Raw genomic sequence first — 72,089 nt, forward strand, 5'->3', positions numbered from 1 at the left:
AGAACTCTGCAGGGATTTGAGGGACAGTGAGTTTAGGTTAGTTAGCTTTGCTGACTAGTAATCTACCTTCTACTGCAGTGCTCTGTATGTAGCTGCTGTGGGCACTGCTTCTGATCTCATCTGCTGACGGCTGTAATAACCCAATAGTCCTTGTAAGGACTGCTTTTATTTTCTTTTTTGTTTTTTTACTTTGCTACTATAAGAGCCCAGTGCTATTAGTCTAGCTGTGTTGGGGAGTGGGACTGGTGTGCTGCTCCTCCTAGTAGTTCACCACTACCAGCACCAACCAGAGTCAAAATTGTTACAAAGTATCTTATTTGCACCTGTTAGCTGTTCTGAGCTCTCTGCCAAAAGCTAATTAAGTTAGAAACTGTTTTTTTTCTGGCTGTTCAGTTCAGAGAAAAGAGGGACTTTCCAGTACAAAAGAGGGACAGGGGGTTGAGTGGTCAAAAGAGGGACAGTTGGGAGGTATGCAAGTGCCACCTAGCTGTGTGAGCTTTTTCACATTCTGTCTAAATAACAATAATAATTCCGTGTCCGTAAACATCACCTGAGTGATGTTTTTACAGCAGCAATAATATATTCCGTACCCACTACTGTATACGTTGCCCTTGCAGGCATTGTTTGCCCAGTCTTTAACCAAGTGCCACCTAGCTGTGTGAGCTTTTTCACATTCCGTGTCCAGAAACATCACCTGAGTGACGTAGTGTGATTTCTGCCCTTTACAGCACAAAACGCAGCGCTGTGTCAACAATGTATTTTTCAGATACATTTTTGCCCTTGATCCCCCTCTGGCATGCCACTGTCCAGGTCGTTGCACCCTTTAAACAACTTTAAAATCATTTTTCTGGCCAGAAATGTCTTTTCTAGCTTTTAAAATTCGCCTTCCCATTGAAGTCTATGGGGTTCGCGTCGTTCGCGAACCGTTCGCATTTTTGACGCAAGTTCGCGAATATGTTCGCGAACATTTTTTCCGCCGTTCGCTACATCCCTATTCTCCAGCACCTTTCTAATACTTTTAAAAAAAACAGTGTAAAACTCTTTGCCCAAAACAAACAGTGCATATGAGCTTCTAAACATTTTCACAGTGTCACTGTGTAAAATATCTGCACGTCTTATGTTCTTCTTCATATGAAGTACAAACTGATTCAGTGGATGTACAATCAGCCTCATACATTCATTAAAAATACTGGTGCAAATAGAAAAGTGCTCAGAGGAGCACAAAGGAAACCTGAAATTACTTTTATTGTAGTTTATGATTCAATAGAAAATGATTTCAATATGGCTTCAATGCATCTTAAACCACTTTTTCACTTCACAATGGAACCCACTTGCACCGAAATATAACTGAAATTTGACTTCTATTTTAGACCTTACAAAAATCCTATTATTTCCTATAGTATAATCAAGAGTTTATTTTGGGCTAGAATGAGGAGGTGGTGGTGGTCGTTTTCTCAACGCTTTACAGCATTGCGCAATTTGTTGGCGCTCTATAAATACATGTTAATAATAATAATAATATTGGCAAACCAAGAGTTCAAGTTACTGCTTCATGGGGGTGTCCAGCTCCAATAAATGTAATGCGTTAGCTGTTACCAATGGCAGTATATGCAAGTGAACTCAGACTGCAGAAAAACACAGACATGGCAGATGCATACGTAGACTTAGATAATATAAATAGACTATTGCCTGTCTTTCATTCTGAGTGGAATTATATTTATCACAAGCCTAAAGCTGGCCATAGACGCAAAGATCTGATCGTACGAATCGAGGATTCGTACGATTTTCGGACCGTGTGTGGAGAGTCCCGACATTTTTCGTCCGGCGGAGATCGTCGTTTGGTCGATCGGACAGGTTAGAAAATTTCTGTCGGCTGCCGATAATATCTCTGCGTGTATTGCCGATCGTACGATTTTCAGTGGGAGACTGTCACTAGCTTTGGTTGGACATAGATATCGTACGATTGCTGTCAGGGGCAGAACATTGCTGATCTGTTCTTTAACTAATCTGACTGGTAAGACTTTGATCTGAATGGTTAGTGGCGGGTCGGGAGATGTGAAAGTCCAATCGTACGATGATTCGTACGATCGGATCTTTGCATCTATGGCCAGCTTAAGGCAGGTCCACTCTGGTGCAGTTGTTTGCCTGGCTTCCTGGAGAAGGCAATTATTTTTACTTAAGGCACTAAGGTCCCAGGGCATTGAGGAGGCAAGAACAGTTTTGAAAAGAATGTTATTCCCCCAGATACATTCTTTTTATTTTGCTGTCCCTTTTCTGACCATAGAACACCTGCAGCTGCTCTCCCTCCTCCTAACATGACTTAGCCGGATAAGGGCTGAAGGTTGCATTGCTTCAAGGCAGATGGGAGCCATAACTTTTTCATTGCTCGTGAAGCATATATCTGAACTCTGCTTTCAACATTTGTACATGTGATTTTTGTGTTAACTGGTAGATAAATTGCTCAATAATGAGATACCCTTACCTGATCTGATACAGTAAAGAAAACTAGAGAAGGATATACATATTTTCATTCAGACATCTCAGTGAAAACACTCTGGTACTCTCACTCTCGCTCATATATTTTATTGCCTATATAAATAAATGTTCCTTGTTTTGACAATTTTCAATGGAGCCCCTGAGCAGGCCATCAACCCCCATGCCAACATCACATTAGGAAATACTAGGAAATCAGACCTTGACATTAGACCACTGCAACCTTCTACACAGCTGATTAAGGCAGAGAGATGACTTTCACACTATGGAATCATAAGGGAGAATCAATACTCCCAGAAAATGTATTTTCCTACAGCCTCTTACATGTCATGTTGATGTAGAATTCAATTCTTATTTTACAAAGCAGTTTGCAAATGATCAAGTCTTACAGCTATCACAACAGCCCAAAAACAGAACTTAACATTAGGGAAGCATTGAATCCAAATATGTGAATTAGGGCAAGAAAGAATTGGAAAGAACTACACAGAAAATATTTACCATTTGCTTGCATGCGTGACCAAAACTCTCATGGTTCAAATTCAGTTAGGCCAGATATTTGGATTCCACTGAATCTGAATCCTACTGAAAAAAGAATCCCAAACTGAATTTGTGCATTCCTACTTAAAATATATGATATTGCATATGCTGCTTTTGCAAGATGATGAAATGAGAACAGTCCTTTTTTCTTTAGAAGAACATATATTGACTTTGATTCCACTTTTACACGTTACTTGTAGAATGCATTTAATTCGGTACTGGAAATGCACGTGGACAAATGCAAACAATACATTCCTGTGTGTCCTCCAGCCGGCATATTTACTCAGCTAGTGCCATCTGTTCAGGACAGATCTGATGGATTCTGTCCCTTTATTAGTACATGTACCTATAGTGATAACAAAGGTTACATTATAATCATTGGACACCACAAAAGTGACTTATATAACCCCTTAATCTCATATTGTTTTTGGACTGGCCATGTGCTTGGGGAAAACAGGCTTATGAAATGTGAGTTGCTCATTACTTGTAAAAGGTCATATCTCCTGCTCTTCTGCTGAGGCACTAATTAGTCTCCCAAACCTAACACAGACAGGAATGCTGAATAAATTCCAACTATGCCACGGTTGGACTGAGGTTTTAACAGCTGTAATTTTGAAGATTCCCTGGAAAATTAGCAAAACTAACAGAGGTCATCCATGATGTGCAGATAACTTGTGTAACCTCAGCTGACCTGGACCCTAATTGACTTCCCAGTGGGGAGCACATAAAGAATTGGTATTACCTTTCCTTATATACTATGGTTGAGTTTATGTTTGCATTACATGTTTTCTTTTTACAGTGCTGTGCTACAGGATTCACTCAGGAGAATAGCTATAAATCTCCCCCCAGGGCTAGCTGCCAAATATCAGTTCTGCTATGAATGGCTGCACACAGCATAATGCAGAATGGTTGCTTATTTATTGAAAATCCAAATCCAAAAAAATTGTCTGGAAAAAACATGAAAAAAAAATTGACTATCTGAAATGGTTACTCAATCTGTTTCAATGGGTCAAAAATTTGAAAAACTTCGATAGCTCCCATTCACTTCTACATGAACATTTGAGCTTTACAAATTTTTGAGCTTCATAAATAAATATGTGTTTTAGAGCATAATTCAAGTTCCCAAGTTTTAGCTCAAAAAAAATTTGTTTTTTGGAAAAAAAAGATCATTTTGAATTTTATATTGCTATTAATTTCCACAATAGTATCCTTTTATATAGAACTTTTTAATGAAGCATTGATACACAGGGATTGTGCTCTCGCCTCTATATGCTTATAGACCTATTTATCATGCTGTGTAAAACATTGGAGACGCATAGCAACTAATCAGATCTTTGCTTTTGTTTTCTGTCTTGTAGGAGGGGACTGTTGAAATAAATCTAATTGCTGATCGGTTGCTAATGGCAACATCATGGGAAATGTCTTTCTCCAAAGTTTAAAACAGCATTATAAATAAGGCCCTGCGTTCTCTTGCTGATATTTTTATTACAATGATGCAATTAGCTACTCTTAAGCGTGGCATTCGTGGGTAAATTGGCTCATTTGGTTGCCTAATTTGGCCATCTGGGTGTGGCTGATAAAATAATTTTCCTTCAGATGAACAATATGATCATATTGGGGTCATATTGTAGACCCATCATGAGATGACCAGATCCACAGGCCAATGTAATCCTCACCCAACCAGGGACAATGCTGGGGCTACTGCACCCCTGTCGTGCGCCATGCTTAAAACTGTAGCATCGGAGCAGGTCAAGAGGGGGCCACATCACTAGTGCATATATCTCTATTGTACTCTCTGCACTAGCGGAGCTGAATTTCAGCTTTTCAAAAGTTTTAAAGTTAACAGAGGCAACTTATTGCTGCCCCTGGTAACTGGATAGTCACTGGTGCCTTGCCTTATAGCACAGCTGCATTTTCCAGTCTTCTGGTTGATATGGGACGGCGTCTGATCAGCTTACTAAACTGAACAGGTAGTTCAAGATGGCATGCTTTGCCTTATGTATGCTTAGGCTACACAGACCACTGGGTGAAAAATTAGGCATCAGAATAGACACGTGTTTTAGTGGAGAATTCAGCTGGCCTCTCCAAAGGGAAACAATAGTCTACTTGTGCATTGTTACCATTGTCGACATCTTTAAAGCTTCCTTTTAAATAGCAACATAAAAGTTTTCTCACTAGTTCCAGAGGTTCCTCCTTTTTATTTTTTAGAATAAAGAGAGTTTGTTTTTGTCATAGTTTTTCATATGCTTCATCCTAGTATAGTATAACTATAATAGCTCATTAGATTCTAGAAGATGCTTTTGCTGCGCCTACTTTATTGATTCAAATTTTGATCTTACTAGAGAAACAATTTACTGGAATGCCTCAATCTCTTCCATCTTTGAGCAGAAGTAAACATTTTATTAATTGGTAAATGACTCACTGTTTCCTGGCACTATCCATAAGGGTAAATCAATAATGTGCATTGATTGTTATGCAAAAGCCTTCCGGAAGGAAATACTCTGTGCCCTCTGCAGTGGAAGCCAATTGTGTCTTTATAGCACATGTTGACTTCAACTCAATAAAAATGTCCCACACATAATATTTATAACCTCGCCACAATGATCTATATATCACCAACAATTAACACTAAATGAAATTGCAGCAGTTGAAATATCCTTATGTAAAAATTCACAATATGTTCAAATACATTTGACTAATGCCAAAGTGAAGGTAAATAAAAAACAAATTAGAAAAGAAAAACAAGGTAACACAGAATGAAAGTGGACGTGTAGAAAGCCATATCTGAAAGTCAGAAATCTGGATAATTCAACCATTAGGTGGCCCCAGGCTTTGAAACATTTTGATTTACATTTTCCTGCTGTGCCCTAGAGCAGCAGAGATGGGTCAGTAAGTGGCTCAGCAAATGTAAAGGCTGACCTCATGAAGTCATATTTCTTCAATCTGTCAAGGTTACATAAATGCTTGCAAAACAGATGTTGCCCTCCCTTGCAGCAGAAAATAGAGAGAAATAATATTTCAACCATCAGCATTTTAAAATTATGCACATACTTTCTCATAAATGTATAAGATTTTCTAGATATTATAATGTTTAGGGTTGGAATAGCTTTCCTTTGGACATCCTTGGCAGATCTAAGTTTCTGCTATTACTTTACTAAAATGGTGATGATCAGAGACGTGTTACTGGTCCCAGGGTAAAGTCTTTTTTGGCCATCATTATAAAACTATTTTTGTTTTGAAGGCTTACTGTATATAGAAACTGTAAAACAGTAAAACAAAAATTGGGAGCGTTCTGTCCCACGCTGTAGAGTTGATCGACAGCTATTTTTTACAGCGCTCGGACTAACTTACACTCTGGGGTTGACAATCTGCTATAAATGATATACAGCCATTATTTGGACATACAAAAGAGGAAAAAGCTTCCAGCACTCAAAATCAGCCTATGTAAATCCCTTTAAATATGTTACAAAATTTCAAGTGTCAGTGCCACATTTTGGCCAAAATATGTAAGCTTGCGTGCCATGTCCAGGCCTCTCATTTAACGTGTCCTACACTGCCTACCGTGTTCTACTACTACTCTAAGTTTTGTAAGCTGTATTTAAAGGGATTTACATGGGCTGAACGTTAGTGCTGAAAGTTTTTTCTCTTTCATATGGAAACACTTGGCTCTACTATTATGCCGCTAACCAGACACATTTACTCGCAATATTGGCTTTAAGTGGATTGTTTTCTTAAATGTACAACTATTCACATCCTTAAATTCAGATTGGTAATAATGGGCATAGAGACTTGGTACTTCTAGGCCTATGACAAATATATTTATAAAAACATGTCCCTTTTTTGAATGAAAGCAAGATATATGAGGACTCATTTACGAAACACAAGTGCAGTTGCAGTCATGCAATCATTAAAGCTCCGGTCACTCCAGTCACTTCGGCAAAAAGCACCAATGCACAAAACCATTCTGTTCCAGTGAGTTTTCTGTTCCAGTGAATTGTTTGCAGTTTGTCTATTGCATTCCTGCACATTGACAGATTGTGTCAGTTGGATCTTCACCTCACATCCTAGAAGGTGACAGTAGCTCCAGGGTTACACCTAAAGAATTGGACACAGATGTTATTTTGATGACAAGTGCCAGAAATGGTGACATCCGAACACTAAAGCTTTTCACTGCAAATGTGTTCAAAGCATTATGCAACTGAGTGTGTTTTATTGTATCAGCCCTAATCGTGTAAGGGCCATCACTACCTCACAGCCTCAATTATCCTGGAGTTGTGGGTAGAAACACTATAACTTGCACCCAAAATTTCAGTTTTCACACTGCAATTGTGCTCATAATGAGCCCTAGGGTGTTGCATATAGTATGTTAGAGGACATTAGACAATTAGACAAATAGCAGGGGATATTTTTATCCATAAAGAGGATCACTGTACCAGAGGCCACCCCTTTAGACTAGAAGAAAAGAACTTTCATTTGAAGCAACGTAGGTGGTTCTTCACAGTGAGGACAGTGAGGTTGTGGAATGCACTGCCGGGTGATGTTGTGATGGCTGATTCTCAGGCCCGGATTTGTGGAAAGGCCACCAAGGCCCGGGCCTAGGGTGGCAGGATTTTAGGGGGCGGCATGCTGCCCAACCACACCCACAATGATTCAAAAACACTGGGGATGCGCAGGAGATACATTTTAAATTTCCCATGCGCCAATCCCCATTTGGCTTGGATGAGTGGCTTGGATGATTTCTTGGACAAGCATAATATCCAAGGCTATTGTGATACTAAAATCTATAGTAAGTGTGTATATGCTGGGGAAAAGCTTTCAATTTCAGACTAGGAGGCATTAATCTGTTATGGCAAGGAAATGTATGAATGTATAAGGTGAAGTGTGGACTGGTCAAGATCCAGTTAAACAACTTTGAACTTGTTACTGCCCACTCAGATGATGTGAATATACAGATTTACTTTGGCGATGATCCACTAAACTCCTCCAGCTGTCACATCAATGGGCCTTTGAGTATCTATAAACATACAAAACACAATTCACCACCCCGCTTGTACTGTAAAACAGTTATTTATTGTTAGGTTTAACTGTAAGCTCTTTTCTTTCTATTCACAGACTTGTTTATTAGACTGTAATGGTACCAACTGGGGCAATGCCAAACACGGTCACTGTCATCAGCAGTATGTATGCAAATCATCACTTGACACCAATATCACTCATGAGTCTACCTCTTGAAGCAAGCTCAAATCAAACATTTTTGTTTTAACAAACAAATACAAAGTATTGTAGAAGTGATAACTATATATTTGTTTTTTGTTACAAAGTTATGATCATAAAATTGGTAAGCCGCCATACCACGTCAAGGTAAACCCCATACGGCGGTCCCTGACCTGTTTACCTGTGATCAAAATATAAAACCTTGGTTTCAATCTGTGGACTAGATCCTCCCCCGCCACCTGCATATGCGGCTTTTGAAGGGGAGACTGCCCAGACCAATGCCCATTTAAAAAAAAAAAATGTGAAGAGACTATAATGAAGGAAAAGTAAAGTTGTATATATAAGTGCACACTTGTGTGTGTATGTGTGTGAGTATAAGTATAAGTACAGGTGTGGGTATAGATGTAGAGGGAGATGAAAAAGGAAAAACTAAATGTGGAGTGTAATAGGTATAACGTGTGTGGGTCTGTGCAAGTGTTACCTAGTGATAAGTGCAGCAAATATAATGAGTGTCTCACAGGCGTTGGTAATAAAAGGTTTTTTTTTTTACTTTAGATTGATTTTAGATTCTCCTTTAAATTGAAATGACAAGAAAGATAGGGATTTCAGAAACTGGGTAGGAAATTGGTAGTCCAAGAGGACATATTTTGAGCAGGGATATACAAGGTGAGGGAAGTGACTAAAAACAGGCAGTGTCTCCAACAAGATGGAATAAATATTTGTGCCCCTTGATTTGAGTTGGTTTGCTGTGCCACATCAGAAATGACCTTCATTGCACAGGCCCTGTCAGCTATTTCTCAGCTATTTTTTTGTGTAATATTGTGTCACTCTTGTATTGGCAGCAACCTCTGGGGTTACGTATTGTAATGGCAGACATATTCAGGGGCAGGAACTTTCCCATCATGTCACTTTAGAGAGCATTTAGTCAGTAATTCAAGCCAGAGGGTCAACTTAAAAATTTAAGGTCACCATGAGTAGGAAGAGAGGCAGTGAATGTTAAAAAGTTCATTTATCATAAGTAGAACCATTTTAAAACACAAGGGATGTTAATGTTCAAATATATATATACACAAATTTTAGACTTTATGTCCCCTCCAATAAAAATAATGAGCTAGTTCAACAGCTAGCCAAGGCCTATAGGCTCCGAGCTAACAACGACTACCCCCCTACATGCACACAGCTGCACCTGCTGGGATCATTTGATACATCCTCTTAATGTACATGCCTCTCACACTGAAAAATAACACATGTAATGATTCTTTGTCAGAAACTGACAGATTAGCACAATCAGTTAATGTAGTGGTTGTTTTGTCGTGGGGTTAGCAAACCTTATAGTCCCTGTGGGCACAATACCTACCAGACATCTTGACCTTTCTAGCACCTGTCTTAGGAACCAATCAGCAATCAATCATGGAGGATTCGTGTGGAAGGCACTTATGTCAAGGATCAGAATGATGCATAAATAACAGGTGTGCTGTGCAGTTCACAAATGAGGCATGAGCATGACCCAACTACAGTGGGGGAATAACGGACAGTATGAAAGTCGCCTATATAAATAGTTTTTATTTTTTTAGAATGAAACAAGTTTACTTGTATAACTGCCTGGATGTGCTTTTTAACTGGTTTTTAATTTTATCCTACAAAGAACTGTTATAATTTCAAACACCCAAGGGCCATGACTATGTACCACAACACCACCACAAGTTGAGGACCTGTGCTAAGGGTAGAGGGATAAAAAACAAATACACTGCTGAGAATAGCCTGGGTCACAAAAGGGCAAGTGTTCTATGAGTGTTAAAGCTGTAAGATACTCAGTAAGGCCGTTTATTTTCCTTTTTTATTGACAATCTGTTTTTTACAAGACACTGTATAATGACCAATGTCCCACACAATTCTTTTATGGAAAGCAGAGAATTCTGATCTAAGGCATTCATAGTTTGGATTTTTTTAGATGCTCTATGTACAAAGAGTACTTTTTTCTATTATGTCTGGGAATTGACAGAATGAAGCTCCTGTTACTGGGGCCAATTAGCCTGCCTCCCAGACATATTGATGTGTGTCTTCAGTGTTTGAAGCACATTCAAAACAGAGCAGAATATACAGATGGCCTTACATGCTCAGATTTAGTTGGGCAGTTTGGACAATTCTGACCATACTATCAGACACGTGCAGATAGTTATGTGCTTCCTGAAACAAATAATTCTACTATCCTGGTCAATCAAGGATTATTGGCAGAAAATTTCCATCAGTTGGTGGAAGGAGACTAAAGATGAGCCTCATTTCTGCAGCTCCTCCTCAATGCATGTTGTTCTGATTGTTGTGAAAGTTAGCTCCAACAAACACAACAGTAGAAAAGGCTACTATGCACATATGTGGCCTATCATAAAGTATCCAGCATTTGGCTGTGTAAACATACATATATTGATGTCCTAAACATAACTATTGGCATGAGTGGATTTAAATTAGGAAAGATTAAGCGAGTCAAGGTGGGTGAACCATTGCTACGTAAACTGGGTACAGTGGTAAAGATTTACCAGTTTGGTCAGAAAATGGCTAGTTTGTCTAAGCTCATTAGCCCAATAAAAGCCCTGATTCTACCATCACCATGACAGCTGTATGAATGATCATATTAGGCAAAAAAAAGTCCAATCTGCACCAAATTTGAGGTTGGTTTGCAACTCCCACTAAACATGTGCACATTACAGGACTAACACATAAGCTAGAAAATGTATTCTGTGGGGAAGCGCAAACAAGAAAACTCTTGATGCAGTATATCCAGATACGTATGTGCTTAGTAAAAAGTGCAAAAAACACATCCGCCGTGTCAGTATGGTAACCCCACTAATAAAGGTAATAAGAACCTCTCTTAACTACTCACCAGATTTAAGAGGTATATAGGCCAAACAAAGTTAGTTCAATCTTCACAACCTTGGATAAAACAAAGATAGGAACACCTTATAGTGAAGTATAGCTTTTTAGTCGATAAAAGAGCCCCCAACTGGGTATACTCATAAGATCCGAAATTAAAACAGCATTGAACAAATGTTCAGTCCAAGTCCACAATATTAATTCCTTTACACATTTGACGTGGTGCACCATGCTTCCTCAGGAGTACTAGGCAAGTAACCCATTAACTCAATAAGTCAATAAATAGTATATATGCATTACATAGATCAAATGGATTTACAAATGTGTATAATTAGAATTTGCATTATTTAAACTTGTAGATACTGCAGATGACGGGCAGCTTGGATCAAAATGAACCTAACTGGCCAACATTATCTTTTTTGGTGGATCAGTAAAATATCATTGTTGCAGTCTCATGCTCTGACAAACAGAAGAGTTATTGGTTATAAATAGATGGCACTGTTCTGTTTGGTCCATGGAGAATGTCTCAGCACTGGATAATGAACCATTACAAGGGCTCTGTAGCAGTGCTGAAGTATTGAATTTAGTAACACTGCTCCAGTGCTGTGCTGCAATAATTTTGATTGGTGCATGAGGAAATAGAAACAAAAGATCTCTTTAAAGGCACATAATATTAAGGATGATTTGAAAAACAACTTTGGGCATAAATAAGCTATTCTGGCACAGTTCATGTCAAAAGAAGGGAATGGAATCTAAAAATTTAGATTTAGCTTGGCTGAATAATCAGGATTAAAAATTAGCGAAACGCAAAAATTTGCGAATGACGCAATAATTTTTACATGATTGACTATTTTGTCCAAATGCATCAAAGTCAATGGGCACTCAAATAATTTTGACGCACGTCAATTTTGACACGCAACAATTTTTTTAGACGCTGCAAATGTTTGAGAAAATATTTACTGGTGGAAAAATTTGAAAATTTGCTGCAAATCCATGCCTGGCTAATAAATTCGCCCATCACTACTAACCAATTTATAAACCAAATTTAGGATTTGGTGCATCCCTAACAACAATGTAGACAACAGATACAGCAGAAAACGGTATTTACAGTAAATATATGTAATATTGGCATCATGTTCTTTCTATTAGTATTCCTTTCGAGGAATTCTGCACTTCATTGTGCTGAAAAACCTTATAAGTTTTGATGATCGGCCAGTTTAATACTGTACAATAGGCACATTCGTCGGAAAATGTAGGAAATTGTGCTTGAGGGACTTTCTTTCTCTGAGTCTGCAAACACAAATCATATTACCCTCGCAAGATTATTGCTTGATGATTGATTTCATTGTAATTAATAATATCAAGTGTGGAAACATCCGGCCACAAATAAATAAATAAATAAATTCAATTAGTATTCATCACAGCAGTTCAGCTGTTTCATCAGTTGGAAACCTAATGCCGCCTGTTGCCAGAGCCGCTTCCCATCAAGGGCATGACATGGGTTAACTCCATCCAAAGGACCAATAAACCACTTGGGAACTGAAGATTTCATGGCAAGGCTGTTGTTCCTCTAATAGAGCTATTTCTAAAAGCTTGTAATTCAATAGCTGAAACAAGACAGCTACCCATATTCTCCTAAAATGATTCTACAGTATTGATTTGTGAGAGGTATCCTTGCCTTTTTATTTTTAGACCTTTAGGAGGTCACGTTTTTCTGGAAAGCATTTTTACTGTGTGGGAGTTGTAGTCATTTAATACCAGGTTAAGATTAAATTATGTTCCTAATTTTAATCTGCTAAATACAGAAAGAGGCATAAAGTAGAAATAGGACTACATTCTCTCACTATATAGACACAGAAGAGAACAAGCATGCCTGAGAATATGAGACAGGTTCCGTCTAAATTGTTTACTTCTTCTTAATATGCTACTTAAGTTGGTTGCAGTGGTATATGCACCTGTTGGTCAGTGATTGGTTGGGTTGACCATGCCAAACTGCCCAATAAAAGCACTTATTATACAATCTGACAGTTGCCTGAATGATCGTATTAGGCAGGTAGCCTAATAATTCAGTATATATATATATATATATATATATATATATATATATATATATATATATATATACACTGCCCAGTTACAGATAAAATGGATTTACAGTTGTTTTGAATTTAAGGTATTTGAAACATTGTTGATGGAATTTTCCCTATTTAGCCACAAGACGAGGTCAGGCACTGATGTTGTGCCAAAGCCCAAACAAAGCCAAAATCACCAGACCATTGATTCTTCTTCACCAGTCACATAGGGTTCCCTTGGCATGCACCAAACCCAGACTCATCGATTAGACTGCCAGATGGTGAAGTGAATCATCACTCAAGAAAATGCTCTAGAGTCTAATGATGGTGACCTTTACACCAATGTAGCCAATAGTCGGCATTGTGCATGATGGTGTTGGGCTTGCATGCAGCTGCTCACCCATAAAAACTTGCTCCAGGCAAATAGCTTATATGCTGATTTTGCATCCAGAACAACTTTGGAACTCATCAGCGAGTGTTCCAACTAAAGATGTGAACTTATAAGGAGTATTCAAATACTGCACTCACATTTCCCAGGATCCAGCACAGCCCAGAAGCAGTCCAAATGCAGTGATAGAAATCCACAGTATAAGGATCCACACTCATAGAAAGTTTGGGTCTATCGATGTTAAACCAATGTTTTGGCCTGGATTCCCAGCCTTTCTCAAGATTACATTGTCATTGTATTTGGTTGGGTCAATTTATCACAATCAACCTGGGCTGTCACCTTTTCCTAACATCTATAATGTAACATGATGTGTTCAATGGAGGTACAGTACATGGAATATGACTGACACAACACAAATCAGAATCCATGATCCCCACTCTAATGAGCAGAAGACATTGCAAATAATCACTATATAGCTGTGTCTCAAATGAGCCATTTAAATAAATATTACTAAACCCTGTCAAACTGTTAGAACAACAAAATGCGGGCGTACTGTGTAGACATGGTTATAGAATTGCACGATATGGTGAGACGCTCCGGTGCTATCCACTGAGCACGCTGGACAGATTTAAGCTGTAGCTGTGTGTGGCAGAGTCTAATCACACTGAAGCATATCCATCCATAATAAAAGTGGCATATATGTTTATATAATATCATAAATCAGGAAAAGTATCACCTGTATGATAGAACAGGTTGATTGTCGAGCCAAGAGTAATCTTGAGAAAGACCCTTATCCAGTTGAAACAGTGTTACAGATCAATAAACTCCTGAATTCCTTCTTATCAGAGCATACATTTATGTGAAAGGATACATTTAGACCTAGACCAGAGTCGGTATGAACAGTCTGGAAATTATCAGATTTTTTTTTTTAAAAAAAAGAGGTACATTTTTAGAATTTTTGTTTAAAAGTTTAGATAGAATTGTTTTCTTTAAAGGCAGGAAAAAATAGCCTGGCCCTAAAATCTAAGACCAGTGGCACATGTGCAGGGCCGGAACTAGGGGTAGGCAGAGTAGGCACGTGCCTAGGGCACAAAGCTGGGGGGGCACCAGGCATATACCTGCTCTGTCACCTACCCCATGTCCGGTCCCCACACTCCCCGTCTTCCTCCATGCCGAATGACGCTTCTGCGCATGTGCACACGGCGATTGAAGCTTCTGCGCATGCACGCCGGCGTTAACACGCACATGCGCGCTGGCGTCAACTTGCACATGTGCGCTGGCATCAACTTGCGCATGCGCACGCTCAGCCGGCACCGCATCGGCCCAGGTTACCTAGGGGGCCTGCCCAGTGTGGCCCGGCTCTGCACATGTGCCTGCACCCAGAACAACTGCATCGGCCTGGAGTGCATTTCAATATGCAGAATTTATCAGTATTCACTCCGTGCGCCTTCAAAAATCTGATCATTTCCAGACTGCTTATATCATCTACGGTCTAAGTCTAAATGTGTTTAAATATGTTTTTTTAATAGCTTGTTGCATGTTTATTCACATTCTGTATATGAGTTTGCAGTGTACATCAATAAAACAAGTTTCTTTAAAAAAAAAATCTTTGCAGTACAGCTCTTTGCAACCTACTTGTAAACTGGGGACTCATTTATGAATTCCCAACAAACAGCTATAATAACTAACTATCTCTTACTGAATAAACAGTGTTCCAGGATACAAGCAACATGCTACCATAGCTTGCAGCTGATATCAAGAGATTACTTAAAGAACAAAAAGATGGCGTCTTTTAATAGCACACCTATGGCCCGACACATTATATAGTTGTTTCTCAGACTGGTATAGAAGACATGTGCTGGCCTGAATGTCCATGCTGTTGATGGAGAAAGTTGGATTTAAAAAATGGAGGTTATAGTGGACATTGGTGCTTTGGGGAGGCAAAGAGAGGCTCTCACAACAGATTTGGCACTGGGATCTATGGGCCCTTAGCTGCACCTTGGCATTACAGACAGCAGAATTAATCGCAAAACCCAACCCAATCGTAACTGGAGCAAAGCCATAAAATGGGCATGTTTCCTGTGTTTGATGTTAGCAGCAGCCTTAAATGTACTTTTGCAAAATGTGTGACAGCAGAGATGCAGCTAAAACATCACATACTTCACCCAATTCCAAACACAAGAAATTTGAGAAGGGTGCAAAGTGTATTGGTACATAATTAACATTCAGACTCAATGTGGTCTAATCAAATTACTCCTTAAGAAAAGCAAATTTAAAGCAGATCATAGCCTTTGTCTGGTCTAAGTTATTTGCCTGAAACATAATGTTTCTTACAAAAATTCTCTCTGCTTAAAGTGCCAGTAAAGAATACAATGCAGAACAGTACTTGTTTATGGAGTCTAAATTCTATAATGTATCGCAGGGTGTTTACTTAGCAGGAGGTCTCATGTCGTTGTGGAGCTTTGAAAAAGATGGAGGCAGGCTAGAAAAGCTGACAAGATGGTCAGCTAGAGAGGGCACTATGGATTTGGAGGTTTCTGACTTAATCATTGCTTTCTTGATGTAGTGGGCTGATCATATGAATTAGCTCATATTTGTAGACCATGTTATAATAAATTGATAATGTCATACAAAAAAAACTTATTGAACCCATTGGGCCCTTGGAGGTTTAGATCCAACATGTAGCAACACTGTTATGCCGAACCAGTGGCTGGTAAGTAAAATGTTGCTCACCAATCCCCTCAAAACAGTCTATTATTTTTGAATTACTGGCTTGGAGTTTGAAGTTTTGGTTGCATAAAACCAGGTGTACTGCCAATCAGAGCCTCCTGTAGGCTCCCAGTCCACATTGGGTATACCATATGGCCAATCACAGCACTTATTCTGCACTACACAGGAACATTTTTCCTGCTTGCATTGCTCCCCGACTCCTATTACATCTGAATGTTGCTAATGGGTAAAAAAGGTTGGGGTCTTGGGGACCCCCTAAGGAATGTTAGACAGTAGTTCCCATACTATGGGGTTGTCCTCTCGGGGGGGGGGATGCTTGGAGCACTGGAAAGGTGACTCAGCCTGAAAGCCAGTTAGAGCAGGGCCAGAACTGGCAGTCGGCAGCAGAGGCATGTTCCCAAGTCACAATTGAGGGTAGTCATTCCAATAGTGGATGTATAACAAGGTAAAAAAGTTTTGGGCAGGTGCAAAAGTGAATGGTGGGGAGATACTTTGGACTGAAAGTGCAGGCAGGGCCAAAAACACTGCCTAGGTAGTTTGAAGGGAAAATATATTTACTGTCCCAGACATTCTTGAAACTGAGCCAGAATGACTTATACACAGATATTTTCCTATATCTGTAACCTAAGGGGGGGGGCTATGAGTCAAGTTAGTATTGTCTTGGGTGTCAATAATACATGGCCCAGCTCTGAATTAGGGTAGGATTTGATGCCTATTTGATATAACAGCAACACCTGAAATCCCAGCTCAAAGGTTGGTTAGATTGAGATTTAGGATGAAACCCTATTTGCTGTTCTTTGATATTCTTGGTACTATTAATAAATGACTTATACACAGATATTTTTCTGTATCTGTAACCTTATTATAAGCTAATAGGGACCTTCATCCAAGGTTGGGCATCCATTGGGGGCTTCATCTAGAAAAGGTCCACTAACAACCACTAAGTTAGAGCATGCTTTCATAACTCTGTCATATTATTATTTGTGTAACAATGGAATTTGCCCTTTACTTAATATAGCATGCCATATGTTATAATAATATGTAAAGTCTCCCACAACTGTATCTGGACCCTAGTTTCCTGCGTGCACCAGATTTAAAACATATGAGGCTCCCAGATGCATAACATTTATTTCTGTACCATAACACAGGCACGCTCACTTCTCCTAGTGCTAATTAGTGCACCACTACATTCTGACAAAATAAACAAGCCATAGTGTCTTGGCTCATTAGTGCAATCCACATATTCCTATTACACGTCCGATATAGCAGCACAGATATACTTATATACTCATAACGGCATAGCTATGAAGAGACATTCCCAATGAAATCTAAGAGTCTTGAAGCAATTGCTTTGAGGCAGGGATTTTTTTTATAGATAGAACAGTCATATGGAAAAAATTTAGCTTAATGGAAAACTACTCTTACGCGTTTCACAGTGTTCTGGTGACCTAAACCAATTGCTGGCAGCCTTAATGTTACCACAGAAAGAAATAATAACAACCATTCTAGATAAATGATTATTTTTAATGGAACGGAAATAATAAAGTTATGACATTAATCTGGACATTTTTTTCAGCACTTCCTGGCAATACTAGTAAAAGATTTGATGTGCCATGTAAATCTCACTGCAGGGCCTTTGTTCTTTATTGTTTGCGATTTCTCATTCTCATTACCCTCTCTTTCATTCCAGTGTCAGTGAACTTTGAGGGTTTCTTTCTAGAATGCACACTGAAACCAAAGCATGAGCGTGTACAACAGTCTGTAACTTGGGTGATGTATGTACTGTATATAATCCATGAATAAACAAATATATTGTAGGTCAAAGGTTACCCATGAAGAAAATGTAAAACATCCAAGTAAAAGATATGGCGGAAACCAAGAATCATGAATAAGAAAAGACAAAATAAATAAACACCCTTTCAGGCTATATAATCAGTGATGCCCAAGCCCTTGAATGCCCAAGGCCTCAAACAGGAGCTTATTTTTGAATGCCTGGCTCAGAGGAAAGTTTTGGTTGCGACCAATCTCCTCAAACTGCCTTCCCGCCGGCTAGAATCTAAATCGCCCCGGGGATGGCACTTTCCGAAGTCGCCCGAGGTTTCCTCGTGAGGCAATTCAGGGCGACTTCAGAAAATGAAGGGCTCCGAGTGCCATCTTGCGGCGATTTACATTCTAGCCGGCGGGAAGGCAGGGGAAGGCAGTTCGGAGAGATTAGTTGGCCTGAAAAAGAGAAGATTTGTCGCCGGGCGACTAATCTTCCCGAATCTGACCATGTATTTCTGCCCTAAGACTGCCTTTCACATAGGGGCCACCAAATAGCCAATCACAACTTTTATTTTGGCCCCCCTCCATTAACTTTTTCATGCTTATGGGACAGGAATTACATTACAGATGGCTCAGCCAATCACAATCAGTGGTTACTAAGAAATCAGCAACATTATATCAAAATGTAATAATTTTATTTATATCTTTGAAGTCAATCAGTAAAGAGTTAATTATTCTACAGTGTGTTGCTATGGATTTATGTAATATAGATTCCCTTCATTCTGTGGGGCATCATTTTAACCCTTAACACTTTTGCCTTAAATTTTTCTATAAGGCTTATGTCATATGTGGTGTTTTGCTTCTGCATTTTTAGGGACAAGGAACATATTTTTATAAATAATTTAAACATATATTTGCAAATATATGTTAGCCCCTCCTCCCACCCAATAAATTAAATCCACATTTTTTTTCCCCTAGGCCAGTTCTCCTTTTAGTTAAAATAAAAAGTTCACTGTTTTAGGAAAAAATAGCACAAATATAGCAATTCAGCTGAAGGGTGCCTAAAATAGTGATTTGTGAATCTGTCCTGTTTTGCTTTGCCAAAGGATCAAACAATACTAGAGATTATCTGCATTCTTCTTTAGGATGGCTACAATAAGACAGGCCCACAATGTGGAAACAGTAGGATATTACTATTACTCACTTTACCACACAATTAGAGGGCAGATTATAAAAAATAATGATGTCATCCGAAGAGGTAAGTGGAACTATTGAGCAATCTGGGGGTCAATCATGAGCAATGTGTGTCTCCAGTTGGACATTCCTGCAGTAAGGTCTTTGCTCTATGCAAATATATGATGATGAGAATGATTTAGGGTAGCAACCTAAAATCTTTCATATAAGATAATCTACTTTATTTATCCTATAAATAAATAATATATTATAAACTGCTTAATATTTATTGCCTCTTAGTGTGATACTAAAACTAAAAAAAAAATATTTTCAAAATATTTATCTACATTAAAAGTTACATATAGGTCATGTTGATCGTTTTTCACGGATAGTTCTGCTTTTGTAAGTAATTGTTACTTGAAGTTCCAAAACTTATAATAGATAATAAAAATGGTTATTTTCTGATGCCAGTATCTCTAATACATTCCTCCAACAATTTATTCTCTTCTTTATAAAAGACGATAATAATTTCTGCTATTTGAGGATGCTTTCAGCAGCCTTGAAACCAGGGCCCATTTAAGGGCAGATTTATTAAGGTTCGAGTGAATTTTCGAAGTACAAAAAGTTTGAATTTCGAAGTAATTTTTAGATACTTCGACCATCGTATAGGATACTACGAATTCAAATTTATTTCGACTTTGATTCGGAGTAAAAATCGTTTGAATATTCGACCGTTCAATAGTCGAAGTACTGTCTCTTTAAAAAATTTTGACTTCAATACTTTGCCAACTTAAACCTGCCTATGGGGACCTGCCAGAGCATGTTTCTAAGTTTTTGGGTATCGAAGGAAAATCGTACGATAAAATTGTTCGAATACGATCGTACAATGAATAAAATCCTCCAACTTCGAATGTTGGAGGATTCTAGTCGATGGTCGAATTTCGAAGTATTTTCCACTTTGAAATTCGACCCTTGATAAATCTGCCCATTAGTGTGAGGTAATGACATACCAGCACATTTGTCTGTTAAGAACAATCTGATCTCTCTCCATTTACTTACAGAAGGCACCATCATTTGCACATTTTCCTACATAAATACCTGAAAACACAGTAGTTTATGAAGTTTATAATTTTCCCTAGAAAGGTTTCAAAATTATTCATTTTATATTGCAGGACCTTTATATTTTGGAATGTTTACAAAAACGTTTTTTCAAATATATTAATCAAAACAATATGTAATGTAAGAAGGCATATATAATAACACCAGGGTACCCTTTAATAGGTTGTGTAATATCACCCCAATGGTATTGGCTAGAAGTAGAGATACCTTATGTACAATTACTGGAACACTTTTTGGTAGCCACACTGATAAAATATATCAAAGAATTTTAAGTCCCCAGCTTCAAGCCATAAACTGTCAGATCCGCTTGGTTGGCAATGTTGCCAATAGGGAGGATGTGGGCCTGATTTGGGCACCCACACGATGGACTGATCAGATTAGATCACACAGAGGAGCCTACAGTCCTATCAGTTGAGGACAGTATCAGCGCACTGATGTGGTCCTCATCAGATGGGAAATCAGACCTGCCAACTGATATCTGGCTGATCCGACCCAGACATTAAGGGATTTTGGTCACCTTTGTTTTTTCAGGGAGAACTGGAAATAAAAAGAATTACTTCTGTCCATATAGGTTTTGCACCAACACAGACCCTTCCAGTTTGTAGGTGAGACCTATCTAGAAGGTCAGTGGAACATACCTGAAAGATATACTGAACATCCCTCATCAGACCATATATGGCCAATAAAAATAGATACAGAGATAAAGAAAGAGAGAGAGTGTAAAAGAGAGAATTTTCCCATAAACCCACGTAAACACCCAAAATTCAGCTGTTTTAAGGCAGATGCATTTTAGACCTCTCTGGGGAATACAAAATGTCATTCTACACACCCAGATAGCTATGCAATGCTGCTATCAAGGCCCATTAACCCGGTAGAAAACAAGTGATCTTTCTGTCTTCACACTTCATCAGACTCCCCCCCCAAGTGCTTATATTTTACATTCTTTTCTTGCCTGATGATGTGTAAAGAAATATGATTAATTTGTCCTTACAGCTGACTTTGTCTAACATTCCGTTTTAAAATTGACATTGAGAATGCTCTTCAATATACAGACTGGGTAAATACTATGCCACTACTTCTTGCAGTATAGTTAGAGACATAAACTGTTCAAGGGAAGCCATATAACAACAGACAGAGTTGCAGTTCCAGAAATAGCTTAGCACAGTAGTCATGGAGCAATTATGCCTCTTCCCTTCAATGTTGCTGGAATCTTGTTCATTTGCATCACAAGGGGGCTCTAAATTTATCACAAAGGCCAGTGTTAAGTTTTTATTAAAGGAGAACTAAAACTATTTTCCATGGCTTCCAATATTAGGATTCCAATAGTGGGTACCGTCAATAGCGACCATTGACTTGTGTCAAGAGAGTTGCATGTTAATGCCCTAATGCTGTACATTGTTTATCTACATTCTGATCATGTTAGCCACAATTTGTTCCCAAGTTGAGTGCATTTTTTGAGCAAGATTTTGCACACTTGCATCCGACGCAGCATTGCCCATGGAGGTGCATGATGCTGGAACTTTTTAGAATAAAAAAAAAACATAGCAATTTGTGTCTCAGCAGCACCCTGTGCTGTATTTGTAAATAAGCCTTTAGAGCTTTTATTATTTTATGATTTTGTTTAAAATATCCTGTACATATCTGGTGGTCACATGTGTTTCTACATTATATTTGTATCCGGTCATATATTGATTTCAGGTGTGGCATGTAACACAGCCTTTTCTTTTTCAAGGGAAATCTGATAATTTATTGGCCTTTTGTTTTGCTGCCCACTGAAACCACATACTCAGACATCTTCAGTAGTAAATCACTTTTACCATTCACAGGTGAAAAGTAAGACTGGAAACAGGCTACAACATGCTTTATGTGCTTCCTGATGCAGGCTCTTAGCACTGGATCATATTCTCTGCTAAAACAAATTAATCATTATGGACCATTTCCTACAAAACAAAGTGTTATCTTCACATCATCGTTTTGAGGTTGGAAAATATTTTTTGCTCAAAATTGGCTTGAAAAGAGGATTTGGTTACACTGGAGGTGTGATTTTGAGTTTGGCCTCCACACATAACTAACTAAAGGTGAACTAAAGATGTTATTAAAGTGTGTGCATTTTCATTTAGAATTAACATCCTCCATAGTGGTTAACTGGCAGTAAAAATCTCCATGAATAAAAATACAAATAATGTAATTATAATTGAGCTGATGGATTTAAACTTTTAACAGCCATCAGTTTTGTTGGGAAAGGAAAACGAGTCCCTAATAGTAAAGGGATGAATATAACTGAAAATCGTGGAAAGAAGGCTAACTTATGACACCCTACCCTACGGCGACTGTGTAGAGATTTGTATCTGTAGACCCAGTGCAGTCTGCATATTCTGATTATTAATCAGTCTCACTGTGTAGGCTTCTATGGCAGAAATGATTTGATAATTTATGACGATCCCTAAGCTTAAACTCCCAACTGAAGCCCAGACCACACTGAGCATTTGTGTATTCTTGGTCTTGCAAAGATGTTTAACAAAGTAACACAATGATGATCTCCTGCGGCCAACTTTGAAAGCATAAATCATTTGTTTAATTAGGCTTCTGGTAAAATAAATTCATGTTTATATTTAGTATACAAAATACGGCATTTCTAGCATTATTCTATTTTAGACTTTAGTTCCCCTTTAAGCAAACCAAGTTCTAACAATCCACTCTTCAACACCTCACTCATCAATTCATTAAAATTTGCGCAGTCCAAACTTTGCTAGTGTTGCTCCTTCTATAGAAATCTTTTACAGTCCCTCAGACTTTCTCCAAACCCTTCTACCTCTAAACCATCCCATCCCATTTTTCATTTGAGAAATTATCACTCATCGAGCTTAGCTTTCAGTTCTACACAATACAGTAAGCCGCTGCCACCTGCTAACCCGCTAAGCGCAATACTCAATGCCACATAACTATATACTTTCCTGACTCCTGATTTTGCCCATCCCCACATATTGTGTTGCATACCCTCTACTCCTTTTACTCCTTTAGACTGTCAGTTTTAATGAGCAGAACCAGCCCTTTATCTTTTGTATAGGTCAGTATTTGTATGTAATCTATGTGTTTCATGTAGACACCTTTCTGTTGTGTAGTGCTGCAAAATACTGTTGGTACTTTATAAATGCTTCTTAATAATAACTGGACCCCACCCCATGACGCATGCAGCATTTACTCTCCCCTATTTTGCTCACTAGCCCATGACCCCCATCCTTTCCCCAGTAAAGACTCCTAGACACTTTTGTTGAAAAGAGAAGGCTGCATTTATACTATAACACTGAACATTAACATGCCAGTTAACATGTATCACATTGTTAAAACGGTTTGCATAACAAACATATTCATTAGACAATCATAACTCGCCTCCAAGGAAATGGAAACTAATCCCTATGTAATGCCTGGATCCTGCCTCCTTTCTCCCAGCCTTAAAGTGAGGCTGACTGTCCATGTCAAATACCCCAAATTGATTCCCCCTGGAGGTGCAACTTCAAAATGACCCCACCTCATAGGGAGGTAGGAAGGGAGAGAGGACGTTGTGAGCTGCTGCTCCTCCATTTCGTCATAGAACCAGCTGGCAAGGTAGGGTTGCATCCCTCTATGTCAGTGCTGTCAAACTTCTGTGGTACAGAGGGCCAAAATTTTACTGGCCTATGTAGTGGAGGGCCAATAATGGAAGTCAGTGTTGCCCACTCCCCCTTTTAAACCACACCCACTGTAAATCACACCCATATTACCACAAGAACTTTTAAGATCATATCCACATTAACGGTGCTAGAACACCAAAAATCCAAATGGTTGGTGCTCACTGCAGGGAAATCCCTCATCGTTCATATGTGAAAATCCCACAGGTAGCGTAGGGCAAGCAGAGAATGGCACACACAAGCAGCACTGGGCAAGCAGAGAATGGCACACACAAGCAGCACTGGGCAAGCAGAGAATGGCACACACAAGCAGCACTGGGCAAGCAGAGAATGGCACACACAAGCAGCACTGGGCAAGCAGAGAATGGCACACACAGGCAGCACTGGGCAAGCAGAGAATGGCACACACAAGCAGCACTGGGCAAGCAGAGAATGGCACACACAGGGAGGGAAGGCAGAACAGAGCAGGAGACAGGGAAAGCTATCATTCTAATATGTACTACATACAGTGATACGGTGCTGGTTCCCCATTAGCATTTTGAATCAGGGCCGGAACTAGGGGTAGGCAGAGTAGGCACGTGCCTAGGGCGCAAAGCTGAGGGGGGCGCCAGGCACGTACCTGCTCTGTCGCCTACCCCGTGTCCGGTCCCGTCTCTCCCCGACTGCCACTGGCTTCTTCCGTGTAAATGCGCTTCTGCGCATGCATGCACACATTACACGCATGCGGCTGGAGTGAACTTTCGCGCATGCGCAGTCGAGTGCGCACAGAGCCGGCGCCTTGGCCCGCCAGGCTGCCTAGGGCGCCTGGCCGGGTTGGCCCGGCTCTCTTTTGAATAAAGTGTGAACAGGTGAACAATGTGGGCAGTTTCAGTCTGGGTCTCAGGTATAAACAGTACAGGCCTTTAGGATCTAAACAATAGAGGTGTCACAAGTGTGAACAATACAGTGGGATCACAGGTGTGAACAATATATGGGATTAGAGTCTGAATGTGACGTTTAAACAATGCAGGGGCCAGTTAATCTATGTAGTGATACCTTTTAACGCTTATATGTGGTAAGCAGACACAGCATGTGGGGGGGCACAGAAGGGGGGGCGGTGGGCCGCCAGTTGGACAGCCCTGCTCTACGTAACCATTCTTTTTCCCTCCTCCTTGTCCCTTGAACCAGTCAATCACCCTCAAAATACAAAAAAATGGGGGAAGGGAGGGACCAGATTGTCCTCCTAACCCTTGATATGCCCTGCTTCCCTACTCTTTGCTACTGGTCATTGGGCCCACTTCTTACATAAAATCCAGAGCAAGCATGTAAGCACTTATCCCATTCACTGGGCTGTAGTGCAAAGTAATAAAGATCTACCCCCTCTCTCAGATTCGATGGAATTTGTCTCTTTTCTACTTGATTCCTACTTCATCTCTCTGGTCAATTTTTCTCTATCACTTTTCAGAGTGTGATTAAAGGGATCATGTCATATATTAACCCATATACTTAATTAATTTTCCAAGGCATGCTTATAAGTTAAAAAATAGAGTTTATTACATCAAAGTATTAAAACACATTATAAAAATAACCCCTTATAGCGCCTAACTTCATGCTTACCTAGCACTTAGTCATAGGCAAAATCTATTTAGGATATATGAACCCAAACTCTTTAAGTGGGACGCGAGGCACCAATATACTATAAGGTCAGTGGCATGTCAAGGCAAAATACACTGTGCTGTGCACAACAAAATGGCATGACATCTTGAAAACATAAGAAAGCTTTTGTTCTGAAAGGCCCAAAGTATAACTTTCTGAAAGAAACAATTCTCTGAGAGAGAGACAAATATCCATATGTATCACATGAATATGCGTATTCAGGGAGTGGTGACATAACAAGAAGGAGTTTTGTGCCCGAATGTTTCAGAGCAGAATTACCCTTTGAAGCGTTCACTTTAGTTCTCTTTATACTTAGTTCTAAGCTCAGGCAACAGAAGTCTGTATTATGCAAAATAGTTATATCATCGTTTAAGTGCAAGTCTTGTATCATCAAATGACTATAATAGCACTAAATCAGTCATCGTGAAAAACACAGAGTTTTTAACCCTTTAGGATCACCAGAGAACCCTGTAAGGTAAGCGTACAGAGGCTGATATTAGTTGTTAGTTTGGCAGAATTATTGTACTTTGTATGGGGCAAAATGATAGCCTGGCAGGAATTAGCCTGATATCAGATAAGCAAGAAAATTGATTCAGGCAAGGACCACATCAGCTCAACCTCTCGACAGTTATGAAATGGCCTGTTATGACCTGATCTTTGGCAAGGGGTTGGGGTCAATCAATCAGATCTGCCCAATTTGGTACACCACCTGGGTGGTCACATTGGACAATAATCAAATCAAAACATGTATGGCTAGTCTACTTTTCGGGTGGGCCATTGGTCCTGGAACCACAGCCTTAATTGTCTTTTTGTAAAATACCAGGAATTTTAGTTTAACAGCATCTGGAGATACAATGTAGATATCCTTGATATCCTATATGTTCTAATTTTTGTTGTAGGAGCTGTAATTAAAAGAAAACATGTTTCTTTGCTTTGTTTGGCACACATATTGTATTATATTTCTATTCATACAGTGCTACTAGTGTATGCAGTTGTGTACATTCAAAGAACTCCAAAATAGAACATGCAGGGTGCAGTCCAATAAATGAAAATAAATAATAATATACAGTGTATACAAATGTGTATGTTAGGAGATATTACATGAAGAAGGTGAGTGACTTTAAAGGGGTTGTTCACCCTCCAAAAAATTTTTTATGTTATTTTTTTTATAGTTGGTTTCAAATTCACCAGAAATAAATAATTTTTTCAATTACTTTCTATAGTCTGTGTGTGACTGTTTTTGTAGTATTGAAGCTTAAAGGAGAACTAAACCTTAAAAATGAATATGGCTAAAAATGCCATATTTTATTTAATGAACTTATGACACCAGCCTAAAGTTTCAGCTTCTCAATAGCAGCAATGATCTAGGACTTCAAACTTGTCACAGGGGGTCACCATCTTGGAAAGTGTCTGCGACACTCACATGCTCAGTGGGATCTGAGCAGCTGTTGAGAAGCTAAGCTTAGGGTTTAGATGGCCTGTAATATAAGATGATCCTACAGGGCTGATTATTTAATTCTGATGCTAGTTGCACTGGTTCCTGTGCTGCCATGTAATAATTATATTTATTATTAATAATCAGCCTTATATTGTGAAATTTCTATTCTATGTGTACTGTATATTGTGAGTGGATCCCTAAGCTCAGTAAGTGACAGCTGCACAGAGCACATGCAACGAATCAGCAGAAAGGAAGATGGGGAGCTACTGGGGCATCTTTGGATACACAGATCTTTATTGCTAAAGGGTTGTGGTTGCCTTGGGCTGGTACAAAAGTCCAAAACATAATGTACAACATTTCTAGCCTACTTCTTAAATTAAGCTTTAGTTCTCCTTGAAAGTTTCATTTTAACCTTCTTATGTCTTTCTGAAGCAGGTCGGGGGTGTCACTAACTGTAAAACTGTTCTAAATTGATACATTTCTTATCTTTGGCCCTGCTGAGCAGAATCACTGTTACATTAAAGGAAGCTGTTAGAATTGACACAATAGTTGCTAATATTCCAGAGATGCTGCTGAAAAATGCATCAACTAATGTAACAACTAAATGTAGCAAATTGTAACAGTTTAGAATCTGCACCTGAATTACTGACCTGCCAGATTGAAACAGCCACCTTTTCTGGAACAAAATACCAGCCTTCCTCTATTCTTGCAGTTTTTTCTTATTAATATCATTAGCACAATTTTTACCGGTAAAATACTGGCCAGGTGGCAACCCTACCAGAGACAGGGAAACTTGAAACTTGGTATTGATATATGGAGGTCAATTTATGCATACTGGGCATCAATCTGTTCATTAAAAGAAAATACCAAAATGGAAAGTGCAAAATGGCTTTGCTTTAAAGTTGTTGAAACCAGACAGTGTTGGTGGGTATGGCTAATAATTGTGGGAGGGGTTAGGAAGGGGTTCAGACTTCTCGTTCACAATCCATTTTGGTAAGAAAAAAACTGTCCATAGTTATCTCCCACCATCAATGTCTAATATAAAAAGCACCTCATCGCTCCTGCCAACTGTTCTTGTGGGTGTGTTTATATATTATCCTGTAAAGAAGGTGTTTCCCAGTATGCAAGGCATTGGTTGGGTAGAGTTGACAACTGCTACACTGTTTAAATGGTATATGCAAGACCAGCAAGGAACATAAAGGTTATGGCTTTGCCCAGTTTTGTGCTTTCGGATTAGAGAAGCTCCTTTCCGTAATCCTACTACTGTTCTTCATAGGGGGGGAAAAAAAGGGCTCCCGTGTTGCCAATTTCATCCAAACCTTCCTCCTGGACAGCATTAGCATAGACAGGGGGATGCTGGGGAAGACTCCAATCTGATTGGTTGGAGTGGAAGAAAAGTGGTGTGTGTTTTTTTCTCTGGAGCAAAATCTATTGTGAAATTCTAAGGCTCATTTGCAAAAAATTTTGCACCTGGAAAAAATGCAAATTTCACCACAATCTTGTATAGGGAAAACAAGTTTGTTTGGCCTGACATACAGGGGATATCTATCCAATTTGTCCACTCACATGCTGGGCTAATCCAGACTGGTTTGGCCAACAACAGCATTAGACAGTACGGTGGATTCTGGCAACTGCTAGAAGGGCTACTATAAGACAGTCACCATTTAGGCCTCTGTGTACTTGAAATGTCAGGCCCTGTTTTGAACCCCAGTCTGCGCTTGGCATCTTAGGTCTTTTTTTCCCCAAATCATGCACATTAGCAGGATAACAAACAATGAGATATTTTGAGCAATAAAAACAGTGTATTTATCCCATTCCTGTATGACTGCTGCCTTTTATAGCCAAGAAAGAAGAGAAATTGGGACCATATGTTAAGCCAATTCGGGGGAAAGAACAACACAGTATGTACTGTATGCAGCAGGAATAGGCAAGCATTACACTCAGGCTCTTGCAGAAATATATCTACCACTGTTTCCCATCCAAAGTAGCTGAGCTGATGCTGGGACTTGCTGTTTATCATATTGGTTCACATGTTTCCTCAAACACACCTCAAGTTCAATAAAGAGAGCACAGAATACTTCTTATAAAGTAGATATTCAAATTCTCTAGGTTTAGCTGCCAGTATAAAAGATTCAAATTTTTTTCTGCTTGGGGTCATTAGGTGTTTTTAGTTAAAGGAGACATATTATGTAAAAAACAAGAATGTGTCAGTGCATTGAACTCTTTTAGATATAGAAGGAATGTATATAAAAATGTGTGTAAAAGTTGTGTTTCTGGTTACTTTATTGAAAGTTTCTGCAAAAACCCTACTAGTCCCGCCCATCTGTTCCACTTCTTGCTGCCTCCTTTAGGCTGTGCAGTGGAGCCAGCAGCACTCAGCGCACTGCACTGTATGATAGGAACCAATCAGCAGCTAGGCTGACCTGATAGGGAACTGAAGCTGGTCTTTCCTTGTGTGACTGCAGGGCTGTGATTGGCTGTCCCCTTTCTACTGTGCTTCTGGCAGGGACCATTTACACATGCCCACCCCTCATTTGAAACATAAATAGGGACTAGAAAACATCTATAGGGAGCTTCAGTAATGGGTCCAAAAGACAATATTAATTTACATCCAAAAGTAAAACCAGCACCATATAGTATACATTATTGCCTACACAATTATTTTTTTTTATTTATCCTATATTTCTTCTTTAAAACCAAACAATACCCTCCACTCACAGTGCCAATGTACTAACCTGCAACGTACTAACTCTCCTGAACTAAGGATGGTCTAATAATAGATGGGGTCACTGAAACTTTTGCTTAAAGAGATACTGACACCAGAAATTAAATTCTTTTTTACATCTATCACAATATTGCCTTTGAAAGCTACTTATAACTTTGCCATAAAGTATTTGCATGATTTTACATTACCTGTATGAGGGGGCTGCCATATTTGTGCAGCAGGAGTCCGTTAGCATTGGAAACCTTAACTGACAGGCTGAGATGGGACAGTCAGGTTTAGGAACTTCAATTAACAATTACTTACAAAAACAAACCTCTCAGCAAAAAATAATCAACATGACCTATAGGTAACTTTGAATATACTTTCATGTTTAGTGTCAGTGTCACTTTAAGGACAATTATAATGGGTATTTCCCTCTTAGTGTGTTTCTAAGCATATGTAGATATAAGGATATGGGTTTCATTTTGGGAAGGCTAAGGCCCCCTCAAGTCTTGATGGTGGCAACATTGGATTTAAGTGGATAAAATCATTGAGATTTTCTAAACAGCAGAATGAGTTATGTATGCAAGGAAGGCAGGGCAAATGGCAGTTTGATTTTTTTTTTGTTCTCCAACAGGTTGCAACCCACTGCAGTCACGTCCTAGTATGAATGAGAGTTTTGCACTTTTGTTCTCATTCACAGTGTGGCACAGGACCTAACCAAATTAGGTACAGCCTGACCTTTGAGACTTAAGTTCTTGGACATGGTATCTTGCTCAGAATGTAAAATTCATCTCTGTGCGGTCTACATGGAAAAGGCTCTTTTTGTCCCATAGAATGTGTGTTTAGGGAACTCTGGAAAATAAAAAGTCCTCCACTAATTAATTGTTTCCCAGAAATTCCACCTCTTAATTATTTTTTTTTTATTATTCTAAGAAACTGTCATTATGCTTTTTTTTCAGCCTCAATTGTCTGTGCATTCATATTGCTTTGGGTTGTAGGAGCCTGACGTGTTATCCACTGAACTGTGAGAGCATGTGCAAGTCACATGAACATTAGCTTTCTCTGCTTTTGAAGTGCGCATAAGGATGTATTGATTGTTACTGAGAAGAAGAATAAACACACAGAGAGTTACATCATTTGGAACATTTGTCCTCGCACCTCTCTCTCTGCTCCTACACTGCTAGAAGCCCATAACAGTTGGAAGTCCAGAAGGCTCAGGGAGGAAGAAGAAAAAAAATAGATATTCTTGTCAGTGAAAATGGAAATAGCAGAAACAGTAATGAGCACCGATTTCCAACTGTTCTACATTAGGCAAGCATTATGTGCATGTAACGTTACACCATTTTGCTTTTAGGCAGCCCAGTTGGCGATACTCTTATCTGCAAAGATTTAGAAAAGCACAGCTGTTCCTGTGGACCTGTCACTGGAGATGTGAGCAAGGGAGAAGATGGATCAGTACATCAACTGACTCAGGGAACAATGAGAACCGGAGGATTAAAGATGTATTATAGAGCAGAGAATCACATCTGTTAGGATTTTCATGCTATTCCACGGTTTTTTTTTTTAGACAGGAACTACCTTGCTGGGGAAAACGATAAGAAAATTATTTGCAAAGAATGAAAATGGATTTAGATGTTTGGATAAGATTCCACATCCTCGTAGCTCATAATATATGTTTGGGAAGACAGCAAAAAAGACAAAATTATAGGTATAGGATTAGTTATCTGGAAACCCATTATCCAGAGCTCTGAATTATGGGAAGGCCATCTCTCATAGACTTCATTTAATTCAAATAATTCAGATTTTTGAAAAGGATTCCCTTTTCTGCTGTAATATTATAATAGTACCTTATACTTGATCCCAACAATCCTATTGGGTTAAATTAATGTTTAAATGTTTTTTAGTAGTCTTATGGTATAATGATCCAAATTTCAGAAAGATGCCTTATACAAAAAGCCCCAGATCCAGAGCATTGTGGATGACAGGTTGCATACCTGTATTTATAAATCCTGGTTTACTTTGTGGAGCCTCCTCCAAGCAAGAGGATTGTAGAATATGCCAAATGTATATACAATTATGTAAAAGTCATGAATTAATGAAGTCTGAGGTTTTAGGAACGCCTTATGTAGACTGACAGTAATTATCGCCAGTGAGCAGATATTAGTATGCCTTCATGGACTTCGAATTAACTGTCAGTCACCAGAATGGCCATGACATAAGTTGACCTATAAAATGGCTCTAGGGTTTGCTGAAACTTCATCTTTCCAATGATTAAACATTTCATCAGTGGTTTCCAAACAGTGCTCTGGGTGAAATAATGTTATGGACTGTTTGCTGTTCTGTATACCTTTAGTGATCCCAATGTACAAAGCCAATAAACATAACATATATGGGCAAATATAATAAAAACTGTAACTGGAAACACGGGTATAAACAAGAATTAAAATTGGCATTCGTTAAGACCTGCTTGAACTTTTATTACGCAGCAGATTGCACACTGGAGCAAACTGTAAAATTCATACTCTCTTTTCTGCCAGAATGGGTTGCTAAATACTTATGTTTGCAAAACTATATTAGGTTTGCACAAAAGAAAAAAGTATTTGCATTGGGCACAGCTCTTTCCTTTCAGAACCTTTATTACATTCTAGAGTTGTTTGTTGGAGTGAAATAAAAGGGTTGGTTTCCGGTCCTTAACTGGCTGATTAAATTCATTGAGATACTTGATAGATAACATCTATGTTGCATCAGGCCATTAGGAATAAAGCTGGCCATACAAGTCCACATTTGGATAACTTTAAAAATACTGCCCAATCATCGGGGTATGTATGTGTCAAGACCGCCGGGAGCGCGAGGAGTCGCGTCCGCTCCCGGCGGCGAAGAATTCAAGATGGCGGCGCCCAGTCAACCCACGTGGGTTCCGACGCCGGCGACGTGACGTCAGCGCGGCGCGACGGTCGCAGGCGCGCTGACGCTGGCGCAAGGGCGCCAAATTCAAACATAAAAGGACGCCTGAGACGCCAAGATGGCGCCCGAAAATAGGATTCTGTTCCCTGAGAGTTTCCTGGGTTCCCTTGCTGTTTTCCCTACTTATATCTGCCTGATTCCTTGTTGTGACCCTTTGCCTGGACCTGGACTTCGCTGATACTCTGCCTGCTATTGACCCCCTGCCTGGACTTTGGACTTTGATTATATTCTGCCTGCCTTGTGACCTGTTGCCTGAACCCGATTACCCTTTCTGCTTAATCCCTGGATACCACGATCCTGATCCCTCCTGAGGGGCTTCCTCCTAGATCCGGACTACTCCCCAGAGGGGGCTCCCGGCTCCCTGACATTATTTTCGGGCCATGGATCCTTCTGAGGAAGCCACACCTCATGTCGGACGAGCGCTCCGCGGACTGGCATCCCGCATGGAGGACTACGAAAACCAGCAGGTTCGCATTGGGCAAGCACTCGATGTCCTGCTAGCTCAAGTGCCTTCTGAGCCTTCCACTGCTCCACCTACTGGAGATCCCCCCATGGCGGCAGCCCCTACGAACGCAAGCTACCCGACAGGTGAGCCTCGCATTCCACCTCCCCCTCGCTTCAGTGGGGACCCACAAGCCTGCAGGGGGTTTGCCACGCAATGCCAAATTCAATTTGAGTTCCAACCCACACAGTTTCCAAGTGAGCGTTCCAAGGTGGGGTATGTGATGTCTCGATTGGAAGGCAAGCCACTAGAGTGGGCAACGTCTCTTTGGGAGAAGAATTCCCCGCTGACTTTTGATGTTAAAGACTTTCTCCAAGCTTTTCGTTTAATCTTTGATGCTCCAGGTCGGGTTACGAACGCCCCTGCCCGTCTCTTGCAGCTCCGGCAGGGAAGCCGCAGTGTCAATGACTATGCTATAGACTTCCGAACACTGATGGCGGAGACTTCCTGGTGTGATGACGCTTACAAGGCTGTATACTACCAAGGCCTATCCATCCGCATCAAAGATGATCTCGTCTCCAGAGAGACTCCTGACACCCTGGAAGGGCTGATCGCTCTATCCATTAAAGTGGACACTCGTCTCAGAGAGCACCAGGTGGAGAGAGAGCGCAGCAGACGATTTTCTCCCTTGTTGGCCCCTCGCTTTCAAAGGCCGATTCTGCAAACACCCGCTGTTCCTGTGACTCATGTGTCGACGTCCCCCTTGGAGGAACCTATGCAAGTAGGAAAGACTCGCCTCTCCGAGCAGGAAAGACTCCGAAGACGTATGGCAGGTCTCTGTTTATACTGTGGTGGGCATTCCCATTTTGCCAACGCCTGTCCTGCCAAAACCAAGAGTTTTGTACCCCGAGGTATGTCTCAGGTTTCTCATGTAGGGGGCATCACTCGAGGTCCTCTGGAGAAGTATCAAGAAAGTTCACGCAGACTTCTTCTTCCTTTGCAGATTCACCTGGCAAGTAGGTCTATCTTCGAAAGGGCCTTCCTCGACTCCGGAGCGGATGGCAATTTCATGGATGCCTTTTTTGCCGAACGCATGAAGATTCCCCTGCTTCCATTATCTTCACCCCTGCGAATTACCGCCATAGATGACAAACCCCTGGAGTTTGAATTCGTCACAAAGTTCACGGCGGAACTATCTGTACAAGTTGGGGCGCTGCATCAAGAAAAACTTTCATTTTTCATCATCCCCTGTCCTTCTACTCCAGTAATATTGGGTCTTCCGTGGTTACGTCTGCATAACCCCACCATAGACTGGTCCACTGGGCAGATCTCTCGTTGGAGTTTATTTTGCCTGCAACATTGCCTTCCGTCAAAACCCCTCGAGAAGGTGAATGTCTCCTCTGCGGAATTAAAGACTTTGCCCTCCACTTACAAGGGATTTTCCGATGTGTTTTGTAAAAAGTCGGCAGAGTTCCTTCCCCCACATCGCTCCTACGATTGTCCGGTTGAACTCCTGCCAGGAGCTATGCCCCCCAGAGGGCGCACCTACCCTCTCTCTCCTGCAGAGACTACCGCTATGAAGGAGTACATCCAAGAAAATCTCCAGCGGGGGTTTATCCGCCCTTCTACCTCTCCTGCAGGGGCTGGGTTCTTCTTTGTGGAGAAGAAGGACGGAGGCCTTCGGCCTTGTATAGACTATCGGGGTCTGAATAAGATCACCGTGAAAAACAGGTACCCCCTGCCCCTGATTGCCGAGCTCTTTGACCAGCTGAAAGGGGCAAAGATTTTCTCCAAGTTGGATCTCCGGGGGGCCTACAACCTCATTCGCATCCGGGAGGGTGACGAATGGAAGACGGCATTCAACACTCGGGATGGGCACTATGAATATCTCGTTATGCCCCTCGGCCTATGCAATGCCCCTGCCGTCTTCCAGGAGTTTGTTAATGATGTGTTCCGAGATCTCCTAGGAAGGTTCGTAGTCGTATACTTGGACGACATCCTGATCTTTTCCAAGGACCTTGAAAGTCATCGCTCCCAGGTGAAGGAGGTACTCTCTCGTCTGAGGAAGAACTCTCTCTTCGCCAAGTTGGAGAAGTGTGTCTTCGAGGTATCCAAGATCCCCTTCCTAGGATACATTATCTCTCCAGAGGGATTTGAGATGGACCCCGTGAAGGTGTCGGCCATCCAGGAGTGGCCTCTCCCACTGAGTACCAAGGCAATCCAGAGGTTCATCGGATTTGCTAATTATTATCGACAGTTCATCCGGGGGTTCTCTTCCCGCATTTCACCTATCCTGGCCCTCATCCGGAAAGGGGGTAAACCCAGCCTGTGGCCTCAATCCGCCATAGAAGCCTTTCAGTCCTTGAAAGAGGCCTTCACGTCCGCTCCTGTTCTCCGACATCCCAATCCTGCATTACCCTTCTGCATCGAAGTCGATGCTTCTGAAGTCGGAGCCGGAGCTATCCTGTCTCAGAGACACTCCACTGATGGAAAATTGCACCCCTGTGCGTTTTTCTCCAAGAAGTTCTCATCCGCAGAGCAGAACTATGATGTCGGAAATCGAGAACTCTTAGCAGTCAAGCTTGCCCTTGAAGAATGGCGTCACCTCCTGGAGGGCTCTGAAATTCCTGTCCAGATTTTCACTGATCACAAGAATCTGGAGTTTATACAGTCCCTCAAGAGGCTAAATCCCAGACAAGCCAGGTGGGCCCTTTTCTTTTCCCGTTTTAACTTTGTTTTGACTTATCGCCCAGGTTCCAAGAATCTGAAAGCCGATGCCTTGTCTCGTAGCTTCACTCCGGTGGATCGTGACCCTGAGAGGCAGGAGCCAATCATTCCACCAGTCAAGATCATTGCCTCTTTGTATCCCCAATTTGCCGACCAGATTCTGGCTGGGCAGTCCTCGGCTCCTCAAGATACTCCGATTGGCATGGCCTTCGTCCCTCCAGAACTTCGCCTGGCCATCCTGCAACAAACCCACTGCTCCAGACAAGCTGGACATCCTGGTCCGGCCAAGACCCTTGAACTCTTGAGGCGCCTAGTCTGGTGGCCTGATATCCGCAAGGATGTAAAGGACTTTGTGGCTGCTTGTAATGTCTGTGCCACTTCTAAGCCTAGCCATTCCCGCCCCAGCGGGTTGTTACAGCCTTTGCCGGTTCCCTCTCGTCCGTGGACGCACCTCTCTATGGACTTTATTGTCGAACTTCCTCCCTCCGGTGGGAATACTGTGATCTGGGTTGTCATTGACCGCTTCAGCAAAATGGCCCATTTCATCCCTTTGAAGAAGTTACCCTCTGCGGTGGAATTATCCCAACTCTTTATTAAGTACATCTTCCGCCTGCATGGTTTCCCGGTGGAGATCGTCTCCGACAGAGGCACCCAGTTTACCGCCAAGTTCTGGCGTTCTCTATGTAAAGACTTGGGAATAACACTTAAATTTTCATCTGCCTACCACCCGCAGACGAATGGGGCAGCTGAACGTGTGAACCAAGCCTTAGAACAGTTCCTGAGGAACCACGTGTCTCTTTGCCAGGACGATTGGTCTGACCTCCTCCCGTGGGCAGAGTTTGCTCATAATAATGCATGTCATTCCTCCACAGGAAGGTCTCCATTTATGGTGGTGTATGGACAGCACCCTCAAGCCTTTCCTCAGGACTTCGTGTTGTCGGACGTCCCGGCTGCAGATGATCTGACAGCCCATATGCTTGCTATTTGGGCTGCAACCAAGTCTAATCTGGAGAAGTGTGCTCTAGTCCACAAGACTTTCGCGGATCGCCGTAGAAGGCCCTCTCCTCCCTACAAGGTGGGTGATAATGTCTGGCTCTCTTCCAGGAATATTCGCTTGAAGGTGCCATCTCCCAAGTTGGGTCCGAAGTTCCTGGGTCCGTTCCCCATCTTGGAGATAATTAACCCCGTAGCCATCAGACTTCAACTCCCACCAGAGATGAGAATCCCCAACGTGTTCCACGTCTCCCTGGTGAAGCCCACCGTCTCCAACCGTTTCTCTGGTGTCCAATCTCCTCCTCCTGCTGTCTCTGTGGAGGGTCAACAAGAATTCGAGGTGGAGAGAATCCTTGATTCCAGAATCTCCAGAGGGTCCCTTCAGTACCTCATCCATTGGAAGGGCTTTGGCCCCGAAGAATGCTCTTGGGAGGGACATCGTGATGTGCATGCTCCTCGTTTGTTAAGAGACTTCCACTCCAAGTTTCCCCAGAAACCAAGTCCCGGTGGTCCTGAGGCCCCCCGTGAGGGGGGGGTACTGTCAAGACCGCCGGGAGCGCGAGGAGTCGCGTCCGCTCCCGGCGGCGAAGAATTCAAGATGGCGGCGCCCAGTCAACCCACGTGGGTTCCGACGCCGGCGACGTGACGTCAGCGCGGCGCGACGGTCGCAGGCGCGCTGACGCTGGCGCAAGGGCGCCAAATTCAAACATAAAAGGACGCCTGAGACGCCAAGATGGCGCCCGAAAATAGGATTCTGTTCCCTGAGAGTTTCCTGGGTTCCCTTGCTGTTTTCCCTACTTATATCTGCCTGATTCCTTGTTGTGACCCTTTGCCTGGACCTGGACTTCGCTGATACTCTGCCTGCTATTGACCCCCTGCCTGGACTTTGGACTTTGATTATATTCTGCCTGCCTTGTGACCTGTTGCCTGAACCCGATTACCCTTTCTGCTTAATCCCTGGATACCACGATCCTGATCCCTCCTGAGGGGCTTCCTCCTAGATCCGGACTACTCCCCAGAGGGGGCTCCCGGCTCCCTGACAGTATGCTGCCTTGGGAGAGGGCAATTTTAACAATTTTAAAGTGATTGGCTAAGATGCAAGCAAACTAGATCATTGTCATACCACAAATGGCACATTACGGACTCTCCTGCACTTTCACACATAATAAAGTCTCATCATTTGGAACAAATCAAAAGCACCAAGTGCCATACTGGCTCATGACATCTCTGACAACTGCAACTGGACCGCAGCCAACTCCTTCTGCACTTCTGAGGGGAACACTAATCTGTTTATCTGTTTTAGTTTAGATCACTCTTAAATGCTGTGGCTTTACCACATCTTTCATGCATTTTTCAGATCAAACAACATATTTTTAGAGGGATTCATTAACCTTTGATCCTTTACTCTGAGCTGCTTCGTTCAAGCACGCTGAATTATGACTTCACTGTCTATTAATGATGGCCACTAATATATTCTATCTTCCATACAATATCATGTATCAGTAAGTACATGGAACATAACATTTGATCTAAGATAAAGGGCAATTAACCCTCTAGTTCTAATCACTTAGAAATCTATCCCAGCATATGCGCATCTTTTTCCAAAGGATTCTTAATGTTATTTTACACGATTAGATTTTGCCACATGTTGCAGCATCTAAAGCTGGGAATACACGGAACTATATGAATGAGTATTTTGATCACTCAGGGGCAGCACGGACAGACTGTTTTGTGGAATGTTCCCCTTTAATTGGACTGTTCTATTCTGTAACCTTTGTTTCATAATTATTGGTTGTCAGATGATTTTAATATTATTGCGATGCTCTGCGTAATTTGTTGGCACTATAAATAAATGATGATATTTCAAGTGCATTGTTTTCAAATTGGTTGAATTTAGCCATCTGTTCTTGTGGTCAATAAGCATTTGACATGATTGCTCAGTTAAGTAGACAAAACAAATCACACAGAAATCTGCCCATGAGTGGTATATATGCTAAACATCTACAGCTCAATTTATGTTTTGCAATGGTGTACAAATATTACAATAGATCACACTAAGTCTTCTATCTCATATGACACCCAGAACAAAAGATCGGTGCAATTAGTCCATGCACAGGTGTGGTCACCCTTCCGAGATCAGATGGTTTTACCACCAGCTGGCTTGTTGGGGCCTTATAAGTCCCAACAATTGTTTAGCTATTTTTTTAGATTGGGAACCAGGGGGAGGGGATTTCAATTTTGGGGGGGGGCTTGCGACCCCCTTGGTTCCGCGGCTCTGATGTTTTGTTAGCAGGAGTCTATTATCTGTGCAATGGTAATCTAATTATCTACATTGCAATCAGAGGTATGGGACCTGTTATCCAGAATGCTCAGAACCTTGGGTTTTCCATATAAAGGATCTTTCTCTTATGTCTCCATACCTTAAGTCTGCTGAAAAAAATTTATACATTCGTTAAACCCAATAGGATTGTTTTGCCTCCAATAAGGATTAATAATATCTTAATTTGGATCAAGTAGAAGGTAGTGTTGTTTTATTATTATTATTATTGGAAAAAAGTAAAAACATTTTTTAAAAATTGAATTATTTGATCTATGGGAAATGGCTTTCCTGTAATTCAAAGCATGAAACATGAAGTAGCTTCAGTTTGCCCTGTTAAGCTCCAGAAATAACAAAAACCATCAATTTGATTGAAACAATGTATATTCAGCACAAGCCCTATTTATAGTGCTTATGTTGAACAAGAAGATACTCTGCCCAACTGTAGATCTGTCCTGGGTTGAGAAACAAGACCTAACTTTTAAGCAAAGTTACATATGGAAGCTAATGTTGATGCTTATTAGTGGTATCACTTTCATCTTTAAAGGATCACTTTACACAGTCTGTTGGTCACTGCATTTCTTTTAATCTGGGTCAAAGAAGGGATACCATAAGGCCAAAAGCATAATAATAATAATAATTGCCTGATTTCAAAGAGAAGGAAAAGCATAGAGTGACCTATGGTACATTAGCTGTAGAAGACAAACAAATAGAAAGTTTTTTTAAAACTTAAGGATAAAAGCTACAGGTGTGTTGCTATAGACAACTTCATGCTCAATTGCCTCAAGAGCAACTTATATGTTGTAGTTAGTGGTACGGTATCACGGCATGTGTGTAGTAAAGGGATTCCAGCTACTGAAAAACATTATGCCTACAAGACTTTGCAGACAAAAAAACACTTAAAGAAAATAATCCCAGGTGTGATATGCCATTGAGTTTGAAAGGAGCTTGGTTGTGTTTTCTGTTTGCACATGGAATATTGAAGTAAGTTTTATCACCCCCTAGAAACAAACTGTAGGTATGTTCCCAAGCAGGTCTATAGTTTTATAGGTTAAAATTAATGTGTAAGGCTTCTAATGTGCTTACATTGACATGTGACCCACAGCATGAAACAAAATAATCTCCCAGACGGTACCAGTTCAACTACCATTCCACAACCAGCAGGTTTGCGAATCCCTTTAGGTTAGGAATGTATTGGTCTACATCTGATACAGTACTCACCCGAAAGGTCTTCCTAGGTCTGCAGTATTATTGGATTGTTGGCACCCTGGACCAATGATCAAATCAGTTGCCTTAGCTGAGCACATAGGTGTCCAGCTTGGGCAAAGATCCCCTTGTCTGGTGCCAAAAAAACACATCTCAAAGTGTGCAGCCAGCTATAAAGACACGTATATTGACTCCTGATAAAATAAACCAAAATGTGGGAGTGGTTATGTGATCAGAACCTTAGATTGTAGACTCCACTGGTAGAAGAGGTATATGAAACACAATCTCTGTAAAGAAACTGTAAGGGCCCGAAGGCGCAGTTGGAGTGCGGACCAAGGAGGAGGCAGGTAGACACCGAGTTCGTGGTACAAAGGGATCAGGCAGGAGAATAGTCGAGGTACAGGCAAAGGGTTCAATCCAGGCAGCAAAGGGTCAATCCGAATAACAGGCAAGGTAGCTACACAAGAAATCAGTCAATAATACAACACCCAGGAATCGCGAAGATGAACCTATACTTGGGCAACATCTGTAGTGTCCAAGGGGTTTAAATAGGCAAGGTTTGGCGCCAAGATTTGGACACGATGACGTCATGACGCTGACGCTGGCGTCAAGACACTATCGCCGTGACGCCGACGCACGTTCTGACGCCAGCGACCATTCCATCGCCGGCGACCAATCGGTGGGCGAGAGGAAGCCGACGTCATCACACTGCGACCAGCAGGATCCACGTGGGGAAGGAAGGAGTCGCCATTTTGGACGCCGTCGCCATCTTGGACGCCGTCGCCATCTTGGAGGTAAGAAACTTCTGTTTCCATTACAGTAACGAGGAAGATGCTGACATTAAATAAATAATAGACAATAAGACTACTGAAAAGAAAATGAAAGCAAAGATCTGGTTGGTCAGTATAGGCCCTGATGCATTTTAGCACCACTTTTAGCTAATCAGATTTTGACTGTAAGAATATAGGCAGATCGGGTTATGCGATTCCTCTACAATTTTGTTTGCAAAATCAGCTTTTAGAACAAGAAAGTTAATGGTAGGTTATTAAACTGGCACACAAAAATACATGAATAATTCTGTGTCAATTTTATTTATTTTACCACAGGCCATAAAATGATGTGATGAAATTAAGTGATCACTAATAGCATGGCTCACAAATTAACATGGACACCTCCCACCACTTACAAGTCTATTTACACACTTTTTACAACTTGGTAGAGGTTTAATGAGTCACTTGAACAGCTTTAGTACTGACAACTGCCAGTGTAAAACAGATCAGTAGTAAAATGTAAGTGATTAATTACATGGCTTGGAAGAACATAGCATCCGAATGAGGAGGAGATTCTTCCCCAGTGTTGGTAACAGACAGTGCAGTTGTAAGCTTAATCGATAAGGAGGCACTGTCACGACCGGCACCCAATACCAGAACAAGTGCCAAGTACCCTGGTCTCGGCTCGGCTTCACCAGTAGTGTGACCACCGTTGGGCTTCGGGAGGAGCCCTCGGCTTACTTGGGTGCCACCTGGACTTAACGAGGGGTACAAGGCGAGATGTTCTGGCTGGCAAAGGGGCACGGCTGTTAAAGAGTCTTTTGGGCCGAAGGTCACAGTACAAGAGGATTAGGCAGAAGGATGGTCAGACAGGCTGGGTCGTGGCAGGCGGATATCAGAATCATCAAACAGGCAAAGGGTCAAACTGGGTGATCAAACAAAGGGTTAAGCAGAAGAGTTGTCGTAGGCAGGCAAAGGTCAGGATACAGATTGTCGGATTGTCAGGAAGCAGGCAGGGTCAAACACGGATAATCAGATCAGAATTTCAAAGACAGACGCACAAGGCTCAGGAAAACCACTAGAACTAAGTTCTATCACGGGCAAACTCTGGAAGCCCTTTCAGCCTATTTATACACTTTGAATTTGGCGCCATTGCGCGCTGGCGTCATCACACCAGCGCACCTGCGCCTTTAAGGAACACGGAGGCGCGCGCGCCCTTAGAGAGGCAAGATGGCTGCACAGGTATTTTTATTACAGGCACTTATCACACTTCATACCAGTAATAAATATTAAATGCAACAGCATCCCTGACCAAGATCCCTAACCAAGACATTCCATTTAATTTTTCATGGAAGATTCCCAGACCCACTAATTACAAGGGAACGTAATTAAAATCATAGGTGTTGTTTAAAATGGCATTTTTGCAAATGTTTAGCAAATCGGGGGGGGGGAGTTGATAGCTCTGCACTTATAAAAGTCAAACCTTTGACATATTGGAAATATTTTATGCTTTGGGCTACCTGTCAGTAAACTAACGAGTGCAAAAGGAAGTTGTGGCGGCTGGACAAAAGCATGTTATTTCTTACTTATGTTCTGAATAGCAAGAAAACGTCAATATCTGACGTAATATGTAGACTATGTGATTGCTTTTGGATTTGTTGAGTTAGAGCCTTGTATCAGACCGTGTACCTTCAAAATAGCCATGAAGAGGTCCGGTATCAAGCATAAAAGCTTTTATTACTCAGGTTATTACTTGGTTAAGCGAGCGGGTAGCTTTATAATGTATGAAACATAACTATTGGTGATATTGAGAGTCAGAATGAAATAAGAGAGTGCAGAGTAGTGGGCCAGGGCAATCAGCAATGTAGAAGAGTAGTCAAACAGGCTAAAGGTAAAGCAAAACATACCCACAACCCACGGGTGTACTCAAACATGCAGGTCTTTTAGCGGAAGGGGGCTGACTATCCTACAGGTTTCTGTTATGAGTATTTTGAAAAGCAACTGATGGAAATTTGAGTGCATTACAAAACAATATCAAGTTTTTTTACCAATTCACGCTAAACTTATATATACAATAGTGTGTTCAAGATAAACTGTGACTCTCCATAGTGATACTAACGAGTTCAATGGAAGATTAGGTATGGTGACATAGGACGCGAAGTTTACATGGTATGATATCATACCAAGCACAGCAGGGAACAGAGAAGTGGAACTCCCATGTTTTAAATTCAAAATGTAGACCCCGCCCGGGAGCAATATTTTTATATAGGTACATTGTTTATCTACAGGGGAGTTCTTAGTGCTATTTTAAACTGCAAAGAAATTCTGTCACATAATCGGTTTGTATAGTGGATTTCATAGCAATGTCTGATTATTACTATTAACTGTTAACCCTGAAAATATCTTGGGAATATTTGAAAAAAACTGGGAATTGACTTGATAGATTTGTGATGTCCTGATTTAAAGGAGTTCTAACCAGGTAAAAGGCGCATTAAAAAGCAATCACACATCCATCTGATCATATTCACCCATTATATATTCCCAGTAGCTTCTAAATATGAATGTAGAGGTCATGTGAAATTTCACTTAAGTATTTAGCAGAGACTATAATTATTGCAAACTTTCAGAGCATCACAGTTATTAGAAGCAGATTATGGGGAATTTAGGGGACATTTTATCTATCTATCTACCTACCTACCTACCTACCTATCTATCTATCTATATAGATATATAGATATATAGACAAATACAAGAGGTCCTCTGCACTTAACCCATTATCAATATATTTAAGACAGAGACATTTTGTGCATACTGCTACTGAAAAATTCCTTACCCTTTAAACAAAACAGGGATTGTTTGTCCATATCTTGCAATATATTTAAGCTGGCCAACTAATATATATATTAGGGATGCACCGAATCCAGGATTTGGTTCGGGATTCGGCCTTTTTAAGCAGGATTGATTCGGCCGAATCCTTCTGCCCGGCCAAACCGAATCCGAATTATAATTTGCATATGCAAATTATGGGGGATGGAAATTGCGTGACTTTGTCAAAAAACAAGTAAAAAAATTTTCACCTTCCCACCCCTAATTTGCAAGTTGGGCAGGCACAGATCCTGTTTTGTTTCTGCCAACATCAGTCCATGCTGGCACAGCAATAACCAAACAACTTCATAACAGGCGGTTTGCATTTGGTGTTAAAAAGTGGCAATTGGACACTTTACATATTTGCCTTTATAAATATATAACAAAGCCATTAAAAATCAAGACAAACAATGGAGTCCAGTCCCATGATACATTTGTCACTGAGTCAAGCATTACCTCTAAAACAATATGTTCTATTAATAAAAGCCCCACTTCATTAATATGAAGGCCAGATCTATAGCCCAGAAATAGCACTTAAGTGAATGACCTCTAAAGAGAGAACTTCTTTACTTCTACCAGTCAAGAAGAAAAAGGAAAAAAAGGTGTTGTATATGACACCTATCCATTCATTGAGCAGCTGCTGCACATAATTGGGCCCCAGATCCAAACTTAGATCACTGACTGCTGAGAGACAGAAGTGCAGTTGGGACATCCCTTCATTGATTATATTTCTATAACATTAACATATTCACTTCAGTCCCTGCCCCAGTAGAGCTTACATTCTTATTTATCAGTCATGTAAACACTATGGTTAGAATAAGCAGAAACCCTTTAACCTGCCAGTGTGTTTTGTATGTATGTATATTTTTATTTATATAGCACTACTTTTGTATTCAGCATTATACAGCAGAACAATACATTAACAGAACAAACAGGGGTCATTACAGTAATAAATACAAAGTAAAGCTGCATTAAATATTAAAAGCCAAGTAACAAAGAGGTCCTGGTTCCATAGCACTTACAATCAAAGTTTTAAGGCAGTGGGAGAATGTCGGATCACCCAGAGGAAACCCATACAGACACAAGGAGGAAACAAAGCCCTGGCCAGAACCAAACCCAAGATTGCAGTACTACTACCACCATGCTAAACACATGTGATTGAGCAAATGAATTAATCCAGTAGTTTAATGTTTGAGAAAAACAATGTATTCCAAGAGAAGTGGGGCACTTTGCACTTCAATCAGACACTGGTCACATTAGCAACCCTGATAGGAGTCATTCACCAACCAGAATTTCAGCAAGTCTTATGCATACTGCTACACTGCAACAGATAAAGTACAGGTATGGGACCTGTTATCCAGAAAGCTCCAAATAACAGAAAGGCCATCTCCCATAGACTCTATTTTATCCAAACAATCCAAATTTTGAAAAATGATTTGCTTTTTCTCTGTAATAATAAAACAGTACCTTGTACTTGATCCCAACTAAGATGTAATTAATCCTTATTGGAGGCAAAACCAGCCTATCGGGTTTATTTAATGTTTACATGATTTTTTAGTAGACTTAGGGGCAGATTTATCAAGGTCGAAATGAATTCGAGGGAATTTTCAAAGTAAATAAATTCAAAATTCGAAGTAGTTTTTTGGATACTTCAACCATCAAATAGGATACTACGACTTCAACTTCGATTCGAAGTAAAATACTTTGAATATTCGACCATTCGATAATCAAAGTTCTGTCTCTTTAAAAAAGACCATTTGATAATCAAAGTACTGTCTCTTTAAAAAAAATCGACTTGAATACTTTGCCAAATTAAACCTGCCAAAGTGCTATGTTAGCCTATGGGGACCTTCTAGAGCAGTTTTCTAAGTTTTTTGAAGACAAAGAAAAATCGTTCGATCGATCGATGAAATCCTTCAAATCATTCGATTCGAATGATTTAATTGTTAGATTGTTCGATTTTACTATGACCGCAGAATAGCCAAATTCGAATTCGAAGTATTTTAATTTGATGGTCGAATTTCGAAGTATTTTTAACTTCGAAATTCGACCCTTGATAAATCTGCCCCTTAAGGTATAAAGATCCAAATAACAGAAAGATCCGTTATCCGGAAAACCTCAGGTCCCAAGCATTCTGGATAATAGGTCCCGTACCTGTACAGTTCTGTGAGATACATATTCTACTAGGAGAATTATGATATAAGCTGGTCCCAAGCATTCTGGATAATAGGTCCCATACCTGTACAGTTCTGAGAGGTACATATTCTACTAGGAGAATTATGATATAAGCTGGTCCCAAGCATTCTGGATAATAGGTCCCGTACCTGTACAGTTCTGAGAGGTACATATTCTACTAGGAGAATTATGATATGGGCTGATGGGCAAGATTGAAACCAGGTATAGCAACATCTTAGAGACAGCAGTTGCCAAATCCCTAGATAGGTAATTCAGATAAAATATTCAAATAATGAACAGATTAATCTCCCTGAACTGGAAAACTTTGGACGACTTCGGAAAACGAAGCGCTCCAAGTGCCATCTCACCGAAGATTTAAATTCTAGCCGGCGGGAAGACAGGGGAGGGCAGTTCAGGGAGAATAATCGCCCTGAAGAAGAGGAGATTGCTTGCCGGGCGACTAATCTCCCCGAATCTGACCGTGTGTCTCTGCCCTTTATCATCAATTAGTAATTTGGTATATTAGCATTAACATACATTTAGGGCCACTGTTAAAACTCAAAACAGACACAGTATTTAAAACAGCTAAACATTTAAAGGAAAATTATACCCCCCAAACAATGTAGGTCTCTATTAAAAGATACTGAGTAAAACAGCTCATGTGTAAAACCCTGCTTCATGTAAATGAACCATTATCATAATAATATACTTTTTTAGTAGTATGTGCCATTGGGTAATCATAAATAGAAAATTGCCATTTTAAAAAATAAGGGCCGCCCCCTGAGATCGTAAGATTCACTGTGCACACATACAAACCACATGTAAGGTCACATGAGCCAATTAACAGACAGAGTTCTGTCTTTTGCTTCCACACTTCTTCCTGTTACAGTTAGTGTTGTAGTATTTCTGGTCAGGTGATCTCTGAGGCAGCACACAGACCATCACAAAATGGTGGTTCAAGGCAAGAGATGTAAAAGGGCAATATTTATGTAAATATATATTCCAGTTTGGTAAGATTCTTTAATATGTCATTCAATTAGATATAAACTATCTGTTGCTTAAGTATTCATTTTGGGGGTATAGTTTTCCTTTAATTATCAAAACAGCATGGCACAGTAGCTCAGCAAAGCAACTAAAGCCCCTCTACAATATCAGTTATTGTTTATGCAACAAACTATCCCCCTAAATGTGTTTTTCTGAGAGCTTCCTTGAGAGTTAAGAGCATGTTCCTAACAAACTGGAAAGCAAGTTGTGCTGAGAGTGGAAATTCCACTTTGGTTGCTCTGTCTGCATCCAGGGGTCATTGAATAACCAATGCATTCCTTTGTCTGAATAAATCAGGAGACTCTTGTTTACTCATGGGCGAAGTCAAACTTTCCAGCCACTGTACTTGTTGCTTTAATTTGAACACAAGCAACCCTAGCAACATCATTCAAACAATAGTACTAAAGACAATAGACGTTGAAATGTTGTTTATTCACATCTATAGCTAAATGTTGCTTTAATAGAGCCTAGATGGAATTGTAAGCGTTAATATTTGTGGTCTTGGCACAGCATTTCCCTTGATAGCCTTTTTTCCTGTTTCCCAGAAACTGAAAATAGATAGAAAGAAAGAAAGCTGCTGAAAATTATTAAGGGGGTTCATTTAGATCCTATGTCAAACCCATGACCTCCTTAATTTAACTAGCATGGCTTCAAAGGGTCTGCATGGCATAATGCTACTGCGAGTGCTTAAGCTTGAAAATCCTTCTGAACATCTGTGAAATGAAGGGAAAAAGGAAAGGGGGTTAAGGGTATATTACTTACATTAGTAAGCCATTTTTAAAAATTTGAATTATTTGGGGAAAATTGAGCCTACAGGAGACTGCCTTTACGTAATTCTGAGCTTTCTGTATAACGGGTTTCCAGATAATTTATCCAATACCTGTACTTGAACTCCGTAACACTACCACTACTACTCTACTAACAAAATGTATTATTGGCATCAAGCTATCAAAATATAACATATTATTAGTCTTGTTCCATATATACATTGAGCAGATCAATTTGGGGCTTTACTGTAAAACCCTGCAGTGTCCTCCACTAAGGGATTTTCCCTGTGAATTGGGGTAACTGACTATTATTTATTAATGTTCTTCCATAGAAGATAGCAGTCCTTCTACATAGAGCCAGGGCTCCAAACTTCCATCACAATAAAACAGTATGGTGGATTTAAATATTAGAAAAGATACCATTCATGTTAAAAATATTTATTTTTATTCATTTTATGCATTGTCACAGTGGAGGGACCTCCTTTGCCTTGCTGAAAACATATAATCTCCTTATATGGCAGTGGTACAGGGAGCAGTTTGATAGCTACTACAGGTATGAGACGCGTTATCCAGAATGCACGGAAGCTGGGGTTTTCTGGATAAGGGATCTTTCCATAATTTGGTTCTTCATACTAGACAATCATGTAAGCATTAAAAAAACCTAATAGACTGGTTTTGTTTCCAATAAGGAGTAGTTATATTGTAGTTGGGATCAAGTACAAGGCACTGTTTTATTATTATATAGGATAACATATATCATTTAAAAAAAAAATTGGATAATTTGGATAAAATGGAATCTATGGGAGATGGCCTTTTATTGTGTAATTCAGCATGCTGATTCCCAATTATCAGGAGTAGATCAATTCCGTCCACAGGTCAGATGATTTGGAAGAACTCACTATAAGCCCAACTTATTATGCAGGCCTAATGAAGAAATTATACGGAAGAGGTAAGGATATGAAAGTGTAAATTCCCACCAGCATGAGCCCAAAGTATTGTATAATCCTGACTTTGGAGTGTAGATGCACATGCCTTTATTACAATGAGCTGCCACCAAACAGACACCAAACAGACACACAGAGATGATAGAAAACCAAGAGATCTCAGGAGAGAACAATAGATGACCATCAAGAGTGATAAGAACCCCCCCTTTAGGTGTTTCGAGATATTCTTCGAGTGAGGGCCATGGATAGACAGACAGAAGAGATAAAACATTCTGGTTGCACCAGGGCAGCATTTAGAAGCACCAAACACACTACCCTCTGGCAGTCCAGTCTCCATTGTAGAGTTAAACCTAGGATTTAAAGAATAAAGTGCACTGAATTCACCTTAAAATACATTGGATCCAACAATAACATAGGTGTGTACAGTAATATCTATTTACTATTATCCAGCTAAACTAGAGTTCTTCTATTCATATTTGCAAGCGGGCAATAGTATCAATATAGTTAGGAAATAGGCATGCTGGGTTGTTATTACATTCAGTAGCTCTAGATCTCATAACGGTTTGAAAAGAACCTTAAGGGCAGAGAAATATTGTTCACATTCCTGTGAAGACATGGTGGTCTGTTATTTATATTGCTTAAACAAGCAAGAAAATTATATCAGAAAATGTGCCTGCAAACTGTTCCCACCTAGCTGGGGAAAAGATGGTGAAGCCTTTCAATTCTGCAGAAAAACACACATTTAAATCCAATATAAACAGGAAATGTTAGGCTTGCTATTTATCATGGGAAATCTCATAGCCATAAAAAGGAATATCTAATCTCTATATTGCCCTGGGAACATTTATTGCTGACAAGCTATGAGTTTTTTCCCCTGTTCTATAAATAAATGACATTATAGAGTAGCAAAATTAAGGGACTTTTTCTACAGGAAACAATATTGGTCTTTTGTACTTAGATCTGTCATAGCATAGTATTTGGTCAATTATGCCTTGGTTCATCTTGTTCTCTGCACCTACATGACTTTGGAAATTAAAAGAGGCCATTGATTTTATGTCATTAGATCACTAGCAATAGATTGTTTGCCAGGGATGTTAAATCTGAAATCATCCAGCTGGAGCACAATTCCCATCATACTTTCAAAAATGCACATTTGACTTTCTATCTGGAATTTCTATAATACATACTTCTCCCAAATAACTGACTCTGTTCTGACTTGTGAGCAGAGAAAACAAAAAAAAGCAAGCAGTAAAAACCACGTAAGGGCTACTTTTACAATACAGACTACTCAAGCATACCTGTCAGTATTAAATCATGTGCTAAGTGCTGGGGGTTATTTTACATTGACTAGTTGAAGATAATTTATAGGGTCATCAGCTGATTAACTGGAGCAAATTTACATTTGACCTCTGAGCTAAAACAAATGAAGAAATATGTACAAATGTCTCAAAACAATGACGTGGCACCTTGCACTGTCTATAAAGACGTGTTATGCAGAGCAATGCCAAGGCACATAGGACAGTCCTATTATGTTTATTTCTCTTTATAAATAAGGGCTCTTACACACGGGTGGATTTTCCTGTGATCCCCTTCGTTGCGCACTCTTCCCTTCAGCCGCAGGGGAGCGCAGGAGTAGATGCACTCAATTATTGTGAAGGGGGCTGTACTCACACAGACACATGTATGCGCCGAAGGCAGGTGAAATGCAATATGCTGCGTCCCACCTGCGTTTGGCACTTACATACGTCTGCGTGAGTACATCCCCCTTCACAATAATGGAGTGCAACTACTCCTGCGCTCCCCTGTGGCTGAATGGTAGAAAGAGCAACGCAGGGGACCGCAGGAAAAACCGCCCGTGTGTAAGAGCCCTTAGTCGTATAGGCAGATTATGTCTGTCCAGCAAGGTTTACTTTTATGTTTAATAAACATAGAACTGTTATTACTGTAAATGAATGTGTTGTCCATGTATTTGTGGACAAACTAAAGCCAGAGCACCCAAATATGATCACACACTAATACATTTATATAGAGTAAAGATAATTTGCTTAGTTAGCAACTCTAAAAAAATAGAGAATATTTTTAGTGTCATCAGTTGCTACCCAGTCCTTCATTGTGATTTAGTTTATACCATTTCTCCAGTCATTCCAAAATGGGAAACTGGGACGTTTTTGTTTATGCCTACATCTCTCTGGAAATGCCCAATTATACACAAATGTGCCCATGGTTTACATTAAACTATGTGAATTTTTTGTTTTTGTTAAGCACGAACACTAGGGACTGACCAGCTTAAAGGAGAAGTAAAGGTTAACTAACTAACTAAGCCTTATCAGAAATGTCCACCTAAATATACCAGTAAACCCTCAAAGTAATGCTGCTCTGAGTCCCCTGTCAAAAGAAACACAGCATTACTTTCCATCTATTGTGTACACATGGGCTTCTGTATCAGACTTCCTGTTTTCAGCTTAAACCTCCTTGCCCCGGGCGTGAGCATGCTCAGTTTGCTCCTCTTCCTCCACCACCCCCCCTTCTCTGCTGTAATCTGAGCCCAGAGCTATAAGTGAGCAGGGAGAGACTCAGGCAGAAAGTGATGTTACACCAAGCTAATACTGCAGCTCCTATCCTAAACAGAGAGTTTCTAGAGCTTTTTACTCAGGTATGGTAAAACATTCTACAGAATAAATATAGCATTCTAGCTTGCACTATTGCAGCAACATGCATTTTTACCCGTTGGACCCCTTACCCAACCCACAACAGGAATTGCTGTTGCTGCAAACCGGAATTTACATCATCTGTATTGGGCGGAGGCAGAAAAAATGTTTAGAAAAATGTGTATAGAAGGAAAACTTGCTATAAATAAGACCTGCGACCAAATGACCTGCCAACCCATGGTTCCCTGACCTGCTGCAGCACTCTACCAACAACTAAAGCACCAAATGAGTGATAGTGCTATTCAGAACTGTGCAGCTGGGCAGTTCGACTCACTATATAAGCGCTGCTTGTTTCTTCTTATCCATAATGTCCAATTACTGAACAATGTTAACATTTGATTCATTAATAGTACATCATTGGGCACTCTCTGATCTATTCTCCTATATAGATATATCATTAGCATTGTTACCTCATACCCCTGGGGGTCTTGGGCTCAGTACTGACTATGGCCCTATCGGTGCTATGGGTGGAAACCAGAAAACCCTGAGAATATCACTTGTCAGATGAAATGAAGCATGGATATTTCCTTTAATTCTTGCAGTCGATCTAGAAGAGTAAAGCTGTAGGATAAAGGAATGATTTAGGCCTGAAGGACATCTGCATATGTCTCCTCTTTTTAGATTTGACCAGAGTATCAAAGGATCTTCCAACCGAAGACAAATGCCATCAGCCCATTCTTATTTCCACCATAGGTCTATATGAAATCTATTTTATTTAGCATTGTCTACATCAAATTGTAAGCAATGAGATTGAAACTAGAGAGATGCAGGAAGCCCTAATTTTCTCACGAGACAAGTCTGTGTTTGTGTGTGTACTGGGTGCTAATAGTGAGTGTATTAAGGTAACAGGAAATTCACGGTTCGTTACATGTCCATCACATTTGTTGAGCTAGGTACCTTCACTTAACGAGAGGGTTCCTTTGCCCCCTTTTTTGTTTGGTTCATGTATAACCAAACTGAGCCATTTATTTAGTAATTAAAGATAAACAGTGCAATGGCCCTTGTTTATTGAACTGTTGGACTGTCAGACAGCAGTTAGTTTATCTAAGGAAAGGCGAAGGAAATGAGGCCTAATTTCAATATCCTTTGCTAATACATCATAGACTTAGAATATATGAAAGCATAAAGTCAGATGTTAAGGATGTAACAAACCTGTTATCTGATCAACATCAAAAAAGAAAAGTGTTTTAAAGTAATACAAATATAATGCAGTGTTAGGGTCTGGCCACATTCGAAGAGTTTATTCGACAGGTGACAAATCTCCTCGATCTGCTTTCCTCTGCCTTCCGCCAGCTAAAATGTAAATCGCCTGGGGGCAGGCACACAGAGCGATTCATTTTCCGAAGTCGCCCGTAATTGCCTTACGAGGAAGGTAGATAGAGGAGATTAGTCGCCGTAAAGAAGAGGAGATTTGTCGCCTGGCAACTAATCTCCCTGAATCTGCCCGTGTGACGAGACCCTTACCCTACACTGGCAAAACTGTTGTGTTTGCTTCAAAAACACTACTATTGTTTATATAAAAAAAGCTGCAATGGGCGAATTTATTCGGCAGGCACGAATTTGCGGCGAATTCCAGCAATTTGCAAAACCGGTGAAAAAATTCGCCGTTGTACAAAAAAATGGACGCTGGCGTGTGTTTTTACTGACACCGGTGCATTTTCTCAGGCGAATGTGCGCCGCCGTCCAAAAACGGGCGCCGGCGTCCCAAACTTTTAGCCGTTTTGCCAATTTTGTGGGAAATTCGAAGAAAAGTGGAAAAAATCAATATTTATTAATGCCAGAATTCATTTTATTTCCATGACCATCTGTGGGACAGTCTTGTTCAGGATAAAATGCATTTCTGTATGGGTAAAAATGGGTACAAAAGACAACCAACTGCAACGAGAAAAGGGTTTTCACAGAGACCACATAAGTCAAAGGTTGAGTTCTGCCGATTGGGTTATTTATGGATCTCTTCAAATACATGCTAGAAAAACAGGTCTTATAAATATTATCATTTTGGCACAAAGCTTCCCCACTTCAGAGAGAGACCAAACTGTGCCATTTGGAAGCACTTCTTTATCTGTGATGGATGCAGTTCCATATGGTTCTTCAGACAGATGCTGCTCAACCTGTTGTATTATGTACATACGAACAACATGAAAGTCGTTTAGTGTGGCCTTTGTTTAGTGTACATATGTGCTCTATTTTATACACATTTGGTAGTGAAACTGTATACTGTTATGAAAGCTAAGAATAATCAGATAATCTGATCATCTGCCCCGCATGTATTCTAGAGGCAAGAGTCTGGAAACTGTTATTAGATTCCTAGAGACCATATGGGGAGTCGACACCAATCTGTTTCACCTTCAGCTCAAGAAGCACAGTTCATATTCCGTGTTCAGTTACATGTAACATGGCATTCCTGATCTTTCATAATATCATTTGTTAGGAGAATATTACTTTACTTCTGCTTTCCCATATGTAATATAGACTGACAGTGGACCTCAGCTTTGTTTTAAACAGATAAAGAAGTAACACCATTCAGACAGGGACAATATTCAGAGCGGTCATATTCATGGTTTATTTAGGTTCATTTACAAGGGTATATGCCAAATCCATTTATTATGGTGATCTTCGTCCTATGGCTCTCAAGTTGCTAAATACAACACAAAGCTATTGGCTATCTTTGGAACTGTGAGGACTGTAGTGTAGGAATAACCCAGGAATCTTAGATTGAATCTTGAATGGTTGCACCTATACTCAATCTTAACCCCCCCCCCACCCAAAATGTTTCCACCGCCTTTTCTCACCAAAGTTTGCCTTAAAAAGAAAAATACCATGTACCAGATTTGTAAGGTATTTTAGCATATGTTGTGTTCTGTTTCAAGTTGTGTGTAACATAACATATTGTGAATTACATAGTACACTTACAATGTGAAAGCCAGAGAGCAAAGTCCAAAAATCAGGTACAATGCAACATTTTTTTTGCAATTTGCACCCATGTTTGCCATGCTGTTTGATTTGCCACAAGAGTGCACAGACCTGCAGCCAGTCCCACAAATACAGTGCTGCCTGTGTTTTAGTTATTTATAAGCGGAGGGAAAGGAAAAGCCCCTTGGCACCCCCCCTCACCCCTTAACTTTTGCGTCATTGAGACTCTCAAGTTATGGTGCAGCTAATGATGCAGGCCCCAACCGGCCCTGTCCTTACCACCTGCTTTATGTATCTGTATCCGGCATGTGGTGCAGAGAGTTGCAGAGCAGAAGTATTCAGTGCATGATAACTAAGGGGTTCACTCCTGCCTTTTGCACGGGGGCATTGTAAATAGTTCCCGTTATTGTGTGTACTAAAAACTTTTCTGCATTTTGGCATTTATACATATTGCTTGCCACAACAGAAATAAAAAAAACACATGTCAACATGATTTCCCCACAGGTCAAACAGATGTTTATCTGCATGGAATGCCAAATAGCACAGAACAAGCAAAGAGACTTGGTCCCTGTATTTCTTGGTCTATTGTTGCCACATCCAATAGGATGGTAGGGCATTCTGCCAAAGCTGCATCCAAAGGGTAGTGGCCGACGGGGAAATTTGTCCCTCGCAATTATTTATGAGTGTCTGCAGGTGACAAAATGCCTCTCCATTGGATATAATTGAAATCACTGGCAGTATGACCAACATATTGCAAAGTCACCTGAAGTTGCCTCTGGAGGAAACTTCGAGATGATTTAGCAATTTAGACATACGTTGGTCATACCGCCAGCGATTTCAATTATTTCCAATGGGGAGGCATTTTTGGCACAATGAATATGCCAATTGTTCATGTGAGCAGTGTTCCTGTTTTACATTTTTAAAAATGTCTTTGCAGTATGATCTTTCTGCCTCCACATTTTCCCCAGGTGGCTGGGTATTCCAAGTAGAGTATGTGGAGATTTGTCGCCAACAGTCACTCATAAATAATCATGGCGACAAATTTCCCTTTCGGCCACTGCCCTAAAGGGGCCTATGCATGCAACAATGTTTGGGCAGAAGAACTGACATTGCCCCCCCCATATATCAGTGCAAGCACCAGATTTGTTTTAAACGTCTTCAAAGACAATATCACCCTGATAAAGAATAGATCGGTAGTTGTGTACAACTAATAAGTACTGTATGTCTTTGAAAAAGGAGGGCCATTTACAAGATAATAATAAACTACTATGTACACTGCAAAACTGGACTAAACAGTTCAAATGTGAATTCTTTCCAAAAAAATATACACCCTAGTCATTTTAATGACTGTAGGTTAATCCTAAATCAGCACATACCCCTAAAATCTTGGGAATCAGTGCGCTCTCTAAGGGCTAGTCCACACGGAGAGATAGCGACGCGTTTGCGGTCGCGGCGACAAAGCGCCGCGACAGTCGCCGCGACCGGCGCAGGCGACAGTTTTGTATGGGCGCCTATGTAAAAACGCCTGTGCTAACCACACGAGGCGATGCGCTTTTCAACAGTCGCCTGAAAATGCCTCGCCAGGCTTTTTCAGGCGACTGTTGAAAAGCGCATCGCCTCGTGTGGTTAGCACAGGCGTTTTTACATAGGCGCCCATACAAAACTGTCGCCTGCGCCGGTCGCGGCGACTGTCGCGGCGCTTTGTCGCCGCGACCGCAAACGCGTCGCTATCTCCCCGTGTGGAATAGCCCTTATAGCCGCCTATGACAGGCACAATGAGTTCTTTGAAATAGTGGAAAGATTATGTAAGCCGTTGTGTCAGCAGTCCACTGTATCCTTGTTCCAGTGAGTGAGTTTGAATCATTTCTACAGATTCACCACATATTCCACATTGTGCCAGAGATTAGAGGAGTAAAGGTCAGTACATAGGCAGATTATCTTGTCTTTCATAAATATTCTTTGGCCATGGTGACCTGGAAGTCTGTGCACAAACTTTACTGACATTAAGCCTCTCAACCAATACTCGTCGGCTCAAAAAGTTGTTAGTACCAATAACACTGAGCTTATGGCAATCATGCTGTGCTGAAGCTGTAAAAGCCATGTAGTTCACTAGTTGTGAGGACTGTACCTATTATAGTTCTTTTGCCGCTCTGCACAATTAGGTCCCATTTAGTGCTCATTCAGTAGGCACTGGTGTGTGGGGCATAGTTGCACCTCACAGCACATTAAAATTCCAGTGCAAACAGCAGCTCTGGTGGGTGTAAAGCAGCCTTGTCCTTTAAGGTGCTCATACACTGAGAGATCCACTCGTTTGGCGATGTCGTCAAACGAGTGGATCTCTCCCCGATATGCCCACCTTGAGGTGGGCAATATCGGGCTGATCCGATCGTGGGCCCTAGGGCCCAACGATCGGATCCTAACGAATAGCAATGGGCGGTCGGATCGCGGGACCACATCAACGAATAGATGCGGCCGCGATCCAACGGGATTTTTTGTCCCATCCGATCGAGATCTGGTCGACTTTCAGCCAGATCTCGATCGGTGAAGCCCGTTGGGGGGGCCCCATACACGCGCCAATAAGCTGCCGACACGGTATGTCGGCAGCTTTTATCGGCCTGTGTATGGCCACCAGGGCCGCCATTAGAAATCACGGGGCCCCGTACAACAAAATTTTTGGGGCCCCCTGGGCCCCGCCCACACTGACGACCAAGCTCCGCCCCATATCCCGCCCACATCGCAGTTAAAAGACCACACAGACATCAGCGCTAAAAAAGTAACCCCCCTCCACACAAGTTGTAAAAAGCTATTGATGGTCAGGGCCCCCTTATAAAAAAAATTGGGGCCCCAAAAAAAAAAAAATTAAAATTTTTTTTTTTTTAAAAACATTGGTGGCAGGGGCCCCCTGTTAAAAAAAACTTGGGGCCCCAACAAAAAAAAATGTAAAAAAAACTAAAAAATAAACAAACATTGGTGGCAGGGGCCCCCTTCTAAGTTAAAAACAAATTGGGGCCCCAAAAAAAAATTTGAAAAAAAATTAATTTTTTTTTGAAAAAAAAAAAAAACATTAGCGGCAGGGGCCCCCTTATAAGTTAAAAACAAATTGGGGCCCCAAAAAAAAATTTGAAAAAAAATTAATTTTTTTTTGAAAAAAAAAAAAAACATTGGCGGCAGGGGCCCCCTTATAAGTTAAAAACAAATTGGGGCCCCAAAAAAAAAATTTGGAGAAAAAAAATTTTTTGAAAAAAAAAAAAAATGGTGGCAGGGGCCCCCTTACAAGTTAAAAACAAATTGGGGCCCCAAAAAAATTTTAAAAAAAAAATAATTTTTTTTGGAAAAAAAAAAAAAACTGGTGGCAGGGGCCCCCTTACAAGTTAAAAAAATTTGGGGCCACCAAAAAGAAAATTAATTTTTTTTTTAAAAAAAAAAACCCAAAAAAAAACAATGGTGGCAAGGGGCCCCTTACGAGTTAAAAAAAAAAATTGGGGCCCCAAAAACAAAAGTTTTAAAAAAAAGATTGGTGGCAGGGGCCTATAGAATATTAAAATAATACATTGGTGGCCAGGGGATTAAAAAAAAAAAAAACACAAACTGGTGTTCAGTAGAATTGAACTCATGGCTTCGGTACTTCAACTTCGCCTCCTTTCGTGACTTCGGGTCTTTTCACCGCTTCAGGACTTCGGCTTCGGCTGTTTTCGTGACTTCGGGTCTTTGCGCTGCTTCAGGACTTCGGCTTCGGCTGTTTTCGTGACTTCGGGTCTTTTCGGCGCTTCGTGACTTCGGGACTTCGGCTTTTTCCGTGACTTCGGGTCTTTTCGTCGCATCGGCTTCGGCTTTTCGGCACTTCCGCATTCGGCACTGAAGAGGCAAGACGTACGGCTCGGGCGCTCGTAAGGGGGGCCCGGATCTTCAAAAAAATGCAGCGCTGCCGGGCCCCCCTTCATGCCCGGGCCCGGTACGCTTGTCCCCCCTGTCCCCCCCTGATGGCGGGTGATAAGTACAGCATTAATATATTCAATTACCCTACCAGAGCCCCCTAACTTGCTTGTCCTAATAACACGCAGGTTAAAGCTGGCCATAGATGCAAATATTCGATCGTACGAATCAACGTACGATCGGATTTTCCCATCTCGACCCTCCACTAACCATTCAGATCAAAGTCTTACCATTCCAATCAAATAAGAACAGATCAGCCAATGTTCTGCCCCTGACAGCAATCGTACAATAGTTATGTCTGACAAAGCAAGTGACAGTCTCCCACTGAAAATCGTATGATCGGCAATACACGCGGAGATATTATCGGCAGCCGACAGAAATTTTCTAACCTGTCCGATCGACCAAACGACCGATCTCAGCCGGACGAAAAATGTCGATTCGTACGATCGGATTGTTGCGTCTATGGCCAGCTTAAGGGACAGGAGAGAGAAAGCCTATGTGCCTCCACCACCAAACCCTCGCCTCATGAGTACAGCACTGCCAAAAACTCAATTCTGGTACATAAAGAACTGTATGCAAAGTACAAAAAAAATCCATAGCAGTTTGTGCCAATTGTTTGCATTTTGCACCCAGTCCTGGGTGACCCTTCATCTCTTTAAGCTTATGTTAAAATACTTTATATTAATGAGCTGCTGGATTGTTTGAAAAAGATACAAGCATACATGAAAAGCAATCTTGCATATACATATTTACTGTTAATATGATGATAGTCATTGCATTTGTATTACTGCTTAGTTGGCAGAATGGTGCGGTACATGTGATGTGGGCCCACAGAGATTTTAGTACAACTGCAAGGATAACCAGAAATGGCATTCTGTTGAAAATGGGGGTTGTTTTGTGATGCCACATCATGCATGCCTACAGTTGTCTGTAAACTAGGGTGACAAAATGCTTAATACAGTGCTGTGCCAAACCGTATGCATTCCCACTGTTGGGATATTTCATAAATCTCCTAATTTAAAACAGAATATTTGCATGTAAGCAATACTCTAAATGTGAGCTCAATGTTGCAAAACTCCCTCGAGGCACATGTATCACTGTTGATCCCTTCCTTATATGTGTAGTATGTAGGAAAGTAAGGCTACGCAGACTGCTGACATTTACTCTTACCTGCTCGTTGGCCAAATTCCTTGGGTAAATGGAGGACATGCAGCTAGAATGTGATAGGACAGAGGTGCAATGAAATAAAGGTGGATGCAGGAGTTTCCAGCTCATTTAGTAATAGGAGCAGAGACCATTCTCATTAGATTTCCCATTCTCTTTGATTTTGTAGATTCTAAAATGCCAGAACGTCAGTGTGTTGTTGGGAATGCAATAAGGTTGACAGACACATACAAAATCCACGGGTTGTGTGGTTAATTAGCATTTAATTATTTACATGCATGCTGCATGGCAAACAAGCAGTCTGCAGCATTTGTATCTAAACAGACTGCTAATTAGCCATGCAGAATGCAAGGTTATGATGTGTCTGGTTTGAAAGGGTGTATAATTCCATGAGCATGTTCTTGAATGGTTGTCAAGAAATGCATTCCAGCAAAACATTAATTAATTGACTAATTCATTCATTTGAGTTTGTACCACATTGAATCCATTGTATCCACCTGTTTGAATCTTCACTCCCCAATGTGTATTGCTTGTCAATATGCATGCAAGAATTTTCTGAGCTGGAATAAAGCATTCGGACATGAAAAATAAATTGTTAAATCTATAGAAAAAGTTTTTACCGCAACTATAATTTCCATAAAATTTATTAAATGATACCCTCAGTATTTAGCTTTATTCATCCCTTCAGGTTTGTACCTACAGACAGTGACAGAGGCTGACAATGAACATTATTACAGGTATTGGGATATGCGATCCGGAAGCTCATTATGCAGTAAGCTCCAAATTAAGGAAACGTCATCTCCCACAGACTCCATTTTATCCAAGTAATCTAAAATTTTAAAAATGATTTACTTTTTTCTCAGTAATAATATAACAGTATCTTGTACTTAATCCAAACTAAAATATGCCATCCCACCGGATATTTGTATTCTTGTCGACGGGAAGGCATTTGGGGAGATTAGTCGCCCGCAGCAGAGAAAATATGTCGCTGGCCAACTAATCTCCCTGTCTGCCACCACCCTTAATGCTCTTCCAAGACCAGCTTCTATAAGAAGATAAGTTAACCAGGTCACCCTTTTAACTGGAAAGAAGTAAGACCTTTGGCATACACACTCTTAGCATTAGCACACCCAGAGCTTTACATATGGAAATACCCATGGGGCAACGCCGTTTACTTTAAACACTGCAAATTTATAATTATGCGTTTAAATATAGCCAGAATGTACACTTTTTGGAGCTATAAAATTAAATACACTGTTTTAAAAATATGCTGGTTAGGCATTAGTTTCCCTTTGTCTTCCTGAGTTTACATTTCTGAAATGTCCTTCAGATGCAACTTTATCTAGATTGAGTTATAAATCATTCAGTCTGTTTGGAGATACAATTGTTTGTAAAGTACTGGATAACGAAGGAGATGGTATATATTTCTTTGAAGTAGGTGTGTGCTACATGATTAGCCAGCGTCCTGACAGTAAACATTAGTCATCAACTGAACCTAGGGGGGGGGGGAGATAACGGCGGCTGCCATTTGCCTGGCAGTCATACATTGGTTGATCCTCTGTGGGTCCAACGGTCAGATACAGTATGGGTGGCCGTACATGTCCATGGACACTTTCCTTTCTTTCATTCCTTTGGTCCTATAACCTAAAGACAATGACACCTGGGTTGCTTCGCTACCTCTGTGAAATTGAAGAGTGATAAAGCCTCAAATAATGCCTTATAATACACAAAAGCCATGAATATCTTGTAAATGATATCCTTATAAACGGTGAGTTCTGATGTCATCAGTTATAAACGGTGAGTTCTGATGTAATTTCTGTCACATGACTCACTGAAAGGTGTGTATTATAATAAATAAAGTACCCCCATTTGCAAAATATGAGGATATTAGAAGTTACCTAGGAGTTCCATGACCTGTATAAAAACACTCAGCCTTCGGCCTCGTGCTTTTATATGGTCATGAAACTCCTCGGTAACTTATAATATCCTTATATTTTACAAGAGGGGGTACTTTATTCACTATATTATTGTGACACAATCATGCTAAAATGCCCACAGATGCTCAGGGTCATATTTATATATAGGCACCAAGCTTTAAGGGAGCAGCCCTCTGGTGTCAGAAAAAGGAAAAAATCTCCCAAACCCCATCCGAGTCTAAATCCTGTGGTGGAGCAGGAATAGTGTGGGGTACCTGGCAGAAGTGCCATCACGTTTATTGTGATTATGTTCTTTTACTGACATACCCACAGTGATATTAATGCACCATTAAAGAAATTTGTGATCTCTGAATGACAAAGACCTGCATATCACTGCCCTGAAAGAGCAGACATTGCCAGTGTAATAATATGTCAGCTTCCAAAATATGACAATGACAGCAGTGGGGCTGTAGGTTCCATTCAATTCCTTAAAAGCAGCATATATTTACACATTTAAAGTAATAATATTTAAAGCAATGCCCCCTCCTTGTAAAGTAAAGCCTAGCTTTTGGGTCAAGTTTAGATATCATTATAACAACTAGCTGTGGATTAGTGATGGGAAAAAAGTCCTCTGCTAATTTCTAGAGATGTCGCGAACTGTTCGCCGGCGAACTTGTTCGCGCGAACATCGGGTGTTCGCGCTCGCCGGAAGTTCGCGAACGTCGCGCGACGTTCGCCATTTTGGGTTCGCCATTGTTGGCGCTTTTTTTTGCCCTCTCACCCCAGACCAGCAGGTACATGGCAGCCAATCAGGAAGCTCTCCCCTGGACCACTCCCCTTCCCTATAAAAACCGAAGCCCTGCAGCGTTTTTTCACTCTGCCTGTGTGTGCTGAAGAGATAGTGTAGGGAGAGAGCTGCTGCCTGTTAGTGATTTCAGGGACAGTTGAAAGTTTGCTGGCTAGTAATCGTTTTGATACTGCTCTGTTATTGGAGGGACAGAAGTCTGCAGGGGTTTGAGGGACATTTAAGCTTAGGTAGCTTTGCTGGCTAGTAATCTACCTTCTACTGCAGTGCTCTGTATGTAGCTGCAGTGGGCAGCTGTCCTGCTTCTGATCTCATCTGCTGACTGCTGCAATAACAGTAGTCCTTGTAAGGACTGCTTTTATTTATTTTTTTGTTGTTTTACTACTACTACTACTACTACTACTATAAGAGCCCAGTGCTATTAGTCTAGCAGTGTTGGGGAGTGGGACTGGTGTGCTAATCTGCTGCTCCTAGTAGTTCAGCAGCACCAACTTTAATTTTTTTTTTTTAATATTCATTTTTTTTTTATTTTACTTTTTTTTATTTTACTACCGCTGTAGTAGTGTATAAGTTGACCTTTTAGGCATTATTTGCCCTGTAGGCATTATTTGCACACTGTTTTCTTCAACCCGCCATCGAGCTGTGTGACCTTGTTCACATTCTGTCTAAATATCCATAATATTACCGTCTCCAGAAAAAACACCGGAGTCACTTTTTTCAAGCAGCCATAATATATTTTACGTAATCCGTATCCACCGCTGTAGTAGTGTATACGTTGGCCTTGTAGGCATTATTTGCACACTGTTTTCTTCAACCCGCCATCGAGCTGTGTGACCTTGTTCCCATTCTGTCTAAATATCCATAATATTACCGTCTCCAGAAAAAACACCGGAGTCACTTTTTTCAAGCAGCATTCATATATTTTACGTAATCCGTATCCACCGCTGTAGTAGTGTATACGTTGGCCTTGTAGGCATTATTTGCACACTGTTTTCTTCAACCCGCCATCGAGCTGTGTGACCTTGTTCCCATTCTGTCTAAATATCCATAATATTACCGTCTCCAGAAAAAACACCGGAGTCACTTTTTTCAAGCAGCATTCATATATTTTACGTAATCCGTATCCACCGCTGTAGTAGTGTATACGTTGGCCTTGTAGGCATTGTTTGCCCAGTTTTTTTGGCCACAGCCACTGAAGCACAGAGGCCAGAAAAAATATGCCATATAAATGCTGAAAATAGTCATTTTTTGCCATACGTTGACTCAACGTATATGGCAAAAAATGACTATTTTCAGCATTTATGTGGCATATTTTTTCTGGCAACTGTGCTTCAGTGGCTGCAACCAAAAAAATTTATATTTTCAGCATTTATATGGCATAATTTTTCTGGCAACTGTGCTTCAGTGGCTGCGTCCAAAAAAACTGGGCAAACAATGTCTACAAGGTCAACGTATGGCGAAAAATGACTATTTTCAGCATTTATATGGCATATTTTTTCTGGCAACTGTGCTTCAGTGGCTGCGTCCAAAAAAACTGGGCAAACAATGCCTACAAGGTCAACGTATGGCAGTTGTTTAAAGAGAACAGTAGATTACTAGCCAGCAAAGCTACCTAAGCTAAAATGTCCCTCAAATCCCTGCAGACTTCTGTCCCTCCAATACAGAGCAGTATCAAGCAGATTACTAGCCAGCAAACTTACTATCATCTGTCCCTGAAATCACTAACAGCTCTCCCCCTACACTATCTCTTCCAAGCACACACAGGCAGATTTTTCAGATACATTTTTGCCCTTGATCCCCCTCTGGCATGCCACTGTCCAGGTCGTTGCACCCTTTAAACAACTTTAAAATCATTTTTCTGGCCAGAAATGTCTTTTCTAGATGTTAAAGTTCGCCTTCCCATTGAAGTCTATGGGGTTCGCGAACCGTTCGCGAACCGCTCGCGTTTTTGCGCAAGTTCGCGAATATGTTCGCGAACTTTTTTTCCGACGTTCGCTACATCCCTACTAATTTCCACTGGGCCACTGAGGTCAATGATTTCTTAGACTTCTTATGCATGGGCATTTACTCATGTATTACCCTGCAGTGAATTTGTCATGGTCTTTCACTGCAAGGGAACGAATGAGTTAACATGACCCATTCTTCCCTGAACCAACAGAACTGTCCTGAACTGCCAAACGTACATGAGACACTGCACAAGAAACTTTTATGCAAGCAAATTTGCAGTTTAGTGTGCCACACTTGTGTTAGTAAATAAGGCATAAAGCTGGTGTCACAAAGGGCCTGCAGAAAATTGCAGGCAGAGAATCAGCCCCTACACTACAATCTGTCCCATACCTTGCCTGCACCCAGAACCATTCTGTCGGGTGCAGGCACATGCCAAACTCTTGCGCTTTGACGCCAAAATCCATCATGTGTTCCCTTGCGGTGAAACCCATGAAAAAGTCCTTGCAGGGGAATGCATGCCTGCCTTCATTTGGTTTTGGGTGCAGGCAAGGTAAGGGGCAGATTGCAGCATAGGGACTGATTTATATGCAATTTTTACAATTTTAATTTTACCTTCCCATAATGTAGTTAAGTACATTTCCCTGAAAAAGATCTGTGTCCATCACTAGCTCTGTGGGCATGGGCTGATATACTTGGGGTTAACTACTATACACACTGGATGGAGGCACTAGAAACATGCACTTTTCAGCAAGCTGAGTTTCAGTCTCATGTGGCATTGTCCTAAATTCTTTGGCCACGTTTATTTTATATTTTATTTTGTTGGTGTTTTTTTAAATCTGATATTAGTCTTTGTGCATAAGTACTTTAAACCTATGCTTTATAGTTTTTGTTTTCTTAGTGTTCCATGGTCCTTTGGCCTCCATACAGAAGTCTCTGGCCAGTCTCCAGTCACAGTTGCATGTTTTTCCTTTTAATAAGGATATCCTCCATTATTTCAGAATTACAGACTTATTTTAAACCCATCAAAGGAGATTTAAATGATCTTGCTTCAATGAAAAGAGAACACATTACAGACAATTACCTAATCCCATTACTGTTTATTTTGCATTCAAGACACCTTCTCCTGACAGCATCATCTTATCAGAAAATTGCCTTTGCCAATAAACAACCTCCAGCTGGTCACACCATCTCCAGCCCAGAGTGACTCTTTCAACTGGGACAATTAATGGGACACAGGGGAGAGACCCTTCACACATACCAAAAGGTCTTACCGTAATCACTCTCTGTTCTGTAAACAACACACTACAGCTTCCCCTTTTATCACTTACATGTTTCTTCTTTTCTTTATGGTTCTTTAACATCTGCATTAATCCCCGGCTTGAGTCAGATAAAGACTGTTGACTTGTTTTCATGCTGGCAAACTCGGATTTTGAAAGGCGATTTTAAATTTAGAGGAAGAGATGTGTTTAGTTACATTGCTTACAAACGTTCTTCAAAATGTAAACAGCTTTACAAATTTTTTCCCCATCTATGAGGATTTTAAAATGATGACTATTTTTACCTGAAAGTCATTATCATAAATGATAGCTTCAATGCTTTATTATTATCATTTATACCCGCTGTAGCATTGTCCTCTGGTTTTTCGAATGTTCAGCTATACAAATTAGGGGATAATTATAAAGAAGAGTAATTAAGTATCATGTCTATTTCTAGAAATTCCACATTCATTATGAAACCAAATCAACTTTATTTGATCACTGAGTTCATATTTCTTGTGTATAAAATCACTTGAAATTGTAGCTAAACATCAGGTAACCCTTAAAGATCATGCATAGCATTCGATTGGCCTCAGTCTGACAATTACTTAAGCATATGTTTTGTAAGAATGGCACTGTCAGATTCCAAGAGGGGTGAAAATAGCTGGTGTCTGTCTGCCCCTACCTCCTCCTCTGAATAGCTGACATTACAACCATCAACAAGACAGAGCAGCCTGAACAACACCAGTCTCCATCTTTGCAGCACCCCTCCTAAACACTGTAGGCTATGGGCACACAGGATGAAGGCTCAGATCTGCTTCCCTCAGCCTGCAAAAATATGCAGGCTGACAACAGCCAGAGCCTTCAGCCTGTGTGTCCATAGCCTTACTCAACAACAACCATAATTAATATAATGATATTATATATATAATATCCAACCGCAACAGTACTATCCGCTTATTTCCACTAGCTAGGGTTGCCACCTTTTCTGGAAAAAAAATACCGGCCTATATATTTATCTTTTTTCCCTATTAATGACATTGGGATCAACCATCATTTTTACCGGCCAGGCCAGTAAAATACGGGCAACCCTATCACTAGCACTGATGGCAACTACTTTTTCCGTTTATCCTGAAATGAATATCAGGACAAGTCATTTTCCAGTTTATCATAATACGCTTAAACTGGTTATGCAATTCTATGAATTGGAACTCATTGTATTCATATACCCATGAACAGGGTCGGACTAGGCCGGCGGGGCACAGGGAAAAAACCTGGTGGGCCCCGGCATTTGTGGGCCCTGCTTGCTCCCTGCACGATGACCCTGACCCTGCCCCTGCCCCTGCTTCTGACCACCCTACCTGGCTCCTGCCGTGGCTGCAAGAAGAAAAAAGTACTCAAGGGGGGCCTGAGGGGGGTTGTGGCTCGGGAAGGGTGCCAGAGGGGGCCGTTGCAGCTACGATGGGACTACTTGTGTACACTTATTGTTACTTTTTATTTCAATGACCCCTTGTTTGTTACTATTAATTTATTGTTTTGCTGTACAGTGCTTTGCCCTCAAGGAGCTCTATACAAATAAAAATATACATCCATACATACAAAGCACTGTAATGGAAAAACAGTTATAATAATATTATGTTGTCTCTTATTTAGTCTAACTGATCTTCTGATTCTTGTAATCAATCTTATTAAATATGAGTGATTATTGGCTGATCCTTTGTATTTGCACCAACGGAAGCTGTACTTGTGAATGCAGAAAATGGAGCTGGGCAATAGAGCAGATCTGCTTCTCTCAGTAAAAAAAAGCAGACTGAGAGCTGTAACTATTTCTGCATTAGATATTGATTCTGGCAAAAGAAGAATAACTTCAGTTCACCCCTTTCAGTTTCAGCATACTTCTATGCAAAAAAGGTGATATTTGGCAGTTCTGGGAGCCATTTAAAAATGTCCTTGAATTATAGAATAATCAAATAAGTATTTCTGAAAAATCTATGTTTTCTTAATTGTTTTTTTCTCGATCATGCCAAGCCATTCTCGCCCCAATATGACTTTTAAAACCTGCCCGATAGATGTCTTTGATTTTCGGCCCATACACAGGCAGATAAGCTGCCGACCAAAGCTGCCCAGACATTATAAGATCAGCTTGTTTGGTGAAGTTGCAGATATGCCCACCTTAGAGTGGGCAATATGAGGCTGACCTGATTGTTTGGTCCTTTATCCGACATGGATAGATGATGATTGTTTTATCCGACATGGATAGATGAAAGAATTCAGGCTGAGGGCAGTAGAGCCAATGTTCCATTTGCCCTTGCCCTTACAGTTTACTTGTTTGAAAGCTTGGTATTTTGTGAAAGCTGACCAAACACAGGCAGATTTTAGCTGCCAATTCAGCCCTTCAGGTACAATTTTGCAGCTTATCTGCCCATGTATGGGGCCTGAACATATACAGATATCACTTGCAAACTATATGGTTTCCCTCAGTTCCCCCACAATCCAAAATAGAATTTTTACCTAAAATAAAGAAAATGGTTCTTCATCACTTGGTCAGTGAGGCTGTAGCATGTTGTGACGGGTGATGTCGTGATGGCGAATTCCCTTAATGCCTTTATGTCATTAACTTGCTCTTCTGAATAGTGTCCATAGTGATACACTTTGCTTAGACTTGCATGGCGCTTGTTCTGTTAATAATGTCAAAAATGGCTTTGGTAGCAACTTGGCACCAATAGAGAATAATGAACTTGTTGTTTTTAAGGATCCCAAAGCATTGTGTTTTCCTAATGCGCAAGTGAATGTATGTATTGATAAGGCTTAAATTGGTACCTAACCTACATACATATTTCACAGTGGGAGGAGAAAAGTTTGCATTATAAATACTTATTAATAATAATAATGAGGAACTGTAAATATATACTGTTATAATAATAACAAATGAGGAACTGTAAAGTCCAATGCAGTTGATGATTTGGATGAGATGTGGCTAAAGTCTGTTGTTTCCAAAACAAACTAAAATCTCGAGTAAACGCATGATTGTAAGAACCCTGAGGGCTTAGTCTCATTCACTTTCTGGAAAAAAACACAATGGCAACAGAATGAAACACCACAATCTGTTATGATTTTAGATTCTGTTCACAGTGGCGTAACTATAGAGTAAGCAGACCCCATGCATGCGGGAGGGGGGCACATGCTTTAGTATTAGTATTAGTTTCTACAGACCATATATGCTTTTATTTATGGCAAATGCAGTTCCAGTAATGGAAAGTTTGCAGCAGTCATTGCACTTACTTACGTATGGCACTTACTGTGCATCCAAAGCTGCTCTTTAAACTCCCTTATAGTTGTGCTCAGAGCTGCTGCCTTTGTCCCACCTCATGTTATGAATTTTGCTCAAGTGCATCCATTTATGCAGGGGGACCTTGGAGCTACCACAAAAGGTGGAATAGTTCCAGGGTTCCCACAGTGACCTGCGTCAATTTACACAACAAACTTGCACCTAAAAAATCAAGTGCACGTGTCTGAGCTCTGGCCTTAGAAAATATTCAGTGCAATTGCAAGTGTGCATGTTGACGCATTGGCCACAATAGTATCCGGTATATCTTTCCATTCGCTGATGCAATGACACCTGGATTATGGGGGGAAATACTGTATTGTGAGTAAAAAAAACATGCCAATTGTGTTAGAATTTGCACTTTGCACGCTACGATTGCAGTAAGAAAGTGATCCCCTTTATATCTATCTGAATCATGTACAGTGAAAATGCAGTAGATTTGTATGGGGATGTCCATTGGGTTGCCCCCTTAGGAAATGTCAGATTTCCTTATTTGTCCAGATACTTACTTTTTCTTTTTTTTCTTTTTTCAGTTAAATCTTTCTGGTTATTACTAGAGATTGACATCATTTTTAGGTAATAGATTGTTAATTGACACAATTATGGAGGCATCTACCCCTTACCAACACATAAGTGTCCATTTTATGTGGCTGTGGCTTATAATTAAAGCACCCAGGCAGACTCACTCTTTGAAGGTTCGTATATATATTTGTTTACATCTTAGATGAAAGGTGTTAGCAGTGCATAACTTTCAGCTAACCATCTGTTCATAATGGAGCTCTTTACCTGCAAACTAACTAGCCCATTGCTATTGCCACAGGCACTCGTGATAATTATCTGCATATTGCTGTTGCCATTGCTTCTTGACTCTTTGAAGCAGAAGTCACTATGGCAGCAGGCTGCTTTCAGAATCGCATATACGTCTGTCAAATACCCTTTGCCAGTTGCCCAGGTATTAGGTTTTCTCTATTTAGCCTCGGGCCTTCACACTGATGACCTCTCTCCGTGACCTTTTAAAGGGAAAGCTTCTGTTCTGTGTTTAGATAACAAAATAGAAAGGCTGCTATGTTTTCAGCAAACTGCACATAGGAACATACACATTTTTTTAACTTAGGGCCATTATTATTATGTTATATAATGCCAACACATTGACAGAATAGTTTAATAACACTACTTATAACAGCAGTCAAAAGGCCACCACTAGCCATGGCATAGGCAGTCTTCAGTTGAAAACCTTGGTGCTACTCAGTGGTGCTTCTTAGCATTTTCGATATTGTATAGACCTTCAGTGCACTAAAAGAGTTTTCACTTTAAGCACTTTATTATTCCCACCCACTCAAAAAATAAATGACTATGAGAACAGAGATTTTCTACTAAACGTGCACCCCACACAGCCATTATTTTGGTATATATTTGATCAATTCACTTGGGCTCACTGAACAGCATTCCACAACTGTGGGTGTACATGGGGAGGACAAGAGAAGCAGAAGCGCTAACATCAGCCAAACACTGGTCTATTTAATGTTTACCTGTGGCCAATGTCCAGCAGTACACATGAGGGCCCGGCCTACCCCTAATGATTAGTAATGTTTAATGTTTGTTTCAGGAAAAACAATACTGTCTTTCCTTTTTTTTTCATCTTTCTTCATCAATAGTACAGTGTATTGGCAACAAGCATAATTTTTACCAGCCAGGCTCTATTAATAGTACAAATTACCTGCACCATTTCCTGGTAGTGTTCATCTGACCATTACCCATCTGTCCATGGCCCTAGTGGTGCTATAAAAGCCAGTGTAGCCCTATGTGATGCAGTTAGTTCAGATTAGCTACATTAGCTCTTTCAGTTGGCGGTGGTTATAAAAGGCATTCTAATAAAGCAATACATTCAAAGCAATAACAAACAAAATACTATCCATAATTCTAACAGCAAGTCTCTACTTGTTTAAAGTGACGCTGACACTAAAAAACTACTTTTAAAAATATGAATGTACATTAAAAGTTACACAGTAGTGCCGAGGTCGTTGCGTCGCAGTAGGGGGCCAGGGGGCCGGAGGAGGGCCCTGTACCAGCAGCCCCGTTGGGCCCCAGCCCCCCCAGTCTGACCCTGTTTGTTTTTGTAAGTAATTGTTAGCTGAAGTTTCTAAACCTGACTGTTTTGCCAACTAATGCTAACGGACTCCTGCTGCATAAATATGGCAGCCCCCTCATACAGGAACATGGGGCATCAGACAGGTAATGTAAAAGCAGTGTGCAAATACTTTATGGCAAAGTTACAAGTTGCTTACAAAGGCAGTATTATTATCGATTTTAAAAAAAAGTTTAATTTCTGGTGTCAGTATCTCTTTAAGGGGTTTTATAACTGAACTTTTGTCCTCGCGAAGCAACTTTGGACAACATCGGAAAACTAATCGCCTTGTAAGTTTTCGATCTGACAAATTACTTTATTGCTTGTGGGAAAACATTTTCTGCATATTTGGCACCTATGGTAAAGCAGATTTAATTGCGGGTAACATATCTCTCCGCTTGCCATTACCCTTTGGGGCAGATTTATCAAGGGCCGAAGTGAATTCGAGGGTATTTTCGAAGTAAAAAAATTTGAAATTCAAAGTAATTTTTTGGATACTTCGACCATCGAATAGTATACTACGACTTCGAATTTACTTCGAATTCGATTCCCAGTAAAAATAGTTCGAATATTCGACCATTTGATAATCGAAGTACTTCGACTTCAATACTTCGCCAAATTAAACCTGCCTAAGTGCTATGTTAGCCTATGGGGACCTTCTACAACCATTTTCTAAGTCATTACACATCGAACTAAAATTATTCAATAGTACGCTAAAATCGTTTAAATCGTTAGATTCGAACGATTTAATCGTTCGATCGAACGATTTTACTTCAATCGTTCGATGGCCAAATTCGCTGAAAAATACTTCGACTTCAATATTCGAATTCAAAGTATTTTAATTCGACCCTTTATAAACTGCCCCCTAACCACTTAACTTTGAGAAGGGGTATTTTTCTATGATCACCTTAATAGTGTATTATTATTTATGGAAATTATCCTATCCTTGCAAGTAGAAAAGTACAATACTAAGAAAG

The 72,089-nt window shown here is 40.6% G+C and overlaps 1 long non-coding RNA gene across 1 annotated transcript; it reads right to left on the bottom strand.

The window, feature by feature from the left end:
* Positions 1-5,208: 5,208 nt before the first annotated feature.
* On the bottom strand, positions 5,209-60,032 carry LOC108698880. The gene is made up of 2 exons (XR_001932727.2): positions 59,745-60,032; positions 5,209-7,125 (listed from the first exon to the last, which is right to left on the bottom strand). It is a non-coding gene; the product is annotated as an uncharacterized LOC108698880 (long non-coding RNA).
* Positions 60,033-72,089: the final 12,057 nt, after the last annotated feature.

Source organism: Xenopus laevis, chromosome 8L (assembly GCF_017654675.1).
Source record: "Xenopus laevis strain J_2021 chromosome 8L, Xenopus_laevis_v10.1, whole genome shotgun sequence".
Lineage (NCBI taxonomy): Eukaryota > Metazoa > Chordata > Amphibia > Anura > Pipidae > Xenopus > Xenopus laevis.